This window comes from Polyodon spathula, chromosome 40 (genome assembly GCF_017654505.1).
Source record: "Polyodon spathula isolate WHYD16114869_AA chromosome 40, ASM1765450v1, whole genome shotgun sequence".
Classification (NCBI taxonomy): domain Eukaryota; kingdom Metazoa; phylum Chordata; class Actinopteri; order Acipenseriformes; family Polyodontidae; genus Polyodon; species Polyodon spathula.
In genome coordinates, this window is record NC_054573.1 from 1,412,104 (window position 1) to 1,482,986 (window position 70,883).

General features: G+C 40.9%; 3 protein-coding genes and 1 long non-coding RNA gene across 5 annotated transcripts in view; all 4 read left to right on the top strand.

Moving 5' to 3' along the window:
• Positions 1-5,290: 5,290 nt before the first annotated feature.
• Positions 5,291-15,254, top strand: LOC121304965 (serine/threonine-protein phosphatase 5). The gene is made up of 13 exons (XM_041236423.1): positions 5,291-5,399; positions 6,237-6,478; positions 7,458-7,605; positions 8,137-8,261; positions 8,417-8,482; positions 8,789-8,887; positions 10,605-10,710; positions 11,283-11,425; positions 11,959-12,046; positions 12,870-12,910; positions 13,367-13,545; positions 13,702-13,783; positions 14,424-15,254. Exons 1-13 carry the CDS (start codon positions 5,315-5,317, stop codon positions 14,484-14,486), a joined length of 1,467 nt encoding a protein of 488 aa, XP_041092357.1. The 5' UTR covers positions 5,291-5,314; the 3' UTR covers positions 14,487-15,254.
• A 1,242-nt stretch (positions 15,255-16,496) lies between these two features.
• Positions 16,497-21,809, top strand: LOC121304986 (THAP domain-containing protein 5-like). The gene is made up of 5 exons (XM_041236451.1): positions 16,497-16,711; positions 17,606-17,798; positions 18,292-19,109; positions 19,458-19,644; positions 20,278-21,809. Exons 1-5 carry the CDS (start codon positions 16,632-16,634, stop codon positions 20,422-20,424), a joined length of 1,425 nt encoding a protein of 474 aa, XP_041092385.1. The 5' UTR covers positions 16,497-16,631; the 3' UTR covers positions 20,425-21,809.
• A 558-nt stretch (positions 21,810-22,367) lies between these two features.
• Positions 22,368-50,732, top strand: LOC121304925 (WD repeat-containing protein 62-like). 2 transcript variants are annotated; one of them, XM_041236357.1, is made up of 32 exons: positions 22,368-22,874; positions 26,180-26,271; positions 28,579-28,641; positions 30,751-30,808; positions 33,273-33,443; positions 33,865-34,002; positions 34,397-34,579; positions 34,981-35,141; positions 35,891-36,080; positions 36,458-36,616; positions 37,739-37,896; positions 38,601-38,692; positions 39,162-39,287; positions 39,522-39,592; positions 39,778-39,899; positions 40,144-40,219; positions 40,682-40,793; positions 40,912-40,975; positions 41,071-41,187; positions 41,680-41,792; positions 42,079-42,140; positions 42,597-42,848; positions 43,290-43,465; positions 44,198-44,349; positions 44,990-45,163; positions 45,694-45,805; positions 45,897-45,999; positions 46,355-46,424; positions 47,132-47,212; positions 48,019-48,714; positions 49,269-49,363; positions 49,766-50,732. In XM_041236357.1, exons 1-32 carry the CDS (start codon positions 22,719-22,721, stop codon positions 50,015-50,017), a joined length of 4,647 nt encoding a protein of 1,548 aa, XP_041092291.1. In that variant the 5' UTR covers positions 22,368-22,718; the 3' UTR covers positions 50,018-50,732. The 2 variants fall into 2 exon arrangements, with proteins under 2 accessions (XP_041092291.1, XP_041092293.1); XM_041236359.1 differs by lacking the exon at positions 47,132-47,212.
• Positions 50,733-68,567: 17,835 nt separating this feature from the next.
• LOC121304962 overlaps positions 68,568-70,883 on the top strand; it is a 4,960-nt gene continuing 2,644 nt past the window's right edge. Inside the window, exons 1-3 of the long non-coding RNA XR_005948012.1 lie at positions 68,568-69,025; positions 70,393-70,593; positions 70,785-70,829. This is a non-coding gene — a long non-coding RNA (uncharacterized LOC121304962). The remainder of the gene's footprint in view (positions 69,026-70,392; positions 70,594-70,784; positions 70,830-70,883) is intronic.

A 70,883-nucleotide genomic window follows, 5' to 3' on the forward strand; every position in this document is an offset into this window, starting at 1 on the left:
TTGGGTCTCTCTTTGTATTTGGGGTTACAAAAAGTAGTAATCTGTTCCTCATTATTGATAGTGTTATGGCAGGGGTTTCTGTGTGTGTGTGTGTGTGTGTGTGCGTGCGTGCGTGCGTGTGTGTGCGTGCGTGTGTGCGTGCGTGCGTGTGTGTGTGTGTGTCAGTGTGTGTGTGTGTGTGTGTGTGTGTGTCTGTGCGGCGTGTGTGTGTGTGTGTGTGTGTGTTAACTGACTTGGCAGCACAGCAAGAGGCTCAGAATCTAGAAGACTACTCAGTGAAGGTGAACGCTGGGATCAAAAGAGCTGGAACAGGAAAGGAAAAAGCACACCAAGCATGTCAGATGCCAGTCTGTTTTACTGTGGTTTAACGTCAGTTTTTCCGCTGATAATAATAGCCCCCGCAAGGGGAGGAGTAAGGAGGGGGGGGGAGACTAAATACATTTTTCTTTCACAGCCTGAGTGTCTGGAGAGCCTGTTTGCAGTATAGTGAATTAAAATAATCTGCTGTATTAATGTATTGCTTTTTTGAATGTAACCTCCTACCGAACACAGGGAATGCCATCTGGGATGTGTACTCCACCCCCGCCTTTAACAAAACATAATTACTGGAGCTGCAAATGAGATGGATTGAATCCTCTGCTGTCGCCTTCAGCTGACTTTACCCCTGTGCATCAGCTGATTGGAAACTGGGCTGAGACAGAAATTACATTATCACATCTTTCCAACAGGGGGCACAAATCCAGGCCTATGAATATTGTTTTCTTTACATTATCTAATATTATCTTTAACCTTTTTGAAAAGAGACCGGAAAAGCAGACTGGCTGTGAGATCGAACAAAACCCCGGGGAATAAAAGGAGATCTACAGGCGTCTGTGAAAATGGTTTGCAGTGATTGCTGTTGTGTTTATGCTCAAAATATCCAGTCTTTTGCTGCAGCAATTACAACCCTATCCATGCACAAATTCAGTTTGATTCAAAAGTATTGCAACATGTACTGGCTGACTCATTTCCAAGCTCTGATAAATGAGGAGATTAGAAAATAACACAAGCACAATACAATGGTGAGACTATTACAGACAAGAGATAGGAAAGATTCCTTGGAGAAATCTAGAAACCTTCCTTATAATCTCACATTGAGTAAACGGTTATTGTAATGTTAAATTGAAATGTACCACAGCCTTATAGCCTCCATTAGATTACTCCATTAGGTGCTGGAAGGTGAGTCAAGAGATGTGCCATATTACCAATTGCTGATTACTTTCATATAGAAGTAATTACTGATTACTTTTATATTACTGTTGTCAATAATAATAATAAATAAAACACAGGTGTTTCTGCCAACTTTTTCTTTTTAAGTAATACCTTGCTGTAATGAGTTACTCAAAAAGGTAATCAGATTACAAGTAGACAACTTGCTGTAAACAGTTTAACAGCCTTGCCCACCTTAGCTCATCGTCATTGTAATTCTTTTCAGGTTCTGAAGTGCAGTATCACGAAACCTGTGTATTCCAGCACTGCAGTTAGGAAGTCACTCTGATAGTAGCAATAGCAATTCAATGAGCAGGAGCTAGCGAACAGTGGAAAAAACACCTGGTCTAATTTAAAGCAACTGAACTCGAATTGCAAAGACATGCTGTGTTAAATGATTATGTCAGAAAGCAAAAAAAAAAAAAAGATTACAATAAAAAAAAATAGGATGGACTTCAAACTGGTAAAGCAAATTAAAGCTTGTTTCACAGATTAGGTGTTATTTAAACAGCCTTTAGCTAAAACCATAGTTTACAATATTGCAAGCAAATGTAGTGTCCCTTGAAAAGGCACACGCATTTAGTTTGCCATGCCTGCATGATATCTAGTCTACTAACTGTGCACAAGAATAGCAGTAGATTGGTGCCATACATCTTACCTGATGAGAGAGAGAGAGAGAGAGAGAGAGAGAGAGAGAGAGAGATGAAAAGCGTATTAATGCCAAACGACTAGAACAGCAGCCGTTTCTACTCATTAGCTGGGCTGGGAGGAATCACTCTCACACCATCTGTTCTTGTATGAGAGTCAGGCTGCAGTTTCACATTGTCATGTTTTCTGCTTCTCGGGGTATGGCAAATCGTGCTTGGCTGTTCAATCTCCAGCAACAAATTCCTCATCCCCAGCTGTACTGCTTTCTTAGAAAAAGGAGAACATTTTTGGGTACCATTCTACTCGTGAGATGTCTTGCTGATTCAAATAGTTAGCATATTATCTATTCAGGGATACCAAGATATTTAGTCAGTAAAGGGTCTGGATGAGGAAAAATTAAGCACTACAATTCCCACCTTAATCTTGTTGTTCCTCGACATTCAAACACTTCTCTATATATCTACAGCTCTGACCGAAAGTTTTGCATCACCCTATAGAATTAACTAATTTTTCTTCATTAAGTCGAAAGAAACCTGCCGAATAATGTCACATTAATTTGAATTACATACCGCTTTCATGTCGTTTGGAAAAGTTTATGAAAAATGTGACATTTTGTAATGTAACATGAAATGCTGAACTAATATCATGGCTTTTCATTACATGATGTTAAAGATCGAAATTATGTCCATATAGTTGTTGTTTATTTTTTAATTTTTTTTGTTTTAATTATGTCTCAATCCAAAAATTCTAGGTGATGCTAAACGTTATGCCCGCAGCTGTACAGTATATTTCTATACACAATTTGAGCTCATGCAGGACATCCTTTAAACTGATTTATTGAACATATTTAAAAGCCTTTCAGCTGTCTCATCTATTATTGGTCTCTTTATATTAAGCTTTTAAATTTTCATAGAGGGGCTGCATTTCTATTTTCTATGCACAGCTGGGTCAAGATGAAAAAGCAACCAGCCATTTGTAACTCCACCGGGGGAAACTTTAGCGAAGCTGGGCTTGAAATTACCCTGAATGAATTGCTCTTCTGAAATGAATAGGAATAAATATTTCATTGGATTTATTTAAAGCGAGCCTGGTGCATTTTTAATGTAAAGCACGTCTACCTGGGTGACTTCACAGCAAGCGCAATGAGACTTTGAGACATGCCTTCGGTTTTGCATCTGTTTTTATTTTACTCTCCAGCAGATTAATTGGAATTTGAAGAGATTTGTGGCTGTTGTAGCAAAGATAGAAACTCCACAAATGTGTGAGGCTCACATCTGTGCTTTTTATTACAACTGAAATAATATTACAATCACATGCAAGGCTGTGAAATAAAATCCACCTGCAGTCTTTAAGGTTCTGGACATCAGAGTGTGAGAGTTTCTGAGCTAACAAGTTAAAAACAAGTCTTCAAGCTAAATATCATTCCACAGACAGAGAGCAGGATTCATCAATGCCTGTTCTTATTACGATTACAAGTGCAAGTGTCACTTCACATACCTGTGTTGATTTAGTAAGGATTTGTATAAATGAACAAGCTCTATGTGTTGCGTTCGTGGATTTCCTCAAAGTTAACCGTGTGCTTGACGAGAGTTTAAAGATCTCTTCCCAGGCCATGGTTCTGCTGTGGAACCGTAACCAGGCTTCTGGTGCCAGTACCAGACCAAACTGAGCTGGATTCTGCTGGATTCTGCTACTGTAATCACAAGTGAAGTCATATCAGAAAATCATCTGCATGCAGATAAAGTGTCAGACTGTACAGGGGTCAGCCTGCATGTTATCGTATCTTGGTTTGCCACTGGCCACCAGCCACTGACCACCAAGCCACATGGGTATCCCCTATAACCACCAACAACAAAGAGACCTAGTGGCAACTATAGCTAATGATTAATGTTTTAGAGAACCATTTTACACAAAATAACAATGCATGTATTTATTTTATGTGATTTTATCATTTTTCTTACCCTTGTGCATGCAGGGTAGGATGCTTGGCAATGGCACATTGAAGCAGCAAATTGATTAATAGATGCTGATGTTTGTCATCTTCTCCTGTGTATAGGTTACATTGAGTAGATATGCATACTACTGTAAGCTTTATGGGGGAGGAGCATAACCATATGTGTCACCTCAATGCAGAATTTGAATCTTGTTGGTTCACAGTCAACCTCACAGCCCTCTGGACTCTTGACACGCCAATTTAAAAAGAACTTAGTTCCATCTCTTCTGTCAGATTTAATAAAAACGTGTTCTCCTCGAGCACACATGCATTACACAGCACAGGCTTCCAGCGACAAGTGGCTGCAGTGCCACCTGCTGCTGCATAGAAGGTAGTACAGTCAGCCGGGGTTTAGTTGTTAAAATGCCGGGGCTCTTGTGAAAATATGCAATAGGTTTGTACTGGCGTGGAAATATATAAAAGCTGCATCAAACCAAATGAAAAGACCTTCCTTCTTGACCTTTTCAGGATCCTTCACTTTCTGAAGCCTGATTAACATGCTGACCGCCCGTTGAACCTCAGTGCAGTTAAAAATACCAAAACACCTCTACAATATTTCCATTCCACATATTCAAAATATACACCATAGAGCCATAGACAGTATCTTAATCCAATTGTTAATGCCTGATTAATCATGCCATTACAATGCTGCCTCATCATCAGATAGTGCCTAGACAGTATCATGCCCTGATAATTGTATTACAATTAGACAGATTACGGTATATGCCATGCATGAAATGCGTAACAAAAAAAGGAAAAATATACAGATTACGGTACATACTGCGTAATAATATATATTAATAATTATTATTATAATATTATTATTATAAAAAACCGTGTGGCACACCTGGCGAATTTCTTAATTGCTGGGAACCCGTCGGTTTGCAAGAAATGTTCTTTAGGGAGTCTCTCCCGAGTAAGGAATAGGCTCTCCACGAATGAGGAGAAAATCTCTTTTCCCATTATTAAAATACAAATTAATTTTAATGTTTACAGATCTTATCGGTTTGAAAAGTTGTCTAGAAACCAATAAACTAAAAAACAAAATATATATATATATATATATATATAGATATATATATATATATATATATATATATCTATATATATATATAGACTTATCCGGCGAACATTAAAAGCGCTAAATTGATATTCTGTTAAGCTGTTTCAATTATCATGATTTACCTTGCCTACTATTCCAGCACACTTTTAAAATATTCTTATGTTTTTTTAACTTTGCAGCGGTGTAATACAGCCACAGACCGGCTCTAAAGCACATTGCGCTGGCTCATGAAGCGCCGGAATGACGTCATTTTCGAACCCGAGTTCTCCGCAGCAGGGGCGTCTCAGGGTTTCCATGGCAGCAGCGGTTTGCGGCAGCGTGTTGACAGCGACTGAGAGTTTGCGACGGCGGAGCTGCCCGGCATGGCGGATTGCGGCAGTGTGAAGATGGCTGAGGCAGAAAGGAGTGCCGAAACATTGAAGGAGAAGGCGAATGATTACTTTAAAGGTACACTTGAAAAAGAAATCTGTATATCTATATATAGTAAATAACTCGGATCAGAGGAAGACCTTGATTGATTGTACATTGTAAACGAAGGGGCAGCGGGGATAGGTATTCGCTGATTAATAATCGTCAATAAGAATAACTGTTAAAAAGTTTAACTGACAGGTAGTAGCAAATGAGAGATTTCGAGATGCATTTATTTATTTATTTATTTTGGTAATCCGCCCTTATGAGGTCATCATGCGTGAATGGGTTAAACCCTGGCTTCTCAAACTCCGTCCTGGGGACCCCCCTGTGGACCCCCCTGTGCCTGCTGGTTTTCATTCCAACCGAGTATCTCAATTACTTAACTATATCCTTAATTGAAGTAATAATTTGCCTAATTAGAACCATGTACCAGGATGGCAAAAAGACTCCCGTGTGTAGAAGTTTGGTCCATTCCTGGTTTTACTATGAAAAAATGGTTTCCGTACCAATACACTGAGACTAATCAAGATCCTGTCAAAACCTGGACTGGGTGAAACTGCTTAGCAGTAGGAGTCTTATTACCATTCCTGATATACTGCTCACAGAGCTACACATTCAATTTAGAAGTTGACTGTCCTAAAGCTGCCTTTGGTAAGTGCACGGAAAAATCAAAATAAATTGATGTTGTGTTTAAACGTGGCCCATGCTTTTGACCACAAACATCGCGAATCTTTTGCAGTGTGGTTAACCCTTTATCTGCCTTATCTTTTACTGTGTGTTTGCCACTCTGCAATGGGACATTTTGTTTTGGTAACCTACGCTTGTTTTATGTGACAGACTTGTTTTTTTTTTCCCTCCCCTTTGCTGTTGCAGAGAAGGATTACGAGAATGCGATCAAGTATTACTCTGAAGCTCTGGAGCTGAACCCTGACAATGCCATCTACTATGGGAACCGCAGCCTGGCTTACCTCCGCACAGAGTGCTACGGCTATGCCCTGGCAGACGCCACTCTCGCTCTGGAGCTCGACAAGAACTACATCAAGGGGTACTACCGGCGCGCCACCTCCAACATGGCGATGGGCAAGTTCAGGGCAGCGCTTAAGGATTACGAAACGGTGAGCTATTGTCAAGGGGGTGATGGAGAGTGTGGCAAGCCTCTGGGCTGGCTGTACCATATGCAGTAAAAGCTACTTTGAGCTTTTAAATGTGTTATTTTCTTTTCTTTTGTAAGTGGTACTGAATATTTGCTGGTTATGGTTTGCATTCAAATTGTGTGGCTCCTTATAAGTTTTCTCCTGTCCTGTAATACCCTTGCTAATGCAGCAGTCTGAATAGTGATGTAAAACCAGAGGAACCAATCGTCAGTAAGGATATCGTATGCACTACTTATCCACAGAAAAGGAGGATAAAACCTATGTCAAGCTGTTTTAAAGTTAATTATTTTTTAAATTTTATTTTGAACATGACCTTGGTGTGTTTCTTTAAGTAGCTTTTTTTAGAAATAAGGTCAATGGATTTTATACTGGATTTAATAACTGTATAATAAAAAGATACAATGTGACGATAGCCGAAGTATATTTTTTGAAGGTTATCGCACCATCGAAATGTAATACCGTGATATCCCTAGTCGCCAGTAGTTCATTTTGGGTGGGAGCTTATTCTCATACCTGACCTGAATAGCTTATTTATAGAAGCAAAATATACTGGGCCAGTGTCACAAACAATTTACCACTGTGCCAAGTTAACATTATTCTTATAATGTGAAAGGCAAAGGACAAGTGTTGCAGAACTAGTAAGAAACAAGATGATCGTCTCAAACAAATATTTTTGTTTTCTGTTTTTCAAAGAATTGGGGATTTTTTTTGTTTGTTTTACTTTTCACAAAATAAACACGCTCTTCCAATTAAGCATGTGTATTTGTGGATATAGATATATTTTTTTCCAGTGGTTTATCAACCATCACGGTTATTTTCCATTTTGTAAACTCCAGGTGCTTTCCAGAGGTTTTTTTTTTTTTTTTTGGTTGGTTTGTATTGCAATCCCAGGGGGCTATCAACCCTGTTCCTCCGCTTCATTTCGTGTGCCACACACCAGGTAGTAAAGGTGCGACCCAATGACAAGGATGCCAAGCTGAAGTACCAGGAGTGCAGTAAGATCGTCAAGCAGAAGGCTTTCGAACGAGCCATCGCCAGCGACGAGCTCAAGAGATCGGTGGTGGATTCGCTGGACATAGAGAGCATGAGTAAGTAACCTGTGTGGGGAGGAGATCTGGAATTTGATATGCAACGTCATGGCCTTACCATGTGATGTATTTTAGAATTCTCTCAGTTGTTTTACCCATGTGTCGCATCAGCCTCAGGAATGACTCGGAGGTTGTAGCTGGCAGTGGCGATGCGATGCTTGTCGTGGCTTGCTGTGGTGTTGACCCTTTTAAAGCTAACTTTCTTATTTTTTTTTTGTTGTTGCACGAAACAGGGTTTACAATATATTGACAGGTGTGATCCGGTCAGCCAAATGGTCTGTTTCCTCCTTGTGATGCTTGAGTCGCTCTCAAATGTATTTTAAGACGAAGCCGTTTTGAACAAGCGTCCAATTCCTTGTGTAGTCCCAAGGGCTTATAGAAGGAGATGTTTTTTGTTTTTTTTATCTTTATGTCATCTGCAGATGTTGCAGGTTTCTGAGTAGCTCTTCAGTTAAAATGGAAGTAGGATAGGCTTTGCTATTCACAGAACAAGAATTGAGCTCTCACAATGTCGTGTCGGTTTGCCCCCAGCGATTGAGGACGACTACTCGGGACCCAAACTGGAAGAAGGGGGGAAGGTCACACTGAAGTTCATGAAGGAGATGATGAGCTGGTTCAAGGAGCAGAAGAAACTACACAGAAAGTGTGCCTACCAGGTGAGAGAGGCGGGGAGGGCTGAAAGATAAGCTAGGAAGGAGATTCCCCTCGTTTTGTTTTGCAGCGAGGTGATCTTCTGATACTTCTAATGCATTTTTAAAAGGGGGTCTTCTAGCTTGGGAGCCGCTAACGTGCTCTTGAATTTCTTTTTCAGATTTTGGTACAGGTGAAAGAGCTTCTATCCAAGCTTCCCAGTCTTGTAGAAATTACATTGAAAGAGGTATGTCATTTTCTGATGGGCAGGGGGGCAGGTGGGTGGGTCACTGCAGTCAGTACGTGGTAACAGTCAATACAAAGTATGTAAGGCAGCATTAACTGAATAACATTTTGAACATTTTGCAAACTGTAGCAACTGTGCACAGTCGCAGTTAAAGATTGAGGAAGATGATGCTATCCAGGGTTGCCAAAAGCAGTTGTGCCCATTTTCAATGCGTTCCATTTTTGACTTTCCCCGTGACATTGTGTCGCTGTCTTGTTTTTGTTCACAGTAACACGCTGACGTCTCACTGCTTCTTTTCTTTTCCAGACAGAGAAGATCACGATATGTGGCGACACACATGGACAGTACTACGACCTGCTGAATATATTTGAACTGAACGGCTTGCCCTCTGAGACTAACCCCTATGTATCCTTTCACTGCTCTGCTGTGCACCTTTACCTTAGTTTTTTTTTTTTTTTATGGTCTGCTTGTCTCTTCAAAGAAAGGTTTAATTGAAGTTCCTGAAATTCTAACCTAAGGCACTGCTTCAAATTTAGCACAGAGAGTGGAACGAGAGGGCAGTGGAAGCTGAGTAAGTTTAGAACAGTTGTAAATGCATTGAATAGCTTTCGAACAGCAATAAGAGTCTGTTCTATCAAGTCGGATTCCTGTCCTAGATTACAGACTGTCCAATAAATTCATGTAGGGAGATATCGCGTGCTAAGTAGAGACAAGCATTGATGAGTTAAGCACTTTATACAATCGAAATATAATGCTTGAATACAACCTGGCAAGAAGTAACCAGCCCCTGTTGAATTTACAGAACCCATTCTGTCCTGGAATTCATTGCAAGGGCAAACCATAAAATGATATAGCCATCTAATCCAGATTGTCAGCGTCTTATCCAAATGGTGTCCGCGTCTTGCCTTGCTTGTGTTGCGATTGCTTTGCAAAAGCTCAGAATAGCTGCAGTGGATTCGCTCAGCACCTTGAGGTGCTCTTCATGAAAAGCACTGTAGAAATGCAAGTGGTTTTAGTAGTTGTTTGTCCTGAAGGAATATCGTTTGCCCTTCAGCTCAGGAGGTGGAGTTTTATTTCTGGCAGTGGAAGTGATTCTGACCCCGTTTTGGGTACAGTTTGTCATGTGCACTTCAAAGGAACAGATGTTAAAAATTTGATCTAATTTTAAGACTCAGTCGAAGTTTGGCTTTTATTAATATATTTGTTTGTTTCTTTCCTGCCCTAAAATACTGCTGTGTAAATGTGTCAGATCTGTACATAAACATCTAATTAAAAAAAAAATCCAAAAATGTCACATTTAAAAAAATAATTTAAGTATTTGGGAAAACTACAAAGCGGAATGCAATTCAGTATTTGAACTTAACATTATTAAGCAGGTTTCATTTGACTTTATGAAGTGAAATTAGTTAATTCTATAGGGTGCTAGCTGTAGATCTTGGCTTATTAAAGTTGTAGACGTCTCATTGCGATCAATATGTAGTAGTACAAAGATGACCAGAGTTGTCCTCCCCTACTTTATATAATATTTAACAGTACAATTTATAAAAGTGAACTGTCATATCCAAGCAAATCGATTCTGATTGACATCACCAACCAATTTCAGCTAGATGCATTGTCCTATAAGCACAGATCCCTGGGCTGTCTGCATTCAATTGTGAGTTTAGAAAAAGGGAGTGAAGGATTCTGATACAAAGGTCTATTCAGCTGGAATCAACTACCAAAATATCTCAAGGATACAAGGCAGCTCAAAGTTGAACTCTTTCAGTCCTGGCGAGACCTCAGGGTCCTTCCTTAGCGCCGTATGTCAACACGCGCCATCGGAAATCATGTCACGGGACTCTTGGGTCCCAGTTCGAGATCGTGTAGAAATACATGTCAAAAACATTTTTTTGTCCTGCTCTTGTGTATACTTAATAAAGAGTTGAATTATATAACTTCATTTTGCATTCTTCAGCTTGACAAAAATAGTTCAGGACTGAAAGGGTTAAAGAGGCATTGGCATGCCTTCTAGAGAAGTACTCTTGTGTACAGTACCCATGATGCAAAACATAGCTGTGCTTGGCACTGTGACTTGGCCCCTGTGTTGGGGCACCCTGCTCTTTTCCTTAGCCCCAGGCTGTAGCTCTTCAATGGGGACTTTGTGGACCGTGGCTCCTTCTCAGTGGAAGTGATCTTGACCCTGTTTGGCTTCAAGCTGCTGTTTCCAGACTGCTTCTATCTGCTCAGGGGTAAGAAGTGTTGCTTTTACACAACAGGGATCCGAGTTCGACCCATAGAGAAGATGGGAATCTCGCCACCTCGTCACGCAGTAGGATTGAAGAGAACTGGCTCCACTGCTAGCGAGATGTTTTGTTCCATGTACAGAGATGGAAATAAGGCCCCTGTTGTGTAGCAGTTTCACCCATTCCAGCTTTTACTCCGAGCTTGATTAACCGCAGTGTGGAGTTAACAAGCTCAGCTGCGTGTCTTTTTAAACTCATGGTAAAACCAGGAATGGATCAAACTGCTGTGCAACAGGAGTCTTATTCCCATCCCTGATGTAGATAGCAAGTTGGTCCATAAAGAGATGCTTCTCCATTGAGGGGCAGAACAGTGGAATGGCTTTATTTAAAAAGCCAGCAACCGAAAAGCAGAAAAAAATAAATAAATCGGAGAGGAAGGACGACTAACTATGAAGTCACAATTATTTGGGAATTAAAACACAAGTAGAGATGATTATTGTGGTCATTGTCGGCTGAAATCATCCAATCCTCTGACAAGGTGAAATGATTGAGGCTCTTGTCGTTTTCTCCTCCTGCAGGGAACCACGAGACAGACAACATGAACCAGATGTATGGGTTCGAGGGCGAAGTGAAGGCGAAGTACACCGCGCAGATGTTTGAGCTTTTCAGCGAAGTGTTTCAGTGGCTGCCCCTGGCACAGTCCATCAACGGCAAAGTGCTGGTAAGAGCGAGCCAGCACCGCCAGCAGGGGGCGCTCACAGCTGCTGTTAAAGCTGCAATACTACAATTATGGTCAATCTTCCACTGAAATCTCCTGCTTGAATAACAGGGAATGAGACTTACATTGCATAGCAGTTTAATAAGATACACCTGAGCTTGTTATACACTGTGGCTAATCAAGCTTGGGTGAAACTGCTTTGCAATAGGAGTCTTATTTCCATTACCAGTGAATGGTAATTGCATTCTTTAATAGCCTGTGCACTTTGGTTACTCGCTGCATCAGGGGTATTAATGAAACAAGGCAGTAACACTGGGTACAGTTAGCTTCCCTCCTAGCATTGAGTCTCTCAATCCTGACCTGGACAGCTCCTGCTGTTCTGGACTTGTGAAGCTGACCAAAAGGTCCGTCCACCCTAAATGTGTGTCTGGCCCTTGGGTGGGATATCCTATGTGTATGGCCTTTAATTTCCACAAGGGTCTAAGCTGAGCCCCAAAAACTTGCTTGTGACCCCAGTCTGTTGTGCTTCCCGCTAGGTGATGCACGGGGGTCTCTTCAGTGAAGATGGGGTAACGCTGGACGACCTCCGGAAAATAGACAGGAACAGGCAGCCTCCAGATTCAGGTACAGGGCAGCATACTACTTCATAAATCTTCAGTTCTATTATTAGAGTTGATTTATTCAGGTGCTCTTTATTCTAATATTGGTGACTTCTGTATTAAACAAACAGTACATACCCATGGAATGACTAAAATGTTTTGCATCATCATATACAATGAACTAGTTTTGCTTCATAAAGTTGAATAAAACCAGCTGAATAATGTTTCAGTAAGATAATGAATTACACTCCGCTTTGTAGTTTTCCATATACTGAAAGAAAAAAACTGTTGCAGCCTGAAAAATGTTACTTTTCGGAATCTGACTTGAAATACTGTGCTACTCTTATGGTTTCCAGTAGACTTTTGCCATATCATTTTGTAGTTTCTTTGATTTATATGATAAATAACATTTCTGAATTGCAGTCGGCCTTATTGAAACTTAGTGAAACTTCCATTAATCGCCCACGAATGCAACCCCAAAGTAAAGAAAACAAATGTACTGTTTTTTTTTTTTTTAAGTGTCTTAGCTATAAATATACTGGGAAAAAAAGTAGCCTGTACTGTAACTGTTTTAATTATCAGAAAAAAAAACAGTCTGCCTTTGTTCAAATGTCACTCCCATAACAGCAACATAGCAAAGGGCACCGTTATACTAACGAGTGTCTGTGTGTGTGTGAGATATATGTGTGTATGCATGTATGTGTGTGTGTGTGTGTGTGTATATATATATATATATATATATATATATATATATATAATATATGTGTATATATATTGGTGTAGTGGATTGCCGTGCAAGTGAATGAAAGAGCACTGTTTTGATGGCTTGTCTTGTATTGTCTTTGCAGGGCCAATGTGTGATCTTCTTTGGTCGGACCCACAGGCTCTGGTAAGATCCCTTTCCTGCAAAGCAATAAAATAATAAAATAATAAGAACAATTTTTTTGCTGCTTGCGTTTATCCTCATTCAGCTTTAGAAACAAGGTGCTTCAGTTTGCACTTTTGCAATGGTAAACAATCATCTAGTACTTTTCTTGCTTTTGATGCCCTTTTTGTGCAAAGCAATGTTTGCATGCTACAGGGATTGAAATAAAAACCCCCAATTGCAAAGCCGTTTCACCCGTTCCAGGTTTTAATACATGCTTGATTAGCCCCAGTGTGCAAGTATCATGTCTTATTTAACTCTTTGAAACCAGGAAAAGGACCAAACTGCTCTACAATTCTTATTTCCATCCCAGTGCTGCAGTAAAACAAGCTTCCTGATGCACTGGGCTAGGTGAACCTTAAAATAAAAACTTGAGAGACTCCCGAATTTGGGAACTGACTTGCTTCTCATTGCCCTCAGGACGGCCGGTCCGTCAGTAAGCGAGGGGTTAGCTGTCAGTTTGGCCCGGACGTCACTAAACGGTTCCTGGAGCAGAACCAGCTGGATTACATCATCCGCAGCCACGAGATGAAGTCCGAGGGGTATGAGGTCACACACAATGGGCAGTGCATCACCGTCTTCTCAGCGCCCAACTACTGGTGAGTCACCGAGACACGAGCCAATCATAAACCTCAAAGACATCAACCAATCACAGTTTAGGATCTGTCTAAAATCTTATCCTGTGTAGACATGTCATCCCGAATGCCTAGCTAGTACAGCAAGAACTGTAAACTGTTTTTATTCCTTTCTCACAGCGACCAGATGGGGAACAAAGGTGCATATATCCACCTGCGGGGGTCCGACCTCAAACCAGAGTTCCACCAGTTCACAGCCGTGGTGAGTACAGACACCCAGGCACAGGCAGTTTTGTAAGGTTTTATTATAGTAATAATAATAATAATGACGGATCTCTGTCACTTGCACTCGCACACAAGTATTGGCACCCAACACTTAATACAAGATCATTCAAGAAAACATTTTAATTACAAGCATTTACTGAACATTAGCTACTAATTAATGACCAGGACCAAAATACACAATTTCTGGTGTGCCACAAAAGCTCTTAAACAATTTCAAATATTTGTTCGTGACAAAAGCGTTGGCACCTTTTACATTAAGTCTGTAAAAAATGTAATGTAACTAATTCAAACAAAAAAATTCATTTATTGAAAAAATGTTACAGTTACTAAGCTGCGATATAAAGTCAATAGCCAGAAAAAGAGAGAGTTATTCTGTTGAAGAACATTTTGGCAACACAGCAGAGGGTGGTCAAGACAAAGTAGGATTCAATATTTTCTTGAATGTAAGTGTAGGCTGGCAATACTTTTGTATATAGTAATTACTTAGAGGTTGAAGCTAGATAAAAAGCTACAGCTAGTGTCTACTAGAGTTTATTCAGGTCTTGTGATTGAATGTATACCTGACCAGTTTTACCAACACAGTTCTCTCTCTCTCTCTCTCACTCTCTCTCTTACAGCTTCACCCGAATGTCAAGCCCATGGCATACGCTAACTCGCTCATGCAGATGGGGATGATGTAACTGCGCTGGATCTTTGGGGGGGACCCACCGCAAGACTTTTTTGTTTTTCCATATCTCCCCCCTCCTCCTCCTCCTCCCTCCCACCAGCCCCACTTCAACCTCCCTGTCCGCTGATCTGGAAAAACAAAGGGAAAAGGGCCGCAGCGGGATTGTGTTTCCACCATGGAAAACCGCCCTTTGCAAATCCTAAAGATTTTAGAGGTTGGGGAGGGAGGGTGGAAATCTGCGCTGTGCTCCCCTTCGCTCCAGCCTGTGAAATCAAGTGGCTGACACTGCTGCTAAGTTAACAGCAACGATCTTCTGTTCAAGAGTATCGGGGTCACGAACACCTTGTATTGCATGAATAAGAAATGTTGTTTGGCATACTTTTTCTTTTATATGCAATAAAGCCGGTACTCTGATACAGTTTCCAATTAAGTACAGGCAGTGGGAGTTCTCAAGTACTTTGTGATGTTTTCATGCCAGTAAAGGTTTGCAAAGAGTTTTTCTCTTGAAGAGAAAGTCAGGTTGGCCGCACTTCCCTGAAGATGATCAAAATCCGGTTTAAATACAGTATTGCAAATGCATTCGAACATATCCCTTTTATATACCTACCTGCAGTGGTTTGTTTGTCAATTAAATTGGCTATAAATGAAAGTAGTTGAACACTGCTGGGGGGGAATTGAAAACCTGGAATTGCCCCAACCCTGATCAGGAAGCAGCAGTTTTCACACCATGGTATTTAAAACATCTCTAAATCTGAAAATAAAATGGGGGGGAAAAAAAAAAGACCAACCAAAAAAAAATTCTGCAGAATAGAGGGAGGAAGGAGGAGTGATTTTTATTTCTTGGTGCTGACAATGCCATAGCATACCGCAATATGAGTTAATCATTTTGTTTTGTTTTTTTTTTTCGAGTTTTGTTCTATGTCTAGTAGAAATTTGAGTGGCGTCCCTAGCCAACAGATAAAGCCAAAGGTTTTGCATCACTTAGAATTTTAAGATTGAGACATAATATATATATATATATATATATAATTTAACATTGTGTAATCAAATAAACTACCAAATGGTATCGCAAAAGTCTACTGGAAGCCATAAACAATATTTCATGTTTTACATTTTGAAATTTCCATTTGTCAGTTTTTTCGTTACGTAAATGGAAAACTCCAAAGCGGTGTGCAATTCAATATGTTAACATGACATCATTCAGCAGGTTTCACTCGACTTCATGAAGCGAAATGAGTTCATTCTACAGGGCGATGCAAGACTTTTGGCCACGGCTGTACAGTAGCGCAGAGTTTTTATACATTTTGGTTTTGTGATTGGATAATGCTTTCATGTTTTAAGAATATATAGTAATAATAAATACATTCAAATCTATCGTTGCCTCACGACTGCTTCTTTACGCGTCTGCCCCGCCCCGCCGATGACAGAAAGGATCATTATGGTTGACGTTGCAACTGCAAGCTGTTGCAAAATCTGAATAAAACACAATAAATCAAATCTGATCGTATGACTCAAATTTGTCAGAGAATACGCAACCCAATGTTGTAACGCTTTACAGAATGCATCACTCCCCTAAAAGAAAAATGTATTTGTGGTTAGTTGCTGCAAAGGGAAAAAAAAAGGGAAGTTATTTCCTGAAAAAGAAAAGTTAGTTTAGTTCTAAGTTCCTATTCAATGTATCCTTGTGGTAACCAGGAGATGGTCAAAAGGTTTATGATGGGCTGGGCTTGTGGGTAATGTCACGTTGTTACATATGGCAGGTTTATACTATCCAAATAAATTCTATATTCTATATCCTGATTTATCTAACTTGTTCTCAATTTAGAGTCCCGGGGGCGGGTATGTTGTAATTACCGGGACGATTAAGTAAAGCTTTTGGGCAAGCGCGACGTGCCAGTAGTAAAGATGGCGTTTGTAGCAGCACTCGGGAATATCCATAGAAAGTGTGACGCCCTCAGGACGCTTTCCAGCTGTTCCTTCACGCTGGTGCGTGTGACGTCCCGTCTGGTTTCACATGCTTTGCGGCACTGAAGCCGTCCAGGGAGGAACCACGTAACAGTGTAACGAAAGAGATCTGTTTAAGCTCGTAGCCTGGGCATGGTTATTTCATAAAACTAGTGTAAATCTCTCCCGTCACTAACTACAGGTTGATAATAACATGCATAAATATTGCACCGCTCCAAACTGCAACAACAGTGCGGGACAAACGGGTTCTGACAAGAAAATCAGTTTTTACAAGTAAGTCTCGACCGTGTGTATGTTTTTCTAGTGCGCATACAGTGTACAACCGCTGACTGTGTGCGTAGACTTAGGGGAAAAAACAAGTCGTCATGGTAAGTGAAATTAAAGACCACGATTGCGTGGGACATTTCCACAGGAGTGAGATTGAAATATTTAAGTTTGCATTTGTAAGTTTTTAGAAGGACGGTATTCAGGCGTGCGTCATTATTAACACACACACACACACACACACGGCTTCTCTGTAAACCAGAGTTTGTTTTTCTTCATGTCGTTGGTCAGTTGTATAACTCTCACATTTCCACATTTTCTCCACGTTAAGTAATATCATCGTTAATGACCACATTCTTTGAGGTGTCACGACGAATTGTGACTGACAGAACTCGATTATAAACCTGCCATTAGTGGTAGACAAACATTTCCATAGCAGACACTACCTAAAAATGATAGTCACAGTTGGCATAGAAAATTCCATTGCAACCCTATGAAAGCCTAGCGATACCAAAATACAAAGCCCTCCCCGTTCTCCAAGTGCAACCGGCAAGACTTGAAGGGCAGGTTAGATTTTCGATGGTCCTCATATTTGAACTGTTAATAACTGCACTTGCTCGATGTTTTGAATAAACAAAACATATAATTGCATTCTGATCCAAAAATAAAATAAAACTCCAAACAACTCCAGTAATTTCTACAAATTGTTACTTGTTTATTTATTTTTATTTATTTAACACATTTTCATTCATGTACAGTATTATAAAAATAAATAAATATATGAGCTGCAAGAATTATTAAAGCCACTTTGCTCTCATGGTTTTTAATGTCGCAGAAGCCCTTGATTGAATTATTTTCTTGTAGTGAAGGTTTGTTACAGGTAGTTTTTCGTGGCCTTTAAAGGTATCCACTGCATGAGCCAGATCGCCTGAAGAGATGGCTGACCAACATGAAGAGGGAGAGCTGGACCCCCTCCAAGCACCAGCACCTCTGTAATGAACACTTCACCCCGAGCTGCTTCGACCAACGCTGGGGCATCCGGTACCTGACCAGCGATGCCGTGCCCACTGTCTTTGACGTGTCTGATTGCCACGCGGTAAGACAGGAATTGCGTGCTTGTTATTCAGACCGTTAAAAACACATTTGAGAGCGACTTGAGTATCACAAGGAGGAAACGGACAATTTTGTTGAGCAGATCCAACCTGTCTGTAAATTTGAAACCCAGTTCTGTGCACCACCTCGTTGCAAAGATAAGAAAGTGAGCATTATTTCATTTCTGGGACGCATGTGCTTTGTGCCTTCAGTTGTCAGCTTATTGTTTGTAAGCTGTTTCAAGGATGGAAGTAAGACTTTTTTTTAAGGAAGTTTTTAAAGCATGTTGCAAAGTAGTTTTGATCCGTTTCTGGATTTACTATGGTGGTAACCTTTAAGGTCGTTTTTAATTTAATGGTTTAATTGTGGTGTGTGTGTGTGAAGCACTTTAAGATCTTTGTGATTTAAAGGCTGTGTAGAAGTGTTGTTGATTATTTCTGTAGTGGCATGGGGTGTGCATTTCTGACATGCGTAATTGTTTTTTTTTTTTGTTTTAGTTTTTCCCCCAGAAAAGGAAATCAAGTTGCGTGCAACGACCGAGCAACCCGGACAAAAGGCCAAAAACATCCAGCAAGACCGAGTCCCCAGTGGTCTCTGCGGTAAAGACAGCTCTCGTTCCCAGGCATTTGGAAGCGAACAAGCCCAACACTGTGCAAGTTTACACTATGGGGATAGACCACAGCATGTCTGCTCAGCCTGTGCTGGTGGAGGCTGTCCGTTTAGCTCAGTGCCTCCCTTCAGGTTGTGTGCCATTAGCTGTGCGACAAGAAGGGGAACCCTTGACGCTTTTTCAAAGACTGCCCATATTGAGCAGCCAAGTGGATTCTGACCAATCGGAGACAGTAATCATTTCAGAACCTTCCCTCCCTGACGCTGACAGTTCGGCAGAGGTCACAGAAGTTTCCGGTTTCCTCCCGGAGATGCAAGAAGTGATTCTAAGCTCGGAAGGGCCCTGCACGGCGCCCCCTGCAATTCAGGGTGAGCCTCTCGTCATTGAAAATGTGTCCATCGATACCGTAGTGGAGCCGTCTCCCAGTCTCCCAGAAGAGGAGGGGTCCGCCCTGAAGGTTATTGCCTACTTCGAGACCATTCCCAACACCACCATTGTTGCATCTCGGCTGCCCTGCTACCCAACCCCCAGCCCCACAGCCCTGAACACTGTGCTATCATCCACGCTGACCCTCCCGATCGTCTCCACCCTGCCTATCGTGTCCAATCAGAGCACGCCTCCACGCTCCCTGGTGATGACTGTGGAGAAAGGGGATGGCTGTGACATGGAGGACACGCCCACTGGGAGGCGGCTGGAAGAACACAGGTCTGAGAGCTTGATGTCTGATTGGCTCTCGGCTACCGGGAGTTATTTTAAGTCAATTTTATTAGAGCTAGCAAGCAGACCTGGGATCAGCTACAATTGTAATTATGCAATTTGAAATTCATTGCAATTGCAACATAATTGTAATTGTAGTTGGCATGTCTGTTTAATTGTAATTGTACCGTATAATTGATCAATTGCAGTTCAATTACAGTCCTTTTCAAGCTTCATCCTTGGCAGCTCCACGGGCGATCTTTATTCAAGTAACATGCAAGTTGATTTTTTTTTTTTTTAACTACTCTTTTTAATTCTTCGTTCACTCCTTATTTGTATCCGCTTTTCATTCCCCAGGTATCACAAGAACACCCAGAGGACAGAGCAGCTGGAGGCTGTCATTGTGGGACTCCAGAAGAAAGTGAAGATCTTGCGGCAGTGCCATCGCAGGCACTTGGAGAAACTAATTGCCATGGACACCTTGGTCCAGCAACTCAAGAAGGAGAACCTTGTGTCTGAGGAGAAACTCAGGCTGCTAGAGATGGTGAGTCTACTAGTTCCCTTTTTTTAGTTCCAGTTCCATTTCCTTGTTAGGCAATTCCAAATTCCAACTCCCATTCTGTTTTAATCAGTTCTATTACAGCAAAAGTGCACTTTTTAATTCCTGCCCTGAATCAAATAAGAACAAAACGTAAAAAGAGTTTGGCAACAAGACAGGGACATTCGGCCCATTGAGGCGCGTCCCTTGACATCACTTTCACCTACTGGGTGGGATATGGTCTTATTTTAAATGTTTCTAGTGTTTTTAGATCCTACTGCTTCACGTGGTGGGCTATGCATTTATATTTATATAGGGCTATGCAAAATGTGATCCTGCCTTCTGTTCTAAACTTACTTTTAGTAATGCTTGCAGTTATGCATTGTGTTCTTGTCTATGCTAAGTTGGAAGTAGTGTCTGGGGTTAACTTTATGATTTTAAAGACTTCAGTCAAGACCCCACTTCGTTTTTTTTTAGTTTTTTTTTCTAGGCTGAAGAGATGTAGTTATTTTAACCTGTCCTCATAGCTCAAGGGATCAGCCTCGTTGTCCGTTCCTCTGTACCTGCACGAGTGCAGTGACATCTTTTTTTGCACCGAGGCGACCACAAACGCTGATGCTTCGGTCTTTACCCCGTCAGGCCTACCTTCAGACGAGCGCTGTGAAGTCGGAACCGGGAGAGGCGGTGGCGATTGTCTGTGAGAAGGACAGCGACACATACCTGTACTCTGTCCAGCGGTCCGGAGAAAACCAGCAGGGTCCGATCAAGGTTTCCGGAGAGCAGTAACGCACCAGAGCGACCAGTTGACGGAGAATAACGAAAACAAAAAAGGACATTGTTTTTTTGGGATCGTGTTTCCATTAAAAAGCAAAAAAATGGCAATGGGTATCACTTGAAATCAATATAGCAGATGAGGGCCGGCCCGAATAGGAAAAGGGTTTAAGAATAAGTAAATAAAAAAAAAAAAAAAACACAGATGGAGTGGTTCCACATGCTGTTGGCTGCTGCATAACATCATAAAGTTTATTTTGGGGTGTGTTTAGTAAAATTGTTATAAGGGAATGCAAAAACATTTATCAACTTATAGAAGCAAAATGTTTTCATTATTTATTTTGGCACTGGATTATTATTATTATTATTTATTATTATTATTATTATTTAACTTATGAGCACATAAGAGATTCTGTTGGTCAAAAGTTTGAATTGTGGGTTACTAACTGGAAGTGTGTTGTTGCCTAGCAACACATATTTGAACAAATAGATGTTAGGAAGCTGAAATATACAAAATAGAAAACAAGATATTTTTAGGTAAATAATTTAATTTAGGTCGTTTTTTGGGGGGTGGAGGGGCGTGATAACCAGGGTTGGGTCTTTTTAATCAATTCCAACACATTGATCAAAATTGCAAGTAGCAGCGTTCTATAAAAATGAGCTCCTCACTGCGGCAACAATACAAAAAAAAAAAAAAAAAAAATTGGTTAGTTAATTAATTGCCTTCAAATGAATGCGACTGTAAAATATAAATTGAAGAAATTGGAATTGGGAATTGATTTTGAAAAGGTAATGGAATAGAAACTGAAAACCAGGAATTGCCCCTGCTGATAACAGTAGAAATGTACATAACTGTATGCACTCGGGGTAAAAAGGGTTAGGCTAATTATCTTTGTTATTAATTGCCATTTTGTGGGTTTCCTGGAAGAGGTGTTCATATTGTTTTGTCAGTGTTTTCAGTGCAGCTTCTCAATCGCCACTGAAGCCACAGGAACAAATGTTAAGGCACAGACCTTCAGCCAGTGTTGTAGAACACACCTCCTGTCAGCAGAAAATATTAAAAAGAGTCTATGCAACTGCATTGTCGTCCTTTCTTTCTTTAATTTCTTTCTTTCTTTTTTTATTGCTGCCGCTGTTGCGATTTCCAATTCCAAACGCTGTTTAGAGTTTTGATTTGTATTTTAATACAGCTTAAATCTTTTCAAGGCTCCAGTAAGACTTAACCTTTTTTGCTTTCCAACGTCATTGGTTTGGTGTCAAGCCATAAAGAAAGAATCATTTAATGTTAACCCTTGCATAGCCAGAAGTTGGCCCTTCCGCTCTCTGGTCTTTGTGCAAAAACTGTTTGATTTAACAGGCTGAATCTGCATCTGGGTGCGCTTTGATTGGAAATAACCATTAAATAACACAGAAAATTAAAATTACTTCTGCTCAGTTGAATTGGTTTATTATTAACGAAGGTTGTTTATTATTATTAATTAATTATTTATTTATTTTAAAGCTTAATACTAATTTAGCTGCTGAAACTGTACGTTGTGCACACCTGTAACATAACAAAAGAGGGCGCTGGCAACACGTCAGATCAAAAAATGAAGAACTGCCGTAAGAATCAGGGAATTCCAATAGTATTATGTTATTATAATATCTTTCTTTAAGTGCAAATTGCGTACATTGCGCATCCTTTACAGGTGTTAATTATATTTAATAATTGTATTATCTATTTGCATATGTGCAACATAATAAGATATTGATTCACATCAGCAACGGGACATTAGAAAGCATAGCATTCAATCGTCCCGCCCCCCTCTAATATTTATTGGATGTTGCAGATTCGCTTTCGGGTCAGATTGTCCAACCAAGCAGATGCCAGAAAGTCTTGATTTGACTGCGCTGATTTTATTGGCTGCCCCGTCGGGCGATGCTGCCAGAATCACCCAACCAGCAGAGCGGCGTGTGTTTGAAACTCTTTGGGTCGGGTTCCGAAGCGAAGGCGTCCTCCTCCGGCGTGCGTAAAAAGTTGTTCCGTTAGCCGGGAGGGGGGTCGGTTTTACGTGCCGAAGTGCAAAGCAAAGCAAAGCAAAGCAAAGCAAAGCAAGTGTCCCGAATTAAAGTAATAACAATAATAAAGAATATTTTACTAACGCAGAAGTAAAACGGGCACAAAGGAAAAGGACACACAAGGGATTTTAAGTACACACTGAAAACAATTCTGATTTAACAAATTTCAGTTTTTTTGGGGGAAACTTTTTTTTTTTTTTTTTTTTAATCCTATTAACAATTGCTTTTGGAGTTTGCTGTACTTCATTGCCATGGCGGAGGGAGTATTGGGCGGTTTTAATAACTCGCTTTTCAATGGCAGCAGTAACACTAGCGCACGGGGTAGGAAGCTGCTCAATCCTCCACCGGCCCTTAATCGAAGGCGAAAAACTAGACAGCAACAACCGGGCAGGAACATCCACAGCCGGGTAAGATTTCACGAAATTGTACGTCCCCCTCAACCCGACTGGAGTTACAGGGGTAGCATGCAACATTGAATTAGTTTTAAAGAAAGAACAACATGTATATCTTCTGTAAATGTAGTCTTCATTTACCTAATGCATTTAAACATGCGTTTGCATCCCCTTTTTTGTTTTCTCACAAATATATAGCGATCGCAGCCCGATTTGTGGGTTAGGTTACCGTGGCTGAGGCGTTTTTAAGTGACATGTTTTGGTGCAGGTTCCTGCCTGTCGCACTCGCAGGCTAGCATGACATGTCTCTAGTGCTGAATTTGTTGTAAACTGGTCTAGGAGCAAAAGTTTGTGGGGCATTTCCCACTGTTAAATGGAAGACATGTCAGAATACCCCTGCGATTCCCCTTTTAATTTAAAATCGGTTGATTCCATTTTGCAAGAAGCTGTTGCTAGAATTGTTTGGCCTTGAATGTCACACAAACAAGTCCAGGCAATGTCAACAGAGTTGTGTTGGGTTAAACACAGCTAATAATGTAAACTGTAAACCAAATGCATGCTGGCGTTTTGAGTGTAGGGTTATTTAGGTTTGATAAAAATGGAAAGTGTTGGAATGTGAGGGGGTTATGTTTTCTTGTTCAACGAGTAAGTAAGGCACTCTGTGAAGCCGCAGAGGAGATTCGCTTCTGCAGTGGTGTTCCCAGCACTTTTTGCAAATCTTAAACCAAACGTCCCAAAAAAGAGAGTCGAGAACAAAGGGTTGATCACAGGATGTAGCCAGCCGCAATGGATCATCTGTTTCGTGTGAGCGATGAGTTTAATTATAGGAAGCTAAAGGAATATTGCGTATTGTACTTCAAGCCTGATTTTCGAGGTCCAGATGTGTGCGTGTTTTTTTTTTTTTTTTGTTTTGTTTTTTGTTTAATGTGAAGTAGTAAGTGTTTCATTATGGCCTTGTATGTTTTGTGAAATGAAACTTGCATATACAGCGGCTTGCACACAGACCAAGGAGGACAAATCGGTGTTTTCCGAGCCTTATTCAGCAACCGCACAGCTCTGCACAGACTGCATCGAGAGGCTAACTTACTAGAACACCATTTTTTTCTGGTTTATTGTGCATAAGCAAAAAAACTGAAAATGGGCAAATTAGCGATTATCTAATTTAGTTGACGGTGATGCTATTCACTTAAAACAGTATGGCAAAGGAACACATGGCCACAAATGGTGAAATGCATGACTTTTTATTTTTTAGAAGTTATTAAAAACAGGGTTTCCTGGTCCTGGGGGATCTCTGTGTTTGCTGGTTTTCATACAAACTGAGTTCTCAATTTACTTAATCAAATCATTCATTGAAGTAATGTGCTTTAATTAGACCTTTTTAAAATTTCTCTGCTCCTAAAATTGCAGATTTTTTTTTTTAAGTTACTTATAAAATGATGTAGTTAACTTAATCCCCAACTGTTTAAAAGCTGAAAACAATTAAAGGTTTAATTAATGAGTAATAGATGGTTCATTTAAAATTCTGAAAGGTATTGACAATGTCGACACAGGGGACTTTTGACCTGAAAAAATAATGGACCAGGGGTCAAGTGGAGATTAGATAAAGCGGCATTCAGAACAGAAAATAGGAGGCAGTTTTTTACACAGAGAATTGTGGGAGTCTGGAACCAACTCCCCAGTAATGTTATTGAAGCCGACATCCTGGGATCCTTCAAGAAGCTGCTTGATGAGATTCTGGGATCAAGATGGGCCGAGTGGCCTCCTCCTCGTTTGGAAACTATTTTATGATAGCATGTTGTCGTGCCATATAAATATTTAACTAGTTTTCTGGTTTTTGTGACCTATTTTGGGAGTCTAGATGTTTTGGGCTTGGCTGTGCTAATCTCCTGAATGCTTTGTAAGACCTGGACAGATTTATCGTCGCCAAATCTGTACCAGCAAAAATATAATAGATGCTTTCATGCAAAGCGTAATGTTAAGTCGATAAACAAACCCCCTTGGCTGCCCCTTCTCCTGTGAGCTGTGAGACTCCAGAATGTGAACAGTTGTCACTGACTGCAGAGTTCAAGTTGTGTCAGAACTGAGAGTGCTGGTGACAGTAAACAGAAGAGCAGTCCTATTTGGCAGGAAAATCAAAGGCAAACCACTTGACTAGAAAACTTTTGAACAAAAGTAGCGTCTACCCCTTCTGTTGTGCATTGATTTCCCCTCTCAACTGCAGCGGTGCAAGGGTGTAGCGTGATGGATTCCCTCCTTGCTGCAGTGTCTCCGAATGACTGCATTTCACCATGCTGCTGTGTCGGTGAAAATCTAGTTCATGACTTTTTTTTTAATCTAGGGTTTCCCAATCCTGGTCCTCAAGGGGGGGGGGGGGGGGGGGGGGCGCGCGCGCGTCTGGTGGGTTTCATGCCAACCGAGTTGTCAGTTCATTCAAACACTTAGTTGAACTAATGTGCTTAATTGGACTTTTATTTTTTACTTGATTTCAGTTTTTAAACGCTTGGAGATTTGAAGTTAACGGCACAATTTTATAAGTAACTTGAAATTGGCATCTTTTTAGGAACTGAAAACAAAGGTCTAATTAAGCACATTATTAGTTCAATTAAGGGTTTGATTAAGTAATTGAGAACTCGGATGGAATGAAAACCAGCAGACACAGGGGTCCCCCAGGACCAGGATTGGGGAAACCCTGCCTTGGAGCCCTCGCTCCCAAAACTGATGGATGTCTGAACGACCAAACTCAAGTCACATGCATAAAAGCATTGTAGCCTAGTTTGATTTGAGCTATTGCGTGCAAATAAAGTAGACGCTCAGAAATTTGTACTAGACGTGAAACTTGCAATTCTATGAAGTGTTTGTTTTTCTTTAGGGTAGAGATGTCTAGCTGATTTACCTGTTCTTGTACAGCCAAAAAAAACAAGTTTAGTTTACTGAACGGCTGGCTAGTAGCAACCAGGGTTGAGTACAACTGCATTCAAATATAAATGAAAATACTTGCAAGTCTTACAAGTGGAAATGCATCTGACTTTACAACTGCAAATGTATTTGATACTTGTAGTGTTGTTGTCTGTTAAACATGTTGCACGTTTAACACACAACATGAATGGGCATCCTTTTGATCTTAATTTGCTTCTACCTAAGACTACAGATTATTAATCTTAAATCAATGGGATGCTTCAAAGGTAGAGCTCAGTAGTTGTCTATGAGATCCATCTGTTTGACAGCCCCGCTCTGTCGGCAGTGCACATTGCTACTCCACACAGCATCCAGATTTGATGGTGCATTTACTGGGAATTGTTCCTCCCTCCCTTTCATTGCAGGTTACGTTGGAGAAGGTCCTTGGTGTAACTGCATTAAGTGGCAGTGGGCTAGCTTGTGATTCCAGTACAGGGCTGGTAGCATACCCTGCAGGGTAAGCCTTCTGTTCCTTTCCTAGATCCTTTTTACTTGTTCAACAGCAGAGATGGTTTGTAATCTCATTGCACGAGGGGCAATCAAATAATCTGGCACAAAATAGATTTTTTTTTTTTTTGTTGTTGTTTTTAAACTAAACTTCTACATCTACAAAGGCCATTCAGATTTAAAATGAATGGCTGGGAAAATATTTAATTTGGAGGACTGTTTGAACATGAGAGAGTCATGCTTTGATTTAGGTCGCCTTGCAACATCAAAGACCACACAATCCCAGATGAGAAAAAAACACATTGGTTTATCTGCCATTGAAACGCTGAAGAGGGGATGTATCTGGGGAATGGTGGGGAGAAAGCCATGTGAAGGTGACTAACAAGAATGCATGACTCGGATGCACAGGAATCCTAGCTCCTCCATTAAAACAGAGTCAGGGCTGAGGCAGCTGCTTGGGTAAGGAAGGAATCGGGCACTGGGGTAAACTCCAAGACTAGACCTGGTCAAAAACAGGAGCAGCTCCTGACCTGGGCATTCCCAAGCAGGGTTCCCAGTGGGGGAGGAGGGGTGGGAGTTCAGCCCAGTTTGCCAGCTCCGAGTGTCGGGTTGGGTTAATGGTGTCGACTGTGGGTTTCGAGGTGAGAGGTGACACATTTGTGCACTTGCTGTAAAAAGGGGTGGGGGGGGCCTTAATCTCTAACCCTCATTTTTCTGTATTTGGGTGTCAGTGGGGTTCCTGTTTGAATTAAAGCATTTTTTTTCTGCAACAGTTCTGTTTTTAAATATTTAACACTTTATATACAATTATGTGCATTCATTTGAATGTGTACGGGTGTATTTAACCCTGTAATGCCTAAGCATTTTCTAAATAAGAGCTACTTTTATCTAACTAGATTCCATTTCTTGTACAAAACACATTTTTTTTTTTTTTTTTTTTTTTTTTTTGTCTGGCAACACAATGTTCTGCATATGAGAAATATTAAAATGATTTAAGCATTGTATCGTTATACAGAAATCGGCATTTTACAGATTAAATAGTTTGTGTTTTTAAATACATTTTCATCCACACATACAGCTCCTTGTTTTAAATATATATATTTTTTAAAACAGAACATAATTCTTACTCCTTTGCTCTGCACCTAATAAAATTGTGAAAAACGTCTTGGAAACGAAAAGTTGACAAAACCGAAATAGTTCCAACTCGTTGTGAAGTGCTGAAGCTTGGCCGGTCGCCCGTGCTGAGCCTGATTTTCCCCCCTTGTTGGGTGAGTCGTTTCAGCTCTCCTTGCAGGTTACATCCTCTCTAAACAATTTCTCCTGGCCGAGTTTCGTTTTTTCCATGTGTCCTGCAAAGGGAGGCTCTTTCCGCTAACTGAAAGCAGGTGGTAAAGTCCTGGGACGGTGATTTTGAAGTTTAGTTTCATTCGAGCAGACCCAGATGTTCATGGTTAAGCTTGCACAGATTGCCCATGGGGGACCAAAATAAAACTAGAACACATCTGTTTTAACAATTCTACCTTTCAGTGCTTATCAGTTTTGTATGAACACTAATCTTTTGTATTGTGATGTTCTATTAACGACTCAACCAAATGGACACTACAGTTCTAAAACTTTAGTATTGCGCAATATGTGCTCCCTAAACTCTAAAGTGTACCCCGCAGGAAATGCTGCAATATACTAAATTCCATACGTGGGGGGGTGCATATACATGTTAGTTCTTTGTTGGAAATAAACTTAATTAAATCCCATAAACGCTAGCCCTGTGTAAGTTGAACCAATACAATTAAACTGCTGACCTGAATCAAAAGGTTATATCACACACATCAGCAAAATGACTGAGATCAAGCACACCAAGGCCAGTCCAAATAATTTCTTAAGCTGGCTGCTTTTTCTGCTTATGTATTTTGCACTTATTGTATACTGCTTGCGGTCATTCACTTTTGCAGTACGTCTCACCTGTGTGCTAATTACAAAAAAAATTAAAATAAATACTGGTGCATAAATAAATTAATAGTGAACAGCACACAACCTGTTTTGGGTGCAAATTTAGAAAATACTCCTTTTTATTTGTGTAATATTTTGTAAAGGTATGTCTATTTTGACGTTGATGGTATTACACATTTTACAGAAACTGTAGCAAACCCCTTCATGCATTGCTTAGCTCGCTTTATCAACCTGTTAATTATTACTGTCTCAACCCTTCAAACTTCAGAGTTAATGGACTGATCCTGTATTGCATGTTGCACAGCTGTCTGACAGTATCACTGTTTAATAAATGTCTAGTGCCTGTGATGGCTCCTTTTCTTTCTTGCAGATGTGTGGTGGTGCTTTTAAATCCAAAGAAGAACAAGCAAAGCCATATACTCAATGCATCCAGGTAAGAACTTAAATAATCCAGACCAACCCCCCCCCCCCCCCCCACAACTGGAAGTCAGTCTAGACCACTTTGTCTCAATTAACCCAAGACTGAACCTAAGTGCTCAGGTCAGGATTGAGGGTATGCAAGCACAGTTACAGAACAGGGCAACTGGGCTGATCCCAGGACTAGATGACATGTGCGTTGAACAAAAATGCCTGGAATAGCCTCCCAGGTGAAGAAGTAGGATCTAAAACACTGGGAACGATTTTAAAGAGGCTGCTTTTAAATTGGTTCCCCAGAGTAGGGGAGAATGGTGTGCTAACAAGGAACAAGCCTTGATTGGGCCTTTTCTGGTTCCCAAACTTTTCTTCTGTTCAGTGCCTCGCTATAGCCAGTGTCATTGTCCCTCACCTATGTTAGGTAATACATTAAATAAAACTAGCGTTTTTTAAATGGATGCAATCTAGAATAAGTATGTTTTGGGAGGTTTAGACCCAAGTGTTTAAGGACCATGGTGCCTCTGTAAAAAAAAAAAAAAAAAAAAAAAAAAAAAACTCCTCCTCCCATTCTTGTAATGTCTGTGTGATTCTGTTAACGGAAGCCTGTGGTTTTTCTACCCACTCTTGACATCTCTCCTGGTGATGTTATACTGATTACAGCAATTGAGGATTCTTGCTGCATATTTCAAATTCCATCTGCAGACAAAGAAGCGCTGTCGAATTAGAAGGCGACTTGGTGTTTACTGCGCTTAACTGAAGGTTTCTAGGGTGAAAAGGACAGACTGCATGTAGTAGTTGGAAGTAGTTCTAATCTGATGCACCCGACTTTGACGCAACACAGTTTTGATAATATCTTCACTGTGAAAAGGCTTCTGTTAGAATTCCACTAAGCCCAGCATGTAAACACAATTGAGTCTAGAAAGACACTTTGCAACAGTGTGGTGCATGCCAAGTGAAAAGGTAGAAAAGTCTAGGCCTGTTCCTGAATGTTGCAAGGTATTTGTTGTGTTGGCATGGCGATGGTGGGAGCAGTTGTGTGATCCCTGTCAGGTTTGTGCACGTTGTTGCTGCTGGTAACTGTGAAATCATTTCTGAAGCCGTGGTGTCTAAAGTCCAGCTGCAAGCTCTGGTATTGTTGCCGGTTAGTTTTGTGATCTTTGCTCATGAGTTGTACTTAACCAGGGCGGACACTTGTTTGTGAATTAACCATTTGAATTGAAGCAGATAGACTGGTTTTCAAGCCGGTAGCCATCAATTTTTTCTTACTGTGGCAAACCTCTCAACTTCCCTTGCTCTATGGCATAATAGAGTTTTTTTAGTTTTGCTTTTTTGTTCTTATTAAATGAATCTGAATGCTGGAGGAGCTGTTGACATTTGTATCATTCCCAATTAGCTAATAACCAGACAGAAAAATATTCACTGCTAAATGTTCCCTTGATCAACCATTTTGTATTTATAAAACTAATTTAGTTCCTAAGCACCACAAATGACAGAGGTTTGGAATGCATATCTTATACGTGTTCAGGGATGGTAATAAGACTCCTATTGCACAGTAGTTTCACCCACTGCAGGTTTTACTATGAGCTTGATTAGCCACACTGTACAGGTAACAAGTTCAGGTGTGTCTTATTAAACTTCTAGTAAAAACAGGAAGGGATCAAACTGCTATGCAATGGGAGTCATCTTTCCATCCCTGCATGTTGAAGCTAAATCATTGGGATCCTTTCACACAACTTGGACAAATTCTACCAGGTGCTTGGAACCAGACACCAAACACCTTTTTACATTCGCCTGGGTGATGTCTTCTGTTGCTATCCCATAAGCCACCAGTAGAAACTGAAAAATGAATTGCTACGAGTTTGTTGCAACGCTTATAGAAACAAATATGTAGAAACCTAATAAAGGTGTTTAGTATGGTAGAGGCAGCACTGTGAGGCACTGAGTTTTACCAATGGCAACTTTTTCTCCATGTTTTAAAGAGAATATTTTGGCATAGATCTCTCTGTCTCCTCTCTCTCTCTCTCTCTCTCTCTCTATATATATATATATATATATATATATATATATATATATATATATATATATATATATATATATAAATATGTGTATATGTTTGTTTGTTTTCCAGAAAAACATTTACTGCTTTGGCGTTTTCACAAGATGGAAAATACTTGGTCACTGGTGAGGTAAGTTTGTTGGAAAATAGAAAAAAAGAACTTAACCATTGAGGCTGTTTTTTTCCAAAAATGACTCTATAAGAACTTGGCAGTATGCACTTGCAATGTCAAAGCTGCTTGTCTAAAAGCCTAATTATAATGTTTGAACTAAATACTTTCAAATATAGTATGCACAGCCCAGCGTTGGGTTGCACCAGCTATGAGTAAGTTCATTCCTAACGTAAAGTCTCTACTAAGTCCTTAGCAGTTACTAGTCTGTTTATAACTAAGCGCTCTCTTATTTCAGTTGTACCACACATACTTAAGACAATACTTTGTTAGTTTATCACTAGGAGCAGTTCATACTAAGTCAGTGATGGCATCGCTGCTTGGTAGCCAATTAGAAGTGAGGATATTTCAAAGTTGCTGTGTCCTCTTGTATTTCTACACCTCCTTACACCTCCCTAAAGGTAAAGCTAGTCAAGTGTAAAATCAACGTTTGTAACAACCCAGTCCAGATCTGCACCCTCTATTCCTTGTAACAAGTGCTTCTCTGCAAAATCAGAAGTTGTACTGCAAGCTTGTAAGGATATACTGTTTGACTTACTGTAAAGACTACCCTTGCAGTCATGTAGCCAGACTGTGTTTTGGAGGGGGGGGGGGGTGTGAACCAGCATAATATGGTTACTAAAATGTGCAAAGGTGGTGATTTGCATGTCCTGAAGTGAATAACATATCTTAAATCAATCTGCACGATGTTTGCCAGACATGTCTCCTCTCTCGTTGCCATTGCTGCAAGACAGCCACACTTCTTGTCCCAAAAATACATGTATATCTGCATGGCTGCACGCAGCTCTCCACTGGGGTGTAACCTGCCCAGTATATTACAGTATATATTAATGACTTGGAACACTTTGCCTACACTGACGCCAGATCAGAGGCGAGCTTGCTGGTGCCATGAGGGCGCAGTCATACCATCTCATACCATCTGTGTTGCCTTGGCAGCTCAGGCAACATCTTGAGGCCAAGGTGGGCCACTCAGATACCACCTGTCAATACCTGTAGGTTTTGCTTGCAGCTTTGTTGCTCATGATTTCATCTGCCGAGACCTGTAACTTGGCTTTCAGTGCTGTTGAGGTTACATTTAGACTTCACTTTTGCAGTTAACAGTATAGTTAGAGAATTTAACACATAATGCCAGTTAAATGCTTCAAATGAGTTAACAAATATTATAAACATATCGGTTAATATTTAAATATTCTTCAGTGTAGATCCGAGTTTAATGCATTTTTAAAAGCTGTTCAGTGTTTTGAAAGGTGTGCCAGGTTTACGAGCATTCAGCTCACATGCCTGTAATATAAATGTAGAGAAGTCTCTAAAGCAGCTGGTTGGGTGGAGGTTGAACAAAGTGAAATATATTTAACCGGAGTCCAGCATCTCAAGCAGCACATTGTACTGCAGAGATTGGTTAAAACATTGTCTGACTTTTTCAAATTATTATTTTTTTTTTTTAGCTGGATATTTTCATTGACTTGTGGCGTCTTGCTTCCAGCTGGTTCAGGAAAACATGTGTGGAAAGCACCATTGCTTTGGTGAACCCAGCTCAGACTTCCTGTAATGTTTACTGTACTATTATAAGAAATTAAACCATCACAATGGTGTTTAAGTTAGCTTTTTTATTCAAGTATGCATGTATGTTCCTGGAGAAACTGGCTACAGATCCAATTTTGTGGATGGAATAATTTAATGTCTTAATTGTATACACCAGGTTTTTTTTTGTTGTTTTACTGTCAATGGATGTAACTTATGGTCAAGTCAAGGACTAGTGACCACCCTTTAGGGCAGGGGGTGGTCATCCCTGGTCCCAGAGAGCCAGTCCTGCAGGTTTTCTGGATATCTTTAAATCAATGCTGACAATGTTGTTGAAGCTGACACCCTGGGATCCTTCAAGAAGCTGCTTGATGAGATTTTGGGATCAATAAGCTACTAACAACCAAACGAGCAAGATGGGCCGAATGGCCTCCTCTCGTTTGTAAACTTTCTTATGTTCTTATGTTCTAATGGTATTAATTGGGAGGGGGGGAATTGACGTTGATAAATTAAGGAAATAATCTGTTAAGTGAAGCAATTGAGAACTCTGGTGGAACGAAAACCAGAAGACCCTGCGGCTGTCTGGGACCAGGGTTGGCCGCTCCTGCTTTAGGAAAGGAAGCAGTTCAGTTTCAGTACTTTTAAATCTTGCCCTGAACCGGAGGCTGCCACCCTTTCTCTTGGGGAATGAGGAATTCGGTTTTGTTTTGTTTTTTTTAAAGGGCAGTGTAGCTGCTAAAACGCGTGTAACCCTGTGCGTGACTTGAATTCATGACCCACAGAATTTCTTCATTCTAAAATGTTCTAGAGGCACTTTATTCTGCCCCACCGTCTATCCCCCATAACTTTTTTTAAAGGAGAGCAGACCATGTTTCGGATCCCAACCTGTTCCTGTCCCATACAGAGTGGTCACGTGCCAGCTGTGCGGGTTTGGGATGTGGAGGAGAAGACCCAGGTGGCTGAGGTACAGTGCCACAAGTACGGCGTGTCCTGTGTGGCTTTCTCTGCCAATTCCAGCTACATCGTGTCTGTGGGCTACCAGCACGACATGACCATCAACGTGTGGAACTGGAAGGTAATTGGGAACGGAGAAACAGTTCGTTTTATATGGGCTACATTAATTTGTGTGAGTTTTATGTGTGCTGGTTTGCAAAGAGGTTTAACTGCAGTGTACAAAAATGAAGAAATCTTTTTATTTTATTTATTTTTCCCCCCGGATGTACACAAGGTTTAAGTGATAGTCAGGAAGCTTTAGGAGAAAAGCTTAAGGGATTTTGTCTGAAATGCGGGGTTTGGGTGTGTGTATAGATAGATATAACAGTGCAGTATAAGCTTATAACTCTTAAACTTTCAAATATTTCAATATCTACTGACCAGATGACAACCCTAGGGGTACTAAACTGGGATACTATTAGAACCCTTTGAGCAGAATCGTGAGCATGCATGTATATTTAATACCTGTCTTGTTTGTTTTTTTCACTCTGTTTGGAATCCAGAAAGGCTCAGTAATTGCTTCAAACAAAGTCTCCAGTAAAGTGACGTCGGTGTGCTTCTCAGAGGACAGCAGCTACTTCGTGACGGTGGGGAACAGACACGCCAAGTTCTGGTATTTGGACGCATCTAAAGAGCGCAGGGTACGAAGCAATACTCCAAGTGTGCGGTTTTTATTTCTCCAGCTAGTAATCGGCTCCATTCCTGAGCAGTGACTTCATCAAACACACACGCTTGCCTTACATGCCACCTAGTGTCTGACGGTCTTTGTAATTTGTCAATTATAAACGGTGGCTTGGTTAAATAGGAGCAAACTTGTCATTTTTCCCTGACCTTTTCTGTACCAAACCCTAAGTCTCCCCCTGGTGTGCTATGCAGTGGCTTGAAACCAAAGTTGTGTTCCCTCGGCTTAAGAGCTGTTGGTTTGGTCTGTGTTTAACTGTTCAAACGCTGGCTGTGTTCGGCCCCGCAGACACAGATCGCTGTAGATGGCTATTCAGGCTGCTCACGGGTGCGCTTGTCTTGCTTCCTCCCCAGATAAACAGCACTGTGCCGCTGATTGGCCGCTCGGGGATCCTCGGGGAACAGAGGAACAAGCTGTTCTGCGGGGTGGCGTGTGGCAAGGGCAGAATGGCCAACAGCACCTTCTGCATCACCAGCTCTGGGCTTCTGTGCCAATTCAATGAGAAGAGGCTGCTGGACACCTGGATTGACCTAAAGGTGAGGGCTGCTGGCTCCCTTTTTGGGTGACTTTGGTTTAATTTCCCATTTGTTCAGTCACGTTTATGCGAAATCTTTTGTATAGGAATGGAAATAAGACGTATTGAGTAGCAGTTTGATCCGTTCCCGGTTTTACCATGTTTAATAAGATACGCCTGAGCTTGGTACCTGTGCACTGTGGCTCATCAAGCTTGTGGTAAAACTTGGAATGGGTGAAACTGCTATGCAATAGGAGTCTTTTGTTGCAGTCAAAAAAGCCGGTGAGAAGTACTCCATTAGAGATGTGATCGACCAGAACATTGGTCTTAATGCATTACCTATCCGCTGTCTGGATTAGGAAATTGCTTGCCCATTCCTCCTCTAGGGCTTCTGTTGTGCTGACCTTGCCTGGTTTTGTTCAGGCTCCAGTCTCTAACTGCATCGTTGCGAGTGAAGACTTTGTGTTCTGCGGCTGCGCGGACGGTACCATCAGAGTGTTCAACCCCCAGGACCTGTGTTACATCACCAGCCTTCCCAAGCCCCACCACCTGGGAGTGGACGTTGCCAAGGGAACAGAGCCAGGGTAGGCTTGACTTGACATCTCTCTGCATTCCCTCTGCCAATGAGGCTCTGCCTTATTGTGTAATCAGATATTCCAGTGTTCTTTCTTGAAGCCTTTTATTATGCCAACGTAGATGGCATGCGATGTGCACATCCTTTCAGAACTTCCCAACTCTTCCAAGGTTATAAATGCTTGTACTGTAACTGGCATAAACTTAACCATACCTAAAACAGCAGCCCTCGTGTAGTAAGCAGTACAGAAATGTGCAGAACTAAAACTAGGAACTTGAATGTATGATGTGCAGAGTGAGTTTAGTGGCTGATGTCTCTGAATTTAGTTTTAAATGTTTAGTGAATGGATAAATGTGTAGGGTACATTAAGGTGTGGAAACTGAACATTTCCAGAGATGATTCCTATTGCATAGCGGTTTCACCCATTCCATGTTTTAATAGACGCTTGGCTAGCTGCAGTATATAGGTAACAAGCTCAGGTGTGTGGGTGAATGCTATGCAATGGGAGTCCATCCCTGATTTTTAATTACACGAATATTCAAACAGTGTACCACCGTGCCTTCACCATGTTACCAGCCAGAAACAATAAGGGGCTTGTCTCAAAATAACAGTCTCTGTTACTTCTCATTAAGCTTTAACGTCAGTTTTTATATTTTTAGATGATGCAGGAGTTTTTAAATTGAATATTTTTATTTTTTTAATGCAAAATATCAATCCGGAACAGATGCATTTTCTTATTCTGTGCGTACGCTGTTTCAGTCACCTGTTTGACCGGAACCCGGACGTGGGGTACCCTGACGCTGTGGCCCTGGCCTTTGACCCGTCCACGCGCTGGCTGTCCTGCGTGTACAGTGACCACAGCCTGTACGTGTGGGACGTGACAGACTTGAGGAAGGTCGGAAAGGTGAACTCTGCCCTCTACCACAGCGGGTGCGTCTGGAGCGTCGAGGTATGTGAAAATCTAAAACCCGCCCCATTGGTGCACGGCTAGAGGGATGGCAAGAAGACTCCCTTTGCATAGCAGTTTCACTAATCAAGCTGGTAGTAAAACCTGGAATGGGTGAAACCGCTATTCAACAGGAGTCTTATTTCCATCCCTGTGGCTAGTTTTGAAAAATGTCAGTTAAGAAAAGAATCATTTTATATAACTACTGCTTTTTTTTTTTTTTTTAAATCGGTTTCCAATTCTTTCGAAGGAATTTAATATTCTAGAGGGTTTATTGTTGTGATTTTGTTCAGCTGCTTTCATTTGAAGCCAGTATTTTATTTAACAGCTCTGTTTGAGATTCCTCGGGATTCCTAAATACTGTTCCTTTACCCTCACAGACATACCCAGAGCTGGAGGAGTGTTCCCGGGCTTGCCTGCCTGCCGGCTCCTTCCTCACCTGCTCATCGGACAACACCATCAGACTGTGGAACACGGACGGTAGCTCACCAGCTACTGGGATCGGCGTCGCCGGCTTCCACAAGAACTTCTACAGCCATGTAAGCAGCATTTGCATGCTGTTTTATTGAACCAGGGGAGCGGCTGGCATGCTATTAATCCCCCAACTGCTAGCTTCTATAAAATTGCTGATTCTACTGACAAGCACCGTTTTATAGTCCCTTTATAGTCGCCAACTAAGGGATATCTAAAACATACAGCATTGCTTGCTGTAATTGTTCTGTATATCATCTGCTTGTGTTGTAAAACAGTATAGACTGACTTCAGTCTTTTACACTGATTGTATTAATACTGCCGAATGGTGAATGCTGCCCTCTGCTGTCTAAATAGCAGTATTACATTATTGGTTAAATCCATAACGTTTCTAGTAGAGAAAATATCTAGACACGTTTTTTTTCTTTAGTTGCAACTGTAGCGTGAAAAAAAAAGATGTGCATTTCAATTGGAATATGCAGGTTTAACCTTTAAGTTCTGGATTATTTGTCGAGCTGAAGAATGTGGAGTTAAGTTATGTAATTCAGAAGGGAACTGAACAGGACGAATCTTTTGCATGTTTTGGTAAATAGAACTCAAGTGCAGTCCGTACTCCTGAAATCCGAGGAATCTTTGGCCTTAAATGTCGAAGCATGTTTTCAGTCACTTGCATAATCACACAGCTGATGGGATATTTTTCTTACTTGCCTTTTATAACAGTACAGAAACTTTGGTCGCTTCTCAACATTTCTTTTCTTCTTGCAGGCCATGGTATTTGAAATGGATCATATAAGAGCTGAAGTTGGTGCCTAATATATAGCAATTGCCAAACGATTTGCATCTTAATTTTAGGATTGACACAGTTTTTTTTTTTAAAAAGAAAGCTATATAAACAGAATTTGACTTAACATCGTGCAATCAAAGAAACTGCAAAGAATTGCAAGGGTCTACTGGATGCCACAATAGTGCGCTATTTCATGTTGGATTTTGAAATCTCACTTTTTTTGTCGTACTAGCAGAGCAAAGCAGTGTGCGATTCAATATGTTAATGTAACGTTCGGCAGATTTCCTTCAATTTTTGTGAAGCCAGATTAGTTGATTCTTTAGGGTGGTTCTTTGAAAACCTTTGGCCAGAGCTGTACAGTTGAGCTGTGTTTGATGTGTAAGCACGTGTGTGTTTCTGCTTATAGGATCTGCTCAAGGTGGTGTACGTGGGGAATAACATCCAGCATCTCCAGGACACTACGGAGAAGGCAGATGGCGCTGACCTCAAGGCAGGGATCAGGGTGCTGGCAATCAGCCCTGATGGGCATCACTTGGCATCAGGGGACCGTAGTGGAAACCTCAGGTATCTCAAGCGTGGTGCTGCTCTCCAGGCAGGCCTGAGAGCTGGGTTCAAATGAATATGTAGTTTAGGGGCTGTTTTAACATTTTACACAAACAAAACATAATGAAGGAGGAAGGTTATTTGTTTTCCACTACAGAAGCGTTTCACAATACATGTAAACACGTTCCAAGAAAATAAACCTGGTAAACATTAAAACATAAAAATTGCTTCTTACTTTATTTTTTAATCAAATGAATTGTAGTGTAAAGGGGTGTGGGCTGAAAGTACGTTTTGTATGTTCGAAGATGTTGACCACCTCCTTGTTCTAAAACAAACCTAATAAAATTCACAATGTCTTCAAGGCTGATGGGGGGGGGGGAACTGTTCAGCTAAAAAAAAACAAAAAAACGTTCTATTGAAAACATTGTGAGATTTGAAGCTGAAAAGCGTTTGTCAAAATTGTAATAGTGCTACATACAGTATAAAATATGCTACGTCCATATATTGCTACATGTAAATGTGTTAACAGACCAACAATTATATTTTTACTTGCCAAAATGATCAAACGTAACTAAAGAACAATAAAACTACTGGTGAAGTATGGCTCACTGCTGTGGATTGCTTCATCCCTGCTGTACAGGAGCACTCTCCTTAGTTATCTGGGTAATGCATTTCTCGGAGCCCCTGCTGTTTCCTGATGTGCCTGTTGCTCTGTGTTCCTTCAGGATCTATGATCTCAAGTTGTTGGATGAGGTGATGAATGTTGAAGCTCATGATTCGGAGGTTCTCTGTCTTGAGTACTCCAAACCAGAGACAGGTAAGTGTGGGGGGGAGTACACAAGATTAAAATAGTCTGATTCGATGTACTGTCTTAATAAGTAATGCTTCTGTGGAGATGAAACACGTGGCTTTTTCTACAATGTCAAGTAGCTCCAGTTTTGAAGTGCAAAGGCAGTTTTTTCCCCAGAGTTGAGTAAAAATCTTAATTGTATCGACCAGCAGGAGCTTGGTGGTTTTAATAACATTACAATTATTGTTAATCTCGGAAAATGACTTTGCATTTGCTTCCATTTACTCCCCTGTGCCTTTTAGCTTGCTCTATGTAAGGCACAGGTGTTTTGCATTGGCCTGTCTAGCTGCGCCTGTGCCCTATTTAAATAACGAATAAGGCGGGTTTAAGGGATATGTACCTTTTTTTGTTTTTATTCTAATTATGTTAATATACTCATTCCCGTGCGGGATGTGCTTTGCTGTATGTATTTCACAAAAATGTTTTGTGTGTTCAGGAATGAATCTGCTAGCCACGGCTAGCAGGGATCGCCTCATTCACGTGCTCAATGTGGACAAGCAGTACAGCCTGGAGCAGACCCTGGATGACCACTCCGCCTCCATCACCGCAGTGAAGTTCGCAGGTGGGTCCTGACTTTACAGAAACAAGGCCATCTGCGGTGGGGGAATATGCCATGGCCCAACTGCAAACTTGACATTTATTTTACTCCACTTGCGCCTCCAGGTAAAGCTTTGGCTTGGCGTTCAAGGAATCCAATGTGTTTGACTTCGGTTATTACAGTGTTAAGTGAAATGGACACAGTCTGTCTGGACTCCTTTTACCCAGAGTTACAACCTCCCGCCTTTCTGTCTTTCAGGTGATGGCAGCCATGTACGCATGATCAGCTGTGGTGCAGATAAGAGTATATATTTCCGGACAGCGGAAAAGGTGCGAGATGAGGCGGCTGAAGGCTTGTGTGTGGGCATTTGTTAATGCTGTGATTGTACTGTATAGCTATGACAAAGTTTTGCATCGCTTGATAGACAAACTTTTACTTCGTAGTCAAATGAAACAAGCTGCTATTGACTTCAATCTAGAACCAGCCTTTGCAATCCCAGTTTCTCATTCTTCAGTCTGCAGCCGGCATTAACTTCTCAAGAACTCACCATGTGGTTGGAAAAACCACTCTGTACGACATGGATATCGACGCAACGAGGAAATACGCAGCGATCGGCTGTCAGGATAGGAATATCCGGTATGAAGTCATCCTAGTTTTGAACTGATGGAATCTCAGTATAGTGACACCTCTACCATAAAACACACTACGCAATAAACAGCTCTTCAAGTTTTTATGTAATAAAACATTCCTACAAAACACATACCTAGAAATAGATCTCCGCATTGTCTCTTGCGAACGCACGTTGGCGTGACCTGTGTGTGATGTAGTTTTTTTTTTTTTGCTCGGTTTTGATTAATATCTTCCCTTGCATGCTCTTTAGTATCTACAACATTGACAGCGGGAAGCAGAATAAATGTTTTAAAGGCTCGCAGAGTGAGGACGGGACTCTTCTAAAGGTAAGGAGCCGAAACTGATCCTAGAGCAGCTGAAGTTTGATTACATTTGGCTAGTAAAAGTTCTGCCTCATAGACGCTTGTCTGGCTGAGCTATTGAAGGCTATTTGTTGTGAGACTTGGTCACCAGTTTTAATTTAAACTGTGAACGATGCGTTTGAGGATTTCATGGTACTGGCACCAGTGGTGTCTAGCTAATTGGTGTTCAATAAACTGCTTCACTTTACCGGTGTTGTGGTGTTGTTCATACACCACACACATTTTGAAGTATTGGGTTTCCCAGGTAATTTTGAGACTGCCTTACTTTCATTTAGTTAAACCTAGTGAGTGATGGTCTTAAATAATTTAACATCTTGAACCTTTACGACAGTATGTTCTTAGCAAACCTGTATTAAGTGTGTAAAACAGACAAGCCTTGATTTATTTATTTCTTACACTTTGTTTTTTCCGCCCCCCCCAATCCAGGTACAAATGGACCGGTCTGGGATGTTTCTGGCTACCAGTTCCTCAGACAAGAATATCTCTATCTTTGACTTCTACACTGGCGAGTGTGTGGCCACAGTGTTTGGGCATTCAGGTACATCTTCTCACTCAATAATCCGGAAGACATCACACTTCAGACTGAAGCTCATTTGTTGTGTTTAATATTGCATATTTGCATATTTCTCCTACCCTTTTCATTTTTTCTTACTCAGAGATTGTAACCGCGATGAGGTTTAGCAATGATTGCAGACACTTGATCACGGTTTCTGGTGACAGGTAAGAGGATTTTGCCTTTTTTTTTTTTCAATGCCCAGTTATTCTTTATACAAAGTGGAATAGTTTCTATAGAACTGTGTGTCTGTCCTACACAGCTGTGTGTTTATCTGGAGGCTGGACTCCCAAATGACCCACTGTATGAGGAAACGGCTTGCTGAGATCAAGCAGGTCTGTGGCCAGCAGAGGGCACTGCAACACCACACTCAGATCAGGTAGGAAAATACATGTGGAGTTATGGTCGAGTTTTTTGCATCACCAAGAATCAGGCTAATTCAAAACAACAAACAACTGAACACATTTAGATCTTTTATTTAACCTCATGTAATCAAAGAAACTGCAAAATATCGCAGGTGTCTACCGGAAGCCAGAATAGAAGTATGTTAGAGTTCAAAATGTCACATTTTTTGATTTGTCGGTTTTTCATGAAATATATGGAAAACTACAAAGCCGGTATGTAATTAAATATGTTAATGTAACATTATTGAGCTGGTTTCATTGAACTTTATAAAGCAAAGTTACTTAATTTTATAGGGTGATGTAAAACTTAACTGTTTAGCATTATGAGAGACTATTTCTAATATGAAGGATATACTTTACACAAAGGCAACCTAGCTTTTAACATTGGAAGGGTAATGGTTGATGGTTCCCATCAGTGGTTGTAAAAGCATTGTTTTGATTGTGAGGGGCATGACTTATTCCTGTAGGAGGGAGACTTACATCACTGTGCCCAGTGGAGTGGCCACAGATGAGGAGGAGGAGGAGGACCTAGAGGAAGAAGGCTCCTTACAGACCCCTGCCAAGGACTCTTCCGATCAGGGTAAGAGTTTAGGGACGGTGGGAGAATTCACAAACCTTCAGCCTCTTGGACAAACTGACCTGGGAGTCTCTCCTGCAGTCAGGGTGCCTTCCTGTTTTTGAAGACACCATATTTTCAAAATGTGATTCTAGAATACTGAATGTTAACCCAATTAAGTAGATGCATGTTTCGCTTTAGTTTTGGATAGCTGTAGATCGTCGGGTGTCTTCCAGTCCTAGATATTTTGGGTTTGATGTTTGTTTCCTCCATTTGCTTGATGACTCTCTTTGGGTTTTCTGTCCGATAGATTTGGTGGACCCCATCTTCCTTCAGACCAATGGGAGACTTCCACTCTGGGCAAAGAGAATGGTAGGTTGTGAAGCTGTGTGTAATTGGTAGAAATCCCACTTTTTAATCCCGCTAAGTCTCTGTTGCAAACGCCAGACCTGGGGGCAATTATAATTGCAATTGCCGAAGAAGTGTTTGAAATTGTGATTACAGTGGTGTTTTGTTCAGTTAGTTACATTTATACTGCAAGAATTAGAATCACAAATATACTAAAACATAAACAACTACCCACATTAACACGTTTCTTTCTTTGTTCTGAATAACCCAGCAGTAATGATACAAATACAGAAGCATACTAGAGAGTTTGTTTTCCAAAGAGTCAGGGTCAAAGTGGCTGAAAATAAAGGATTGATCGTATAACAGATTGATCTGTACTCTATCAGTTTGTCATTGCAGTTAGGCAGGTGTGTCAAGGTTCAGTTTGTTATTGTAGTGAGCCCACGTCTGGCAAACCCTAAACCAGCCTGTCCCGTTCAGGTTGAGAACCCTGGAGATGTTGGGCGAGAGCATCGCCATAGCAACCAGTATCAGCCACAGGGGCGCTGGGCGGAGCGAGCCGATCCGGAGCAGATCAAAACCCTGCTGGACACCCGCTACCTGCAGATGTGCCTGACCCCCAGCCCCCAGAGAGAGGCAGAGAAGACGGGGGCACAGGAGCTCATGGAGGAGCTCGGCTTTGAACCCCAGAGCCTGGACAGTCTGTTGGGACAGGAGCAGGACGAGGAGGAGGTCAGTGGGACACCGAATTCATTTGTAGTATTATTTTTTTTTTTTGTTTGTTTTATATTTTTGTAAATCCCCCTCTAACATGCTCAGTAGTAAACCGTACACTACAGTAGATTCATGCTAATCAAAAGCATTTTGATTTGTACATAAATCAAACCGGTACTGATTACAGTCCTGAAGTTTCTGGAGTAGCTAACGGCTTGCATTGCTTTGACATCAGTAATCACGGGTACAAATACAGAAACATACACTTTATTAACAAATGGGCCACTGAAAGTCGTTAAATAGAATTAACAATTGAATGACAAATGCACACTTGAACTTTAATAGTAATATTGCCAGTGTTCAGGTGCAATTGCAATTATAAATTGCACAATTACAGTTGAGGTTGACCCCATGGCTTAATGACTGTGTGTGTGTGTGTGTGTTTGCTTGTGTGTCTAGATGATGGAGGAGGAGTTTGTCAGTGACCACCCGCTCATCCAGCCTTTAGCTCGGCCAAACTTTCTGCAGCTCCCTGACGCGGAGGAGATCTTCGGACAGGACCTGGACTCCCCAGAGACCAGCGATGATATCCTGTACCCCGCTAACAGCACTGTGGCCTCCCTGGCAGGAGACGGGTAGGGAAATTCACTCGATACGAACATTGTATCATTTCAGTGTTGGGGATGGCAATAAGACTCCTGTTGCATAGCAGCTTGATCCATTCCTGGTTTTTGTATGAGTTCAATAAGATGCACCCTGAGCTTGTTGCCGATATTCTGTGGCAGCACACTTGTATTAAAACCTGGAATGGGTGAAACTGCTATACAATAGGAGTCTTATTCCCATCCCAGAATTACTGAGGTATTTAAGTGCCCTGAGTCTTGTGACTTTGTTTCCCACCAAGTTGTTTTCATAAACAGGTCGTAGGCTTGTGCGTTTAATCTTTTGCATGGTAATTTAGATACAGCCGTTTGTAAGTTCTGTTATAGGAACCAGTGCAAAAATGATATATTTAAATACACTTGAAGAAATGTTTGGGTATTTGTCCTGGCACTGTTACAAAATATTCCAGACAACTCCAGTGCATCCTCATTATCGGAGGATTGCTTGCTTAAATACATCTGCAGCCAGTGTAACAAACTTTAATAGGAGGATCATTTGTAACACCTTTCCAAATAAGTAACGGATGCATTAATGGATTGGATTGATCACTAACCTCTCTAGCATTGGCGGTTTGCACAGATTCTTCTCCCTTTTTTTGAGAAATCCTGGAAAGCGCTTTTTAAATAAATAAATCATTAAGATTGCAAAACATGTTGAAATGGTGCAGGGTTGCATTTGACAGGTGTTCTTGTTTCCTCGGCCAGTGACTTTGACGTGAAGGAACTGTGTCGGGGCCCGTCCCACAAGGCTCGGAGGTGGGGTAGAGAGGGGAACAGCCAGGAGAACAGCCCCGACAGTGCCTACTGCGTGGGCTCAGCAGGGAGCCAGGCCTCCAGCCGGGAGCAGCACCGGGACGGTCAGTCCCTGAACATAGTCTCGCCCGTTCCAGGTTTTACTAGGAGCTTTATTAGTCACAGTGTGTGTATAGGGTAACAAGCTTATGTGTGTCTTATTAAAATCCTAGTAAAACCTGGAATGGATCAAATTGCCCGGGCGGGCGGGGGGGGTGTTTCCATCCCTGCATGATAAATCATTGAGGTCTTTAAGACACAATGTGGGCAAGTTCTACTAGGAGCAAGCAATTAAAAACTGAACCTATTTTTACATTACCCTGGATAATGTTGCTATTCTAAACCACCAAGAAAAATTGCAAAACTGAAACAAGCTCAGCTGTGTCTTACTGAACTCGAAGTAAAAGCAGGAATGAATCAAATTTCTATCCCTGCTGTGCCTTTTTTTTTTTTTTTTTTTAATGATTTGGCTTGTTTTTGTTAAACTAAACCGTGAGAATATATTCAAGCTAATAAATCAATCATTGATTCATACACAGCTGGTTTCACAAATCTGACTAATCTGAAATGAAAGAGATTTAGTGCTAATCAGAGTCTCTGGTTTCAAACTCCTGTCTCATGCCTGCTTGTTGATGAACATGTTGAAGGCTGTATCTTGGGAGCTGCACACCCCAATGGGGCGGTGACTGGCGCTTTGTGTTACAGATGCAGACTCCCTGAGCCAGCTGAGCTCAGCAGGCAGCTCTGGGGTGGAGGAAGAGGAGGAGGAGGAGGAAGAGGAGCCCTGCCTGTCCCGGGACGCCCCCGTTATGCTCACTCCAGACCAGGAGGAGATGCTGTGGCACCACTTTGACACCCTGGCAGACGACCTCACCAACGGTAAGCCCTGACCCTCCTCCTAACCAAAACACAATTCACATCGTGCTAAAAACACACGGATAGAATTCTGAATGTGGGATATTTTTGGTTCTATACAGAATGCTATCGTGGATTAATCCACCGTCATTTCAAACAGTGTTAGGAATACTCGAGCCACAGTACATACTCTGAATACCTGCACTACTAATTTATATGTATAAATAGTTTGATAGTTAAATGGTTTCCATATTTTGCAGCTTCCACCTATTGCTATGCACAAAAGTTTTGCATCACCCTATAGAATGAACTAATTTTGCTTCATAAAGTTGAATGAAACCTGCTGAACAATGTTACTATGTTTTCCACATAAACTGACAAATTGAAAAATGTGACATTTTGAAGTCTAACATGAAATACTACTGTATCAATATGACTTCCAGTAGATCGTTTTATTGTTTTTTCTTTTTATTTTTAGTTGTCTCAATGCTGTAATTCTAGGTGATGCAAACCCTTTTGGCCAGAGCTGTAAACAGATCTGTTTCTTTCCACAGAAAAGTTTGATGCAAACTTAAAGGACCTCAAGCCGACTTCTGACAACCTCTTCCTGAACCCAAGACTGAGTATTTCTGCAAGATTTCTCTCTCGCTGTCAGAACAAACTGCGGTAAGGTTTTCGTTTTTTGGTTTCCCTTCTAGGATTCCTCCTGTAGGTCCCAAAGACCGTCTCACTCTGTGTTCCAATCTGTTCCCTGCAGGCTGGGTGCTGCCTTACCTCCCAAGATTCTCCTCTCCACTCTCGAAGTTCCGGAAGAGGAGCCTAGCGGCAAACCCCATAGTGACCCCAGGAGGCAGGGGGAGGTATTGACGTGACTCAATTTTATTTAAAGGAGATGCATCTCTCATTGATTTTTCTTGTAAATGTTATTGACAATAAGATACAAATCTCTTCAGTCCAGCCCTTAGTAAACTGAACCCCATAGCAGTTCCGTTCAGTGAGTTTCACATCTATTTCGAGGTTTGGTTGTTCTTTCTGAATTGGGAAAGTGAACAATGTTTTATACAGTGATTTCTTATGCAAATGATCCAAACTGATTTTGTAACCACACACAATACTGCCCAGTTATTTGGGTGTTTTCTAGATTTTGGAATACAGAAACCTCAGATGTTGAAAGGAGGAGGATGATGTGTGTGTTAATATCTCTCTCGCTCTCAGGCAATTTTAAAGACTGCTTCCGATGAGTCTTCCTCTGAATCTGCAGCCAAGAAAGAATTAAAGCCCAAAGGTAGGGGCCACTTCTAACATCTTCAACTGAGACCGACCTCTGACAATTGAAACATCTCTGTAGGGGTTCCTGAGTGGCGCTTAAGGCGGTCCACATGGAACGCGGGATGCGCCCTATAGCCTGGAGGTTAGCATGTTAGAGTCCCAGGCTATTCCACTGCTGACAGTGGACGAGAGCTCCCAAGGGATGGTGCACAGTTGGCCGAGTGCCGCCCGGGTGGGGAGGGCATAAGTCAGCCAGGATGTCCTCGGCTCACCGAGCACCAGCAAGCCCTGTGGACTGGTGGGGCATCATGCGGGCTTGCCACGCTTCAAAGGACAGCGTGTGTTTGTCTTCGCTGCTCCCGAGTCAGCGCGGGGGTGGTAGAGGTGAAAATCAACTGGCCACTATAAATTTAACATTAATTAAAAAATCACTCTGCTTGCGTGAATAAGATGCTTGGGCATCAGAGGCACTATAGCTGCGTTTCTTCTGTAGATCAGGGTATTCAACCCATAGCAACGTAGACTACAGTCACTTTCTGACTGCATAGGCGTGTTTGGGAGTGGCTGAATGGTTCTCTGTGAATTTGTAGGAAATGAAGACATTCTTGATAGACAGGCGCAGTGCCTTTTATCTGGTAAAAGCAACCTGCTGTTGGTTGCTGGGAGGTTTTTCTTTTTCTTTTTTTGGGGGAAAGAGCTGATATTGTATTTTGCCCCCGACAGTGAGGATGCGAAGTTCCTCGTTCAACTGTAAACAGCAGAAGCCAAACCCCAAGAGAATGACTATCGCTTTTGCCCAGAGAGGTAGTCGTGTTTGTGTTTAAATCTGGGTTGGCACACCTTGCAAATCCTTTTTTTTGTGTTTTTTAAATTGTCACCTATCGGTTTTAACTAGCAGATGTTTGTGTGAATGTAATATAATGATACAGAAGGATTGTATCATGATGGCACTTTAAGGAATTTTTGTTGGCGGTTTTCTGACTTTCCAAATCACTGCATGCTCATTTCTGGTGTACACTTTTATGATTTGTATAAACTTGGAGTGTTAATGGTCCTGATTGTAACCTTTAGCCACATGAACAATTAAAGATGTGGTCAGCAACATGCAATGGATATGAATTCTGGCTTGCAAACATCAGTATGGAAGTCGGATAGCATCAGATGTTCCTAGGAGTATTTCTCTTTTTCGTACGTAGGGTGGTTCAAAGTAGTTTGGTTTGCCCGTTTCAGGTATACAGGGAAAAATGTGTGCTGTAGAAAGTGTGTTTTTTTTGTTTGTTTGTTTTTGGTGTCAAGGGAACTTTTTTTTTAAAAAAAAACCTCCTTAATCAAAATGCTTTTTATTAAAAAAAAATATACATGGAATGTGCCATTTATGCAAAAGGGAAATGTAAACTAATGTTACTAGTATTTTTTTTTTTTTAGATGCATAATGAAAATACATTTTCAATTTTTTTTTTTTTTTTTTAAAAGGAGTCTAAGCTACACAATTGTTGCTTTTAAAGGAAAACTAGTAACAACCTTAAGTGAACCTTGTGAGTCGCCCGTTACCTTTTTTTACAAATATTTCAAAACGTGCCCTAACTCTTCTCAACCTTCTTGCTTCAAAGATGACCCGCAGTTAGAAGCTCTCCTCTCTGCCCAGGACAGCATCTCCAGTCCCCGGAGATGCTCCCTGCCTTCCCACTTAAAAGAGGTTCCTGCGGCAAAACCAGGCAGGCAGAGGTACATGGGAACAACCGCCAGCTCCCGGGCCAAGACAGCCACGATGTCCCGCAGCGTCTCCATGGGAGAGAATCTTCACAGTGAGAGCACTGAGGAGCAGCAGGGGAGCGAGTTGTACCCCAACGGCCGTGCCGCCTCTACAGTGGACCTCTCCACCAACCAACAGGAGGCGCTCTTGAGCAGAGAACAGGCCTTCAAGGAGAACCCGGACCCGGGGACTGTACCAGGAAACCACCAGGCTCGGGCAGGTCTCCACCTGGACCTCTCCTCCGATCGTATCCTGATGCCTCCTCCTCCAGTCCACAAGCCCTCCTTCTTCTCCCTCGTGACTCCCACCGAGATGAGATCCCTGGGGAAGGAAGGGAAGAGCTACATCAATGACACGCTGGAGAGCATCGTCTCAGCTCCCCCCAGCCCTGTAAAGAAACAAACCCCCTGTCCTCCTGATCCAGAGCCCCAGCAAGCTGTCTTTGGCAGAGAGGAACCCCCTGCTTCCACCACCCAGGTCTCTGGTTCTAGTGCTGAGCTTCAGCGGCCACGAACACCCTGCCAGGAAGAGAGGATAGATGCTGCAGACCCAGGTTTGTGCCGGTTACAATTCCATTATTGTAATGTTAAGAATCTTATTTGATTTGTATTGTGGATTCGGTGTTATTTTTTGTTTCAGATTTGCTAAAAAGGATAGGCATTGCTGCTAGACATGTTTGTTTTCCTCACTTACTTGTCCCAGATGTGTCCATAAAGAGATTTGGGGCAGTGCTGCTTAATTATATTTTGAGAATTTACTGTTTTTAGCTGGTAAACAAATTTCATGAACATCCAACCTTGGAGAGAATAAGACTCCCATTACTTAGCAGTTTGCTCCATTCAGTTTGTTATGTATACATTGGTTCTAATCAAGCTTGTAGTAAACCCTAGAATGGTTTTCTTGTGGGTTCGTTTGGGCAAGGTCTTCATTCCATGACTTGAGTTCTTGTTGTACAGATCGGCTTAACTTTTTATTGTGGACGTTGCCATTTGAGAAGGTTTTTAAAGTTGCTAAAAAATTTAAGAAATGCTCAAATACTGGCAATCCATTTTAAAAATGTTAACTGAATTCCTAGCCTTGTCCTCCTCTCTCCTGTGTGTGTCTTAGATTCTACCGATGTGCCAGTGAGTATCCAGAACTGTAAGCAGATTGTGAACGAGCTGCAGGACACTCTGAAGAGGGCGCTGTGTCTCTACAGCAAGGTGAGGCTCTAGGTTTAGGAAGTATACTTCAGCTGTACTCTGAAGAACACTGTGTGGCTTGGAACTTGGTTTCAGGAGACTAGGTCTCAGGCCACTACATGGGACACAAGGGGAGACTTGGGTTTTGATTCAGCACAGTTGCCTCAAACTAGGTCTCCTAGAAACAGGTTTCAAGACAGTGTTACTGAAAAAAAAAAATAAGAAGTGGCTTTGTGCTTCCCTAGCTTTAGCACTTCAAGACTACAAAGCCAGAACCTGCCCTTTTTACATTGCACTTAAGTATTATGTAAAAGAATGACAAGGCTGTCTAACTATCTGTTGTCTGCATTCACACCATATGATGGAGAAGCTGCAATTATATTTACCGGTACAACGGAATTTTAATTATATGTTCTATTCAAGGTGGTGACCTGTAACGAAAAACCTGAACAGCAAGTCCAGATGAAAGCTATCCTGACTGACGCCTTCGCCTCTGTGCAGAGAGAGATTGACTCTGTGGAGAGTGGGAAGTCAGGCCACAGCGCCCCTCACAGGCCAGAGGCAACTCCATCCCCCACACGGCAACTCAAAGACAAGAGGACATTGGCTTTGCTGGAGCGCTACTCCGACATGCTGCTTAAAATCACAGAGAAGAAACTGGACTCAAACTGTTAGCGTGGCAGCAAAACATTTTACAAGCCTGCTACAGTATTCTATGGATCTAAACATGTGTGTGTGTGTTTGCACAATAGACTGCTGCTTCCCATTTTATTTTCCCATAAATCTTTTCTTTTTACAATTTCTTTGACGTGAACCTTGTAGTGCAATGTCCTTGAACCTTTTAAAAATAGTATTATGTTCATGTTTAAGAATCCTGTAAAATGTTATATTTGTTTCTTAAATGCAACTAACTAAAAGCTTACAGCTCCTGTTTTTAAAATGAGTGTCTGATGTCCTCATCTTTGGGGGTGAAGGAGGAAATTCAGAAAACAAACCCAAGTGCCTTTTCTTCTTCAAAGTTTTTTTTTTTTGTTTGTTTTGTTTTAATTGTACTCCATTTTTATGTAACCCACACATAGACAATGTTCTTAACCTAGTATTTATTTATTTCAAGTTTAAAGTGCAATTTTTTAAAGAATTTGAGTGGTTATGGAGGTGAGGTGTTCACTGTAGCTAAACACTTTGTGTGTTTTTAAAAATAAATACGGTGGCTTATTTGAATTGAGCTTAAACTTTTATCGGAGTTATACAGACTCTACATGGTAACCCAAACTTTTGGGGGTGTACATAGTGGTTTTTTTTTTTTTTTTTTTTTCACTTTGCTTTATCTATCAAACTATTATAAAAAGTGAATGCTTTTGTGTCTGGTTCCTGTCAGTGTGATCTGAGTTTTTATAAATGCTTTTAAGCTAAATAAACTTTTTTTTTTTTTTTTTTTTGTAAAGAGTTGTGTTTTTCTCTATACCAAGATCAGATTGGAGCTAATAATATGAATAATCTAAGCTACATAGTATTGAACACTCATTTATTGCAATTCTGTAACTTTAAACTTGGTCATTCTTCACTGTGCACACTTTTTCAGTCAAACTACAACGCAAGCGAAGACTGCTATAGCTGCCCTTGACAAACTTAAATTAGGGCCTCGCTAGATAGTCACTGTAGAGTTTGGTGTGGGGGGGGGGGGGGGGGCTAAATAAACTAGTAATACGATACAAAGCGTCATTTTCTTTAAAAAAAAAAAAAAACCTTCTACCTTGCAGTTTACTTCATCATAGGCTTGGTAACCCCAAACAGCGAGGAGGGGCCTCTCGTCCAAAAGGCAGTTATTTTGTTTTCATTGTTTTTAAGGCCTGTGTGTAATTGGCACCTACACAAACACAACATTGTCATGAAGCCAGTTCAATTCAGAATTTGAATATATCCCCTTGAACCTGCACACCTCACAGTGTTCACACCATGTAACCGAATTGAAAGAAATATATAGGGATGAATCCTAAAAGTGAAAACCGTGGTAGCCTCTGCATCTAGAGGGGGCAATCACCTCAAACTGATTATGGCCGATTTAGTTTCCTGTTAGCACCTACCCTACTAACGTCGTTATTTTCACACCGATACAGGGAAAGTGCATACTACTAAATTCGTTTTGAGCAAAAGAGAAGGGGTTAAACAGAAGAATGAAAACCTGTAGACTAATTCCTAAGTGCTCAGTCAAAAAGCCCCAGAAATCTATTTCTTGGCAATCAATAGATCTCTGAACATAGCAATCTGTGGGCGCACACAGGCAAACGCCCTATTAGTCAAGTGGTCAGATCTGGACTGGTATTTCACAGTACCCGTTGTTGCCATGACATTAACTGTTTGCAAACTTTACTTCTCTTTGTTATGCATTTATTTAAGCAATGGATTTTTTTTTTCTTTAAATGCTCTGAGGTTGGGAGTGTGCGAAGACGAGTGGTTGAACCTGTTTACCTGTCCCTAGGTAAGAGCCACATCCATTGCTGGAGCCATATAAGAGAGTCGCTGCGAAACAGCTGTTGAGAAGCAGCATCAGCAACTGAGCGCTTAAACCACCCAAGAGAATCACCGGAGAAGACTGACTCAAAATGGAACTTGGCGACGGTAAAAAAAAAAAAAAAAAAAAAATATATATATATATATATATATATATATATATATATATATATATATATATATTAGAATAATTCCATTTGTACATCAAAGAGACAGGCATTAGTTATGTTGTACAGTTAAAATAGATTAGTTTTCAGTTTATTTAATTATGGTGTGTATTTTATTTGAAAGATGATTTGAAGGATGTATTTTTAACATATATATGCAATGCAGATTTATATATAATATTTTGCATCAGGTATGCTGTTAGAGTACTGTTTTGTAAACTCAAATGGACTGAAGCTTGCAGGCTATTAGCATACAGTATTGGATTCCGAGTCAATCCAGCCCCAGAGAAGAAAGGTCTGTGCCATGATTGTGTGACATGCATGTGTATACGATACCAAGCCGTGACCTGTCTCTGCTTGCCAGCGTTGAAGGATGTCGCTACGTTGAAGGCATCGGGGTGCGTGGATCAGGTATCTGTGGTGAAGAAGGGGCAGCAGGTAACACTGGTGTTTGTGTGCATTTTGTAGTTTTGTGTGGAAATAGCAAGAACAATGAATTGCAGCTGGCACTACTGCTGGCACAGCTGTTCTACACACTGAAGCTGCACAGCTGTTTTAGTAAATGCATTAGCAGATAAAAGATGTGTAATGAGAGTGCTGACTCAATGAGGACTTGTGCATGTAAGATGTATACATTCACTGCTTGTATAATTGGACCATGTTCAGTTTCCTGTCTATTTATCTATTTTATAATGCATAATGGTTGGTTTGTTTTTTTTCTTTTCTTTAAAGTTTTGGCAGGGCAATTTCTCAATCTCCCTAGAATTCACACAAACTGTAAATGTAATAGTAAAAAAAAATTGAATTAAACGAAAGGGATCTAAATAGATCCGACCTGGCTTGAAGTATCATGCTTTTCCTAACAGGACGCTGGTAGCTGTGTCTCATCTGACTCGGACAGCGATGGGGGCAAAAAGGTAAGTACTGCTCACACCTCATTGAGTTCATAGGAGGCCTACCCTTTTAAAATATGCAAACGTGGGGGTGTAACTCATGAATGGTAAAAAAAAAAAATCAAATTGAAGACTTTAGGAAACTGCTTTGGGAATATGCGTTCTATACATACAGTAGCCTAATTATAGTAATAATTGAATATAAAATATTGCATTTTACACAAGTCTAAATGTGATTTTTGCAAACCGTTGCTTCATTGTGTCGCACTGGCTAACCACAGACCAATAAAAACAACGGAGCGGGCGGAGAAACGCGTCCGTTTTAAAAAGTTTGTAGAGATTTTGGTAATGTTTTCTATTTATAAACTAATGTCATGTTCATCAAAATGTAAAGAAAGATTGAAGTTAAGAGAATGATCCATTATAGAAATTCAACCACGTGTGCCTGCCTTTGTTTTTGTGTATTGTTTTAATGTTTGAACATTAGAACTATATAGCGTTCTATTCAAGGAGGACATGTGCAGACAAGTTAAGATATACAGGTAAAGGAATTTTGTCAAATAATTCACTCTGTTAAAAAAAAAAAAAAAAAAAACAATTATGAAGGAAGGGTGTGATTCAATAAAAGTTGACTAGACAATGCCTGAAAGGTTTTGGTGTGTTATGAAAAAACAAAAGGTTGAACACAGGCAGGCCCCTACCAGAGAAACCTGTTCTGTTGCTTCCTCTTGTCATATTTCTAGACCAAACCAGTTGTATTGTCTGGTGTATTGCCATATGACTGGAAATGTTTTACTAACTCGGCACACAATGACAATATTGAAGTTCCTGCTGCTTTCAGCCTGCATTTTGATCCCTGTCTCGTGGACTGGATCTCTTAGCTTGCCCAGTTCAGCATCCTGTACCATATTCTGTGTGCATTGTTAAGGAATGGCTCTGGTTTGTAAATGAAACCTGTTCTGGTAATACCAAACACTATATTCCCTTTTACTGCTGGTACTTCATTTATCCCTGTTCTGTCTTTCAGGGCAAAGGAGAACACAAGAAAAAGGACAAGGGGAAGGGTAAAGGACATGACCATAAAGGACACGACCACAGTAAGGAAACTCTGTTGCGCTACCAGGAAGAAGCAGAAGCTTTTTATTCTAGAGAGCTGTATATTCCAATTTAAAGAATACAGCACTTGAAGCAAAATGTCTTCATGGGATTTTTAGTAGATTAACTTCACCAGATTTTAGTGGATATATAAATAAAAAATACATATCCAAGGTAAGGAACATGTGTGCCACTGGCACTCTTTCAATCTGTTGCAGTTCCAGCCGTATCCAGATTTATTGATTTGAGCAGCCCAACCAGGTCTGAGTCTAGGTGTTCAATTGAGCAGTTATAGACCCATTTTGAACATGGTCCCTGTTTGGAATTGACTGAAAGAGCCATGAGTGAGCACTGCTGAGGTAGGATGTCAAGAATTGCACCCTGACTCTTCCTCATCTGTCCGCAGAAGGGCGAGGGCATGGGCATAGGCATGGGTGTGGAGGAGGACAAGGACAAGGACAAGGAGGAGGACAAGGACAAGGGAGACCTTAGTTCCAGCTCCAGCTCATCAGGCAGCGATGGGAAAGGAAAGGTAAAGAAACCACACTGCAGAGAACCAAACCTGTGTCACAGGATGAGGGTTAGATCTACTGTCTTACCCATTGTGACTTAAACAGGGAGATGCATCTTTTTATATACTGCAGAATACACATCCCAGATGCAATGTTGTTAAAAGTAATTTGAGAATCACATAGTGGGCCATGGCAAAGCCATCATCGGCTTTGTTCCTCTTCCTTCAATTGTTACGATAGATAGTTCAGGACCGGTCTGCATTGTGCTTCCAAATGAAAATCTGCACTGGTGATGAAAATCTGTACTTCATGCATCCCTCTCTTGTCTTTCAGCGTGAACGTGCGACCTGGAAAAGAAGGACAAGGAAAAAATAAAGAAAAGAATGAAAAGCAAGTGCAAATTTGAATCCAGCTGATAGTCGACCTGCAGAAACAGCACTTTGTAATGCTGAATTTAAACAGCTCAATGACGCACACTTGAATCCTCTGTATGTCAACGTTTTCTTTTTTTTAACTTGTTGATGATGTTCTCTTAGTTTATGGTATCCGACCTATGCTTCATTTCTTTCTTGTCATTTGTTTCTCTAATAAAGTCTTGAGAAACACTTACATTTGATCGGACAGAGATTTATTTCAATCACCTACACCAGGGTTTTCAATCTTTTTTTTTTCCTTTGGGAACTGTACCCCTTCTGTCTGGAGTTTCCACTTTACAATTTTCACTCGACTGAACAATCTGATTACCACAATTCTATTTTTTCCCCGTGTTTATTTAATATATAATTTATATCACAACAGTTTAGGACTCAGTGGTGTAGTTCTATATTTAGAAGTGAGGGGTCGCTATTATCTACCCTCAACCCTACCAAGCCGCCTGCCGTCCCAGTTTCACCATACACTCAACAGAACCACTCTGCAGCTCTGCAGTAATTACCCTATTTGAAAGAATACCTAGCAAGTGCACCAATTCATTACAAACTCAGAAAATCAGGTATCGAGGTATTATTGTAAAGCAATAGTATATGCAGGACACTAGACTTACAGCTATTTATAATAAAGGTACATAAATAAATACATTCATACACTAATACACGCATTATTAAAACACAGTTATTATTATTCCTATGCGTAACACTACACTCTATAGGCTTAATTCTTAAAGCTTTTTTTTTTTTTTTTTTTTAACTACAAGAGGCTGTGTGTTCCAGTGGTTAAAGACACAGGCTTGTAACTAGCAGGTATCCGGTTTAAATCCCAGATCAGCCACTGACTCCCTGTGTGACCCCGAGCAAGTGATTGAACCTCCTTGTGCTGCGTCTTTGGGGTGAGACGTTGTTGTAAGCGACTCTGCAGCTGATGCATAGTTCACACACCCTAGCCTCTGCAAGCCGTTGTTCATTTGTTGCTAAGATCCTAACCTGTTAATAGTTGCTCACCTGTCAACCGACCTGGTAATGGTTTGTCAAAAATGCAGGCTGTGCAAAACATAGGCTACTGCGCAGTACTAAAGTAAATGCGATAGCAGTTAATGAGCAGATGTGGATGTTGTTAGTGTATATACAATGCTTGTTTGATATGGAGTTTAAATTAAATGTAAGGGCAAAAAATGTATGTTTGAAATGTAACACTAATTAAATGATTACTACCCTATAGCCATTGCGCCACCGGTGCATAACGCGAATGAAAATCAATTTTAATCTCCATATTTTTAAAACTGCTCTTGAGAACTGGCATTAAGTGCTTATAAGCATACTTTCCAAATAAAAAAACAAGCAAAAAAAAAAAAAAAAAAAAACATGGAACATTCATGATTTCTCACTTCAAATTAAAAAGCTACCCAAACATGACATTGAAAAAAGTCTGTGCGGCGCTTGCCGGACTGAGCACAGCTTCCCGTGCTTTGCCTGTGTGGAGCTGCAGTCCGCTCAGCCTCACCTCTCTGTCCGCGGGTTCGTGTCCAGCATGCTGTTCCAATACCTGCGGGAGTTTATCGGGTTTTATTCTCTACCGTATTTATAGGCAGTACCCCAAAACAGTTCAAAAAGACAACTTGAGCGACGTAACTAATTGTAAAAGCGGGGCCCTTTTACCTCCCCAAAGGAAAACCCCTCAATCTATCCGCAAGCAGCTCGAGTGGATGCAGTACCAGCACTGCCCAGCACAGCGCTGTGCCTCCTGCCAGGTACACCTGTACTGTAACCACGCCCTCAGGTGTGTCGCAGGGTCACCACGCCTCTTCCAGGTAGACACCCCCGGTGGCCACGCCCATTCCAGGTAGATCGGAAAGATGGCGAGCAGGGCAGCACGGTGAGTTTGAGCTCCGTAACTTTCTCGTGATTTTTAAGATTGGTTTGTTTGTTTGTTAATGTTTCAGATAGACAGAGAGAGAAAATGCATGTGCTTTACTTTGTTTCAGTTTTTATATCTGTGTGCTCAGGAAGATAGCTTCAACAAATTGCTTGTATTCAAGCTAAAAAAAAAAAAACACAAAACAAACACAAAACGTCCAGCTCAAACAACGTTGATGTCGTTTGATAAGCGTGTTGTAAATTAAGGGTTTGTTTTAGATAGGTTATATTGTTGTTCTACATAAAATTGCATTTCAAAGCCATTGCGAGTGTGAATTAGTCGCGCGTTACACATTGATAATACACTTCCTAACGTTTCTAGTTTTGTAATGTGAAAAATACAGTTGTTTTCTCTGTTAGTTTTTGGAGTGAAATGGTTTTGGAAATCGAAATGAGTATAAAACGCTATGAAGGCATTAGACTCTACTGGTCGCACATTTCTGACAAAGAAATACAATAACTGTTAATGACACAAAACGTATTAGACACGGGTGAATTATAATTGTATTGTGCCCTGAAAATGTGTTTATTCAGGGATGGAAAGAAGACCCCTATGTTGAGGAGTTTGTTTTAAGTTAAGAGATGGTGATAAATTAAAATACGAATATTCACATAATCCCACAATTACATGGGCTTTACCGTTTGTAAACACGTGTTTGAAATATATAAACTCAGGGGAGTCTGTTACCTTTGTGTGTGTTTAGTGATTTGGAACTCAGTTGATAAACTTTAAACGCGTACGAATGTGTTTAGGATTTATAATTCGAAATGGGTTTAAGCGCAGTGACGTGTTTGAAAAGCGTTGTAAAGTTAAACACTCCACGGTTGCGTTAAACTGAATTGTGTGTTTATTTGCCAGTTCCAAGGTTAAAGCATACTCATCTGCATAGCGTCTGTCAAGATTTTGTTTTATTGTAAACATTTGGAACTCAGTGGCGCATAGCCGTTGCCCTCTTGCGCTGTACCTAATAATATGAATATTTTGCATTTTAGTGAATCTCTTTGACGATGCGTTCTTGTTTTGTTTTTCAGGATACCCGCTTCGGTACATTCTGCAAGTCGGAACAAGCAGATGGATTCACGGGCTTCTTCTTTCACAAACCAGCCGTGCAATGTTTGTGTTGTTTTTCAAATAAAGATGATTGATTACCTATATTTCAGTTCAAGCTGTTGTCTGTGTATTTTACCGTGAGTTTCTTTGCAGACGAATCTGTCCCCAAGAAAAGACGTAGATCCGGTGGGTTTTTGGAGGGGGAGGGAAGTCGACACCTTGTTCCTTCCCCAAAGGGGTTAAGTGTTTTGGCGGGAAATTTTTGACCACTAAAACCAGGACACACATCCGCAGTGCCCAACAAACCATGTGATGGAGTGTCATCACATCGTTTCTTAGAGACTGCTTGTACTGTCACACAAAAGAAAGAAGCAGGAAGACCAACAATAAAAACTTTATTAAAATGCACAATGGGAATCCAGTCATTATGGTGCAATGATTACAAAATGGCATTCCTCCGTGGGATAAAAAAACACACACAAGTAATTAATCCGCAGGCTTCTTGTGTCAGTCGCTGGGCTTTCCTGGACGAACAAAAATAAAATGAGTTATTGAAATGCAAAAACAACAGAACTGCCTCTCACAAACCAAACTGCTGCGCATCAATGAGGCATCAGGATGAAAGAAAAGACATATTTGTCAAGACCAACAACAATGCATATACAGTATGAACAATTAAGTGTTATGAGATCTGTAGCATCAGTGCAAGGTCATTTAGACGCGAGGGTTTATCAACGCTCTGATTTCTTTGGGGTTCTGGTGAAAGGAATGGGATGCTTCATACACTTATCACAGTCTACATGACCAACACCAGAATTGCCTTGACTTTGCACAGATCTTATTGATCAATAACAACGTCTTCATCTAACCATTAATTGAATGCTTCTCATAAAAGTTTGACATTTAAAGTTCTGGATTACCCATAATTATGTATGACTATGCAGGTGGTATTGAATTAGCAATCAATAGCATAATGCAAGCTGATCAAAGTCTATATATATAATCCAAGAATATAAATTAATTCCAATTAAATTTGTATATAATAGATCAATTAAGTGAGTCCATTCTTTTTCAAAACAGTGGGTTGGGACTGGACTGTTCAGATTCTTTTTAAAAAAGAAATATACAGCACAATATAAAGTCTTCTTTGCATCATTCCTGGTTTTACTGCGAGTTTAATAAGTCACACCTGAGCTTGTTACCTGTACTCTCTGGGGCTAATCAAGAACATATTAAAAAGGGGTCTTCTTTCCATCCCTGAATAAATACACTTTCAGGGCCACGTTTTGTAATAAATTATCAGAGCACAATACAATTATAATTCAACTGTGTCTTATTAGTTTTGTGTCATTACATTTATTGTATTCCTTTGTCAGTCTAATGCCTTCATAGCGTTTTACACTCATTTCGATTTCCAAAACCATTTCACTCCAAAAACTAACAGAGAAAACAACTGTATTTTTCACATTACAAAACTCATGTATCTAAACGGTAAAGCCCATGTAATTGTGGGATTATGTGAATATTTGCATTTTAATTTATCACCATCTCTTAATTTAAAACAAACTCCTCAACATAGGGGTCTTCTTTCCATCCCTGAATAAATACATTTTTATGGCACAATACAATTATAATTCACCCGTGTCTAATACGTTTTGTGTCATTAACAGTTGTTGTATTTCTTTGTCAAAATGTGCGACCAGTAGAGTCTAATGCCTTCATAGCGTTTTATACTCATTTCGATTTCCAAAACCATTTCACTCCAAAAACTAACAGAGAAAACAACTGTATTTTTCACATTACAAAACTAGAAACGTTAGGAAGTGTATTATCAATGTGTAACGCGCGACTAATTCACACTCGCAATGGCTTTGAAATGCAATTTTATGTAGAACAACAATATAACCTATCTAAAACAAACCCTTAATTTACAACACACTTATCAAACGACATCAACATTGTTTGAGCTGGACGTTTTGTGTTTGTTTTGTGTTTTTTTTTTTTTTTAGCTTGAATACAAGCAATTTGTTGAAGCTATCTTCCTGAGCACACAGATATAAAAACTGAAACAAAGTAAAGCATATGCATTCTCTCTCTATCTGAAACATTAACAAACAAACAAACCAATCTTAAAAATCACGAGAAAGTTACGGAGCTCAAACTCACCGTGCTGCCCTGCTCGCCATCTTTCCGATCTACCTGGAATGGGCGTGGCCACCGGGGGTGTCTACCTGGAAGAGGCGTGGTGACCCTGCGACACACCTGAGGGCGTGGTTACAGTACAGGTGTACCTGGCAGGAGGCACAGCGCTGTGCTGGGCAGTGCTGGTACTGCATCCACTCGAGCTGCTTGCGGATAGATTGAGGGGTTTTCCTTTGGGGAGGTAAAAGGGCCCCGCTTTTACAATTAATCGATCAATTGAATCTTTTTGAACTGTTTTGGGGTACTGCCTATAAAACGGCAATACCCCAAAACGCCGACGCGGTAGAGAACAAAGCCCGAGAAACTCACGCCTGTCTCCCGCAGGTATTGGAACAGCATGCTGGACGCGAACCCGCGGACAGAGAGGTGAGGCTGAGCGGACCGCAGCTCCACACAGGCAAAGCACGGGAAGCTGTGCTCAGTCCGCTAAGCCAACCGCGCCGGCAAGCGCCGCGGAGACTTTTTTCAATGTTCAGGATGGGTATTTGAAGTATACGAGACTCCCAACTAGGCAGTTTGATCGATTCCTGGTTTTTCATATTGCAGTAACACCTGGAATGGGCATTTGTTTGACATTAATACATTACCATACGTTCTTAAATAAACACATTGTAATAAACACCCCGTCCTTCGTTCTGCACCCGTGGCACGTCGCCTTTTCATAGACGAATTAATCCCCTCCCTTATTTTAAATTTCGAGTTCATATCCTGCTCGGTGCAATGGTAACTTGTTGAGCAAAATTACTTAAATCAATCAATATATTTGTCAAACTGCATGCTCCGGGTTAGAAAACAAATGCTTAAATAAATAGTGTCTTAGCCAATGCTACGTAACCCGAACAACATTCGCACTAGAGACAAAACAGGTTTTGTGAAAAACGTCAGTTCAGCCTCAGGCTCAAATATTGTAGCCTAACCGTTAACTGCTGTTTTGTTTGCTTTAGTACTGCGCAGTATATTTTGAACATTTTTTATTATTCTGTACTTGGCAACAGTAGATTAATGGCAAAATGTGCGTCAACCACAAAACACGTGGTTCAGAATGTAAATCGCTTCTCCTATAGCTCCCTAGGAAAAAGATATGGATGTATGCATGTATGCATGTATGTAGCTGGTGAATCTTGGCAGCAAACGAACAAGACAATGTTTTCAAGGATATAATGTAAATGCTGTTGCAGTTGTGGAGTGTGGAGGTTACTGAAATAAATCTCCCAGTCTGATCGAATTCAGTGGTTCCCAAGACTTAGTCTTTATTAGAGTAACCAATCACATGCCAGAAATCGAGGTCGGGCAACATGTATCCAGAGGAGGTCCTTAGCAAATGAACAAGCTCAAAAAGAAAAACAGGCAAAAAAGAAATTAATGGCATACAGAGGATGACGTATGCACCACTGAGAGCTGTTAATACTAAAGGGAATGACCCGGAAGGACCCCAGTTTAAAGAAAAGGGACTCCAGTTTAAAGAAAAGGGACTCCAGTTTAAAGAGGAAGGACCCCAGTTTAAAGAAAAGGGACTCCAGTTTAAAGAGGAAGGACCCCAGTTTAAAGAAAAGGGACTCCAGTTTAAAGAAAAGGGACTCCAGTTTAAAGAGGAAGGACCCCAGTTTAAAGAAAAGGGACTCCAGTTTAAAGAGGAAGGACCCCAGTTTAAAGAAAAGGGACTCCAGTTTAAAGAGGAAGGACCCCAGTTTAAAGAAAAGGGACTCCAGTTTAAAGAAAAGGGACTCCAGTTTAAAGAGGAAGGACCCCAGTTTAAAGAATAGGGACTCCAGTTTAAAGAGGAAGGACCCCAGTTTAAAGAGGAAGGACCATTGTGAAATTAGAAGGACTTAGATTGCCCTTCCACATTTACCAGGGTCCATCCTCTTTACCAGGGTCCATCCTCTTTAAACCACAGTCCTTCTATTTTATGAATGGTCCTTCTGGGTCTTTCCTTTTAGTATGCTCCTTGTTTTAGGTCTAGACAATTGACTGGACTAAGCATTGCACTGAAAGGGTTTGACTTGCTTTTCATTCTTTTCTTTATTTTTTCCTTGTCCTTCTTTGAGTTTGGATGCAAGAAACTTGGATGCTGAAAGACAGGAGAGGGGTGCATGAAGTAACTGTGTCCAAGAACATGAATTATGTACCGGAACAAGTAAAGACTCAATTCATTTTTAACACTATTGCATCGCCAATGCTGCAGCATAAAAAAATCTCCCTGTTCCGAGTCAGTTTAAGTCATAATGGGTAAGACAGTAGATCTGACAGCTTTACAGAAATGAAATGACTGCCAAAATGAGGTACAGTGTTTAGCTCAGAGCAGTCTCAAAAAGACCAACTAGAAATTACCCTCTCCTTACAGAATAGTTTAAACAGCTTGCAGGCTGTTTCTAACCCTTCACCACCCTGACAGAGTGTAAGGAGTTATAACTATTTAAGGTAAACACAGAATTAACTATTCATGTTATTGTACCACAACCACATGGGTTTACCATTATCAACTTCATATATATCTCCTTACAACAGGTTTGGATCTGCGATACCCCTAATTACCCAATCAGGCTTCAACAGTGCTTACCTTTCCTTCCCCATCGCTGTCTGACGAGTGGGAGTCGGAACTAGGGTTTGGCTTTGCCTTCTGCGGACAGATGAGGAAGAGTCAGGGTGCAGTTCTTATCATCTTACCTCAGCAGTGCTCACTCGTGGCTCTTTCAGTCAATTCCAAACAGGTACCGTGTTCAAAATGGGTCTATAACTGCTCAATTGAACACCTAGACTCAGACCTGGTTGAAACAAGGCTGGATGCGACTATAAGTGCAACAGATTGAAAGAGTGCCAGTGGCACACATGTTCCTTACCTTAGATATGTATTTTTTTAATTTATATATCCACTCATATCTGCTGAAGTTAATCTACTAAAAATCTCATGAAGACATTTTGCTTCAAGTGCTGTATTCTTTAAATTGGAATATGCAGCTCTCTAGAATAAAAAGCTGCTGCTTCTTCCTGGTAGCGCAACAGAGTGTCCTTACTGTGGTCGTGTCCTTTATGGTCATGTCCTTTATGGTCGTGTCCTTTACCCTTCCCCTTGTCCTTTTTCTTGTGTTCTCCTTTGCCCTGAAAGACAGAACAGGGATAAATGAAGTACCAGCGGTAAAAGGGAATATAGTGTTTGGTATTACCAGAACAGGTTTAATTTACAAACCAGAGCCATTCCTTAACAATGCACACAGAATATGGTACAGGATGCTGAACTGGGCAAGCTAAGAGATCCAGTCCACGAGACAGGGATCAAAATGCAGGCTGAAAGCAGCAGGAACTTCAATATCGTCATTGTGTGTTGAGTTGGTAAAACATTTCCAGTCATATGACAATACACCAGACAAGACATTTGTATAGCAGACAAAATGAGCAGGGTCCAGTTCCAACTGGTTTGTCTATAAATATGACAAGAGGAAGTAACAGAACAGGTTTCTCTGGTAGGGGCGTGTCTGTGTTCAACCTTCTCTTTTTTCAAACCACACCTAAGCTGCTTCAGACATTAGCTAGTGTTTAGTCATTTCCCTATCTTTCACTGGCTTCAGTAACATTTTCAATGGGTTCAGCTTTTCCTCGCTTATAGATTTTTTCGTGAGGAGCAGTCTTAAAAGGCTATGGTTTGAAACACTGTATAAATCTAGCAGCACTTAATGATACATATTAAGATGCCTTTCCATTGGGCAGTGTTTCTTAACACATGTCCTAGTCTTCTATAGCCCCTTCAGTCACTGTGTGTATAACTGTGTGCATAATGCATGACTTTTAAGGAAATGCAAACTATTAATTCAATGAGATGTGAGCAATACTTTACCTTCTTGCCCCCATCGCTGTCAGAGTCAGATGAGGAGGAGTGACTATCATCCTGTTGGACAAAGCAGATTGTACATGCCAGGGTAGATCTCTTTGTATGCACGTTTGGAGAAAAACAACAGAACAACAGAACCCAGAAACACTGGGAATGACCGGAAACACCCTGGCTAGATAAGGAAGCAGCTATCGTAGAAAGTTTTGCATCACCTAGAACTGTAGGCTTGAGACATTTTTTTTTTTTAAAACCATATAAGCATTATTTCGATTTTTCATTCATCATGTAAGCAAATAAACTACACAATTATCAATTGGTGTCAGTTTTTAGTTAAGTATAAGGAAAGTTGCAAACCGAAATTATATACTTCTATAGAGCTATGCAAAATGCTTGGCCACAGCTGTAGAAAAAAAGACCTCCCTCAGATGACTGCATTCTGCACTGAACTGCTTTTGAATTGTAGAAATGTTTCGATATTTCCCGTCTGTTCTGAGGACAGATCGCAGAATCTGTTGTCCTTAATACAATTCTTCCAAACCGCCATGCTCCAATTTAATCCGATCGCTATACATTCACACTATAAGGGAGTTGGCATTTTGAGGGCCAGTTGCAAAATCGTTACTACTACTGTATTTTCACACACAACTACAACAATCACACAAACAGCACGGGTTCAGCTACCTTTTCCTTCTTCTCCTTCTTCTCCTTCTTGTCTTTCTTTTTCCCTAGGGTGTCAAGCAGAAGCGGATCACAGCTTGATACAGTACATGCAACCATTTTACGCACTGTCATGGCTCATCACTACTATAAACCTGTATTGAGCAACCCGCCTATCTGCATGAGGAAAGGGGCAAGCATTGGGCTCCTCGTATGTTAGCGCTTGTACCATTGACACATTTCTATCTACGCAGTGTTAATCCTGACTAACAGAAAATTAGCAAAAGCAGGTGTGGTCGGACACAATGCGCATAGACCTGACTTCTCTGCCTTGGGGCTGGATTGACTCCGTATCCAATACCTTTATCAAGCTTACAAAACCCAGTACTAACGGAGAACACCTAATGCAATATATATATATACACACACACACACACACACACACACACACACACCTGCATAGCAAACATATGTTAAAACAAATCCTTAAAATCACCCTTCAGATTATGAAAAAAAGACCAGAATTTAAATAAACTGAAACAACTAATTTATTTAAAATGCGCAATGACAGCTCTACAATGGAATTATTCTACAGTTTATGTATACACACACACACACGCAGTAATAAACAATTTTACCGTCCATTTTGAGTCAGTCTTCTCCGGTGATTCTCTTGGGTGATTTAAGCGCTCAGTTGACGATGCTGCTTCTCAACAGCTGTTTTGCAGCGACTCTCTTATATGGCTCCAGCAATGGGTGTGGCTCTTACCTTTGACCAAGTGTACAGGTTCAGTTACTCCCACTGTGCTGTTCTTTGTCTTCACACACCCCAGACCATAAAAAAAAAAAAAAAAAAAAAAAAAAAAAAACATCGCTTAACCCTTTGGCAACCTCGTATGGGGAGGATGAAAAATAAACCTATTTTAATGTTTATATGGGGACATGAAAGATGCAAATGCACGAGAGGAGAGGGTCTTCATTTTTTTTTTAACGTTTTCAATGTGTGTGTGTGTGTGTCCAAAATTACATCAAATGTTTTTTTTGTTTTTGTTTTTTTTTTCAGCTATTTTCAAGATTTCGTGTATGAAAGAGTTAATAGCATCGTTTGCCACAATGATTACACCTGCAACATACGCATAACAATTTACCGCAGGACTCTATTTTGGAACCAACCCGATTCTCATTGTATATTGATAATGCTTGTTAGGGGATTGGAGTTCTTTGCCATCTTTATGCAGATGACACAATGCTTTATGGGTTTGGACGCTCTGGTATAGATATAGTAGAACAACTTCAAGAGGAATTTAATATTGTACAACACCGATTCTAGAACTTAAAGCTACTGCATAATACAACAACAACAGCAAAAACTAAGCTAATGTTCTCTGGATGTAAATTCAAAAGTCTGAAACAAGAATTAAGTATTCAGTCACTGACTAGGGAGCCTCTTGAGGTGGTGGACAGTTATACATATTTGGAGATATCGTTAGATCTCCAAATAAAGTTCGATTTGCATATTTCCAGTATTTCAAAGAAAATTAGACAAAAAAAAAAAAAAAAAAAAAAAAAAACTTGAGGTTCTTTATGGATAGCAAACAAACAAACACAAAAATTCACGCTTTAAAAAGAGTTATTAAGAGGTGTATTTTTCCCTTGTTTGATTATGGTGACACTTTGTACTTGCACGCCTCTCTCTGTTGAGCGCTTTGAAAGGTTGGACCAGATAATGAATAAAACAGTCAGATTTGTATTATGGTGTTATCCTGTCAGTGGATTTCATTAGATTACAGAAGATGGCTTCACTGGATACTACTCGTGTGTAAAACTGTAATAGGCTTGTCACCATGGTATCTAGGTTTGATGCTGCAGGCAAATATAGCCAAGTATAATTTATCCGAGTATATATTAACGCCTTGCACTGAGAAGGTATTGTGTTGATCGAGCGGCCATCAGCTATAGTGTCCCTATTGAATGGAATCGGTTGGACAAAATTTTTAAGGATATGATTGTGCCTCTAATCGGTAGCCAAATGTTTTTGATGCCTATTTGAATGTTTTTTTTTTGTTTTGTTTTGTTTTTAAGTTGTGTTTTGTGTGAATCGCTGATTTATTTCTGGTTTTGTAAAATGTTTGTTGTATTTAATGCTGCCTGTTCTGTGGTCATCTTACAGGGACACCCTTGTACAAGAAGCTTCGGTCTCTCTCTCTCTCTCTCTCTCTCTCTCTCTCTCTCTCTCTCTCTCTCTCTCTCTCTCTCTATATATCTATATATATATATATATATATATATATATATATATATATATAATGCGATACTTTATACTGTGATATTTTGTAACAAGTGTAAGTCTGCTAAGAAGTAAATAATAAACTAATAATAAAGCAAGGTTAACTGTAAAGATTACTGTGAAATAACAATGCAGATTTGACCACTGGACTAAAAACGCGTTTGCCTGTGCGCGATCACAAATGATTATGCTCAGAGATCTATTAATTCCCAGGAGGTCGATTTTAGGGTCTTTGTCATTGCAAAGCGATCCACCAAATCTATGGTTCTCTCGTTTTCAGACCTCTGCATATATGAAAGTGTTTACACATTTTAACACCGATTCAACAAGCCATTCATAACTTGCAAGAGTCACAAGCTGGGACTCTATGCTGGACAAGGTGGGGGATAAATATAAAAATCTTAGGGACTAGACCTAACACCTGAAAGCCTGAAGCGATTTCAGCAAGGGCGTTTGCATTCCAGCTTTCTGGCTTTCCCCCTTTTAAAATGTCGTTTTAAAACCAACGCCTATACGTGGTCTTACAGCGAGGTTGGTTGCAAGGAGCGGGTTTACTGTACACGGCAAATGTATTGACTCTTTCACTTTGGCCTTTATAGCTATGATTATCTACATGCAGCATGATTCATATGGTTGCATAGTTTTTGCTTTCGAGGGGTGCCGCCATATCCAGTAGAGATTATTGTTGACTACTGCAATAACTCGCGATCTTTGGGCTCTTCCCTCAGGGTTTTTGCAACTGGCGTAGATCTTATCTAGAAACAGGTACACAGGCTCTGTTATCGGCTTCCTCGCTCTGCTGTTAATAGTCTCCACACACGCACACACCCACCTTGCACGGAATCTTGAAAGTCTGCTTCTTTGCATTCTTCAAAATGGTGCATGCAATGCATTGTTAAATAAATCAAAGTATGCAATCCATTGCCGACTCCACAGTGAAATATAAATATACACCACTCACACTGCCTCGGGCGCAAGCGGTGAGTTGTGGCCAACTCACCGCTTTTTTTTTTTTAGTTTCCAGGAAGAATATTTTAGTGCTTTTAACTGAGCGGTTTACAGTAACGACCTATGTAAACAACTCTTCTTTTTTCTTGTCTTGTGACTTTATGAAGGTGTATTTTAAGAGTCATCCAACTACCTGTTCACAAGTTACAAATCTCACAAGCCCTGTGATTCTAAACTGGGCAGGGTGGGAAATCAATATGAAAAATCTCAGGGGCCAGTCTATGGTTGCTGCTGGCAACGACTCCGAGAATCAAAAAACTGGAACCTCCAAACGAGGTTTGTTTTTGTTTTGTTTTTAAATACAAATTTAAAACTCTCTTTAGAAATCATATATGCATCCAATAGAAAGCACTGATAATATTACTAATGATTTCCATAGTAGATGTTGAACGTCATGCTGATTTGAACGTAGCTTTACAGTAAACTAATGTGATCCATCCGCATCTCCATCCATTTGCGTTTCCTCCCACCGTGGCGAGAGTGGGAGTGGAACAGTGTTGCACACCTTGAAAAGGTACAAAGTCAAAACAGGTACCTTTCGATTTAAGGCGAAAGAAAGCGGTAATTAAACTGTCTGTAGGCGGAATTTATGCAAATATCAGAATTGCAAGTCGCCACGATTTTCATTTGAAGTGCATGGGCGACTCTACAGCGCTAAGGTCTAGGGTTCGAGGGATGTTTCCAGATAGTCTGTATTGGTACTGCTGAGTATCTTTGGCTGTGTTGACTAATCGCCGATGCCCAAACGCATAAGAAAGGAGCGGGTTTACACGTAGGCTGTACCAAGGAGGAGTTTAAACGTGCTTCCTGCAAGCTCACCGCTGCGGGGAACACGGTTGGTTTGTGGATGCAGCTTGGCTGAGTACCGTATAGGTGTTTAACAGTTTCGTACAATAAATTGCAAACCGGGTTGACTTATTATTTATTTGTTTTATCACAAGACACGTGACCCATCTTCCCCTTTCGCTGTTTACACCGGATCAGCCCTCCCCAATGAAATATTTAGCGAAAGCCGCTTTTGTTGTCCAGAACTTAAGGCCCCAGGTGATCCAGGCGGTAAATTAGTGAGAAGTTCCCGACAGCAAACGCCCAAGAAGCGGTTGTAACTCGCGCTTCATCACCGGAGGTAAGAAAGGTTTTCTTTTCCTGTCGTATAATCCTTTGCACTGTCGTATTCCCATTGCACTCTCGAGATAGGAAACGGAGGTTTGGGAATAATTATCAGACAGACGTGTACAAATAATCTCTGTTATGCATTTGCATGGTTTGGCAGTACCTGCGAGATATCTATCTATCAAAATCTCCATTAAGCCCAGCTAGCTATAAAGTGAATGGCCAACTAAAACAAGTGACACGGCATAGCCACATTTAGGGCAGTATGATACACCGTTTAGCATCAGTTCGTTTTCATTGGCATGCACTAAATATAACGTAGCCTACTTGTAAACCCACTTAAACAAAATGCATATGTACCGTTTTAATTGATCCGTGTAGATCATCAGGCGGAATCTTAACGTGAACTACTAGTTACGATTATTGTATATGTGATATCAATCCAAGACGTATTCTAATTATATTATTAACGCATAATATAATTATCTTTTGAGATGGCCAGTCATATGTGTTATGGCATTTTTATTTTTCCAGGCCTTGTTATGTAGGGAAAGCCTGGAAACAAATCGTTTGTTTGTTTTGTATTTAAATGTCGCTCCCTGCCATATGTTCTAACACGTACGCGCTACTTTTGGTCAGTGCTTGTGTTTTTTTTTTTTTTTTTTTTTGTCACAGTGGCGATTAAGCCAGATTTTGCTGCTGCACAAAATAAAGCCTTACTATATCTACCAATTTCCCTTTCTGTAAACTCAAAGCCTTTTCAGATGGCATCAGCAGTCGTTGTGGTAAATGAGGAACCACAACAGAGGCTGCTGGCAGTGTATTCTGTGTAGCGGCTCCAGTCAAATAAATGGACCCATTTTAATATTTCCGTTTTAATAATTAGTTTGTTTTGCTTCCCTGAGTTGGTGCTTGATTGCAGACTTTCGACTAGATTGAAGCTAGACCGCGCTGCATGACGTTGGCCCTTTTTGTACTTCTGGAGATAACTGCTACAGTTATTCTTTCATCCATGTTTTTAATTAGTATTTCCCCTCCACCCAGACCGCTCTGCAGCCACAGCATTCCAACAACACACTCTCCCTTCAAGCCAATAATCATCAGTGTTGCAGGGAGTGGGGTTGTGGCTCTGTTGTCACCACTACCATATGGCTGCCTGGTTTTGATGTAGGTGAGACATTTCCCTGACACTGAAGGGAATGGAAACAGCTGGCCATTTGCTTGAGCTATTTGACTACTACAAATGGTAGCCCTTCTCTGGGGGGGGGTGGGGGGAGATGCTGTTGCAATAGAACAGTTGTACAGTATAAATAACATGTTCTCTGTGGCTTGTAAAGAGTTATCCCCCCACCCCCACACCTCTTACCCCATTGTCTGCAGACCCAGTACTTTACTGACAAGTGGCCCAGAGCGAGCCCCCTGTAGAAGCAGTGCCGACCCTCCAGCGAGGATGGTGTGTGAGCTGTTCCTCCTGTCCTCTGTCTGGCTCCTTTTTGTCATCTTCTGGATGGAGACCATCAGTGTCTGGCTCTTCTTGTGCAACTTCTATCAAGATCGGGCCTTCTATCACTGGGGATATGGGTAAGTGGCAACCAGGCCTGAGTTTAACAAAGGAGGGAGTTGACTGTACAAGACAACCATCTCGACTGTTGCTTGATTTCCTCTATGGAAAGTGTTTTTATTGAAAGTCAGTATAATCTAGGTTGAAGTCCAAGCATTGTTGGCTTGACCTTTGTACTGACTCCCACTCTTTCTGCTTTTTGTCTGCACAGAGTTTTTGCAGATGACCCAGGACACATGCTGTACATGTTTGGAAGGTAAGACACATTGAATAATATACCACATTGTTAATAGAGCGGAGATAGAACAGG

What these genes read in the sequence shown, in the direction of transcription:
- LOC121304925 (XM_041236357.1), top strand. Translation starts at nt 22,719, where the DNA reads ATGGCGGAGGGAGTATTGGGCGGTTTTAATAACTCGCTTTTCAATGGC. An exon ending in GGTGCGTCTGGAGCGTCGAG is followed by an intron (nt 36,081 to 36,457) that starts GTATGTGAAAAT and finishes TTACCCTCACAG; the next exon opens with ACATACCCAGAGCTGGAGGA. An exon ending in GCCTCCCTGGCAGGAGACGG is followed by an intron (nt 43,466 to 44,197) that starts GTAGGGAAATTC and finishes TTCCTCGGCCAG; the next exon opens with TGACTTTGACGTGAAGGAAC.
- LOC121304986 (XM_041236451.1), top strand. Translation starts at nt 16,632, where the DNA reads ATGCATAAATATTGCACCGCTCCAAACTGCAACAACAGTGCGGGACAA. An exon ending in ACGTGTCTGATTGCCACGCG is followed by an intron (nt 17,799 to 18,291) that starts GTAAGACAGGAA and finishes TTTTTGTTTTAG; the next exon opens with TTTTTCCCCCAGAAAAGGAA. An exon ending in AGGCGGCTGGAAGAACACAG is followed by an intron (nt 19,110 to 19,457) that starts GTCTGAGAGCTT and finishes TTCATTCCCCAG; the next exon opens with GTATCACAAGAACACCCAGA.
- LOC121304965 (XM_041236423.1), top strand. Translation starts at nt 5,315, where the DNA reads ATGGCGGATTGCGGCAGTGTGAAGATGGCTGAGGCAGAAAGGAGTGCC. An exon ending in GGCGAATGATTACTTTAAAG is followed by an intron (nt 5,400 to 6,236) that starts GTACACTTGAAA and finishes TTGCTGTTGCAG; the next exon opens with AGAAGGATTACGAGAATGCG. An exon ending in CTGCTTCTATCTGCTCAGGG is followed by an intron (nt 10,711 to 11,282) that starts GTAAGAAGTGTT and finishes CTCCTCCTGCAG; the next exon opens with GGAACCACGAGACAGACAAC.